This window comes from Myotis yumanensis, unplaced genomic scaffold, assembly GCF_028538775.1.
Source record: "Myotis yumanensis isolate MYYU_CA2020_CCGP unplaced genomic scaffold, mMyoYum1.0.hap1 SCAF_7, whole genome shotgun sequence".
NCBI lineage: Eukaryota > Metazoa > Chordata > Mammalia > Chiroptera > Vespertilionidae > Myotis > Myotis yumanensis.
In genome coordinates, this window is record NW_027223758.1 from 85,013,873 (window position 1) to 85,085,961 (window position 72,089).

At 44.0% G+C, this 72,089-nt stretch overlaps 2 pseudogenes; both read left to right on the forward strand.

Annotated features, from left to right (window-relative positions):
- The first annotated feature begins 16,197 nt into the window (after window positions 1-16,197).
- On the forward strand, window positions 16,198-21,831 carry LOC139013518 (protein NipSnap homolog 3A pseudogene; annotated as a pseudogene).
- Window positions 21,832-60,289: 38,458 nt separating this feature from the next.
- On the forward strand, window positions 60,290-60,372 carry LOC139014824 (U4 spliceosomal RNA; annotated as a pseudogene).
- Window positions 60,373-72,089: the final 11,717 nt, after the last annotated feature.

Sequence of the window (72,089 nt, forward strand, 5' to 3'; positions counted from 1 at the left end):
GTCTTTTGCCTATTTTTATTGGGCTGTTTGTCCTATCATTGATTCTTTATATATTTTGGATACAAATATAGGATTTCTTCTGAATGCAAATAACAGAACTTGACCAGTGGTGACTTAAGCAATAACATCAATGATCTAATAAGACAAAAAGTCCAGAGCCAGACAGTTCATGGCTTACTAAGCAGATCTGTCATCCTTAGCAGTTTGGCTTTTCATGTTTGTGCTTGTAACCTCACGGTTGCAAGATGGATGTCCTTGCTTTAGGCAACATGCCTGCATTCCCAGGCAAGAAGCAGTGGGGCAACCAGGGAGGCAATGTGAAGAGGTCCTTGTATGACTGGCCCTTCTTTCACTGGAGATAAAAATCACTTCTCAGAAGTCCTCTCAGTTTTCCTTTTACTCCTGATTGGCCAGGATTGGGTATTCTATACATATACTAACAACAGGAAGGCTGGGAAATGGGCATTAGATAATGTTACATTATACTGTAGTTGTGGTTGGATTAGATAATGATGATTTCTTCCCTGGGGCTGGGACATTGCATGAACACTGGTGCTATTAGTTAGAAGAGAGGAACGGCTGCTGGGTAGATACCTAACATTGATATTGAAACCCCAAAAGCTATATGTTCCTCTCTGCCCCAGTGGGAAATCCTTTGGAAATTTTTGAAAAACCTTGGTCAGCTTATGGACAACATAGAGGTATCAGAAAAAATAAGTTTGAATACCGATTCCTTTGACTTCATTGCACACAGCAACAATAACAACACAAACTCCTATTGGCTATTTGATCTCAGAGAAGAGCTCCTGGCTTGAAGAGCTGAATTAAGTTGTCAGCTCTGATCACATTGTCCTGCTGCAATAGGAAGGTAGGATTCCTCAGTGCATTGTCCAAGGAAACAAGGTCAGACAATGTCCAATAGGAGAGCTGAAGGCAAGTGAGGTTAAGGGCCCATGTCTAGGTCACCTCTGAAAGCAGAGCCTGAGGCAAGGACATTTTAGGAAGTATATTTGGGAAGTGACCCCAGGAAACAGAGTGAGGGATTGGGGAGAGTGAAATGGACAAGGGAAGGCGATGCAAAAGCACATTGAGAGTTGGTCATTTCTGGTGTGGCTGGCCCTTGATTGGCTGGGAGCCTCTGAGACTCTATGTAGAATACATGGCAGAATTGTTCTCCAAGTGTGGCCTTGAGACCCACTGCACTGGCATCACCTTGACGGTGTTATATATGCAAATCCATGGCCCCTACCCTGACCTCCTGAATCAGAATGTCTGGTGGCAAGTGGGCACAGGATATTGTATGTTAACACACTCGTCAGGTGACTCTTATGCATGTGCAGTGGTGAGAAGCAAAGGAGTGCTCTACAGAGAGAGCTTTTACCATTCGGCTCGCATCTTCCAGTGGTCAAACCATGTGCAGTGAACTTCCTTTGCTTTCAGGTTGCTCATGCACTAGTGCCTCCCTTCACCTGTCAGAGAAGCCCATTGAAAGCAAGAGCTAGTCAGTGCAGCTGAGGCAAGGCTTGCCCACAAACACTCACAGGATGCTGGTTTCTGGTAATGGCTGGAGTAGGAGGGCTGAAAGGATGTGGCACAAGAGGTGCTTGATCTATAAGAGGAGGACCAGGAGTAGATCAGTTTAGATCATAATAGCTTCTTTAATACCTGAACTTCCTGGAGGGAGCCAAGAAATTGCTTTCTAAAGCTCTTTGTAAAGGGCCTTAAGCTCCTAGACGGAAACACACTGTGTCATTGTGTAGGACTTAGTGTATAGGCAACATTCAATAGGCACCAGAGAAGCAGTACCTGTTTATGCTGCAATGTATCATTGAGGCAGGTGATCGTTCCCACCCGTGAAAGTGGCCCCAGTGGTCTCCCTGTTGGGATCGAGCTAAAGAGAACGGATTTTTCACTGTAGTGGGGAGGAGCTTCTAAACAGAACTTATTATCAACCCTCTCTCAGTTTCTTTGGGACCATAAACCTGTGCAATTTTCTACCTCTATGTTCTTTCCTATTGCCCAGGAAAATATCTACCTCTTTACTAGCCGTTGCTTCCCTTCCAGCTTTCTTCTTTGATCCTAAGACTGTCACTGATGGTCATGATCAGATTTGAATTATTTTTAAAAAGGAGGAAAAAAATACCCTGTTAAGACCAGAATGATTATGGGTGGGTGGGGGCGGGATGATTAACTTGGGGTGTGGAGAGGTTCACCCTGCAAGTCCTTTGTGATACTTGGTTGAACACCGAAATTTCAGGTTTTTATGCAGAAATAGCATTAGTCTGGAGAGGCAGTAACATGTGCTGCAAACACGGAGAGAGAATATTTGTAGACTTTTTCTGCTGTAGGTGGGAGCTACTTTACAACTCAATCTAAAAAGTTACAGCCACTGCAGTTTGGAATTTAAGAGTTCATGAGCGCAGATTTCCCCGAGGGTAAAAATGGTCAACATTTCCCATGTTTTCTTCCCTTTATGATCCCCATTCCAGTGCATATGTCCTGAACACCAATTGTATCTGGTGATGACAGTGCAGTTCCATTGCTGAGGACTGAGTGTCCACTACACAGGTCATGGCATGGACTGGCTTGCCCTCTCTGGCCCAGAATAAAGTCTCTAAGGGAGAGTGACAGGGGTCTTCCCTCCAAAGCATCTTTATTTTACACTCAGAGGGTGCTACAGCCCAAGGACCATTCTCTGGGGGCCAGGCCTCACGCACTGGGTTCCGCTTACCGTCATTGATTCTGAGCCAGGGCATCCTGCCGAGGGCATCTCAGAGACGGAGTGTCTTTCTCCGAGCTCTGTCTGTCCTGAGTGTCCATGTTCCTTGGGGATGCTCTTCTGGGCAGTACTGTCTCCCTTCTCCTCTGGCCTCTGGGAAGTTGGCGGCATCTCTGTAGAACTGTGGTCAGAGCAGAGATGGATCTCATTCTTTCTGTTCCTTTTATCACAACTAAGGCAAGTCCGTTTTCCAAATGGACCATTCACTTACAAATGAAACACTCAGGGGGAAATATCAGAAACAAGAACACAGGTTTGGAAAAGGCGTTTTCTGAAATAACCCTTTCCAGCTTACGCCTAGGCGCCAGCCCCCTTTGCCTCTCCGATCCTGTCCCAGGAAAGAGAGTTGGCAGAGTTTCTCCCCAGCGCCTGCTTGCCTCCCCCGTCATGGCCTCATTGAATGGCCCACAGGTCTACCTCACCCAGGTCCCACTGCCCAGACCCCTCAGTGCCTCACAGTCAAGGTCGCAGAGGGCTCTACCCCGATGTTGTTTGTCTCGGGCTCTGCTAGGAAGTTTTCTCCCTAAGGAGCTGCCCCCTTCCCCTATTTACTGGCACATCTGCCGCGATTGAAGCAATGAATGACCTCAACATTTCAAAGCCATGCTTCCTATACACAGGAACTCCCTTGGAACCTCAAAGAAACTCAGCCATTTTAGGGTAAAATAAAAATATTACTCAAATACCAAGAGCCACAGTGGAAGAGACTCTATTTGGGAATCCAAAATAGTGCAGTTGCAAAAAAAAAAAAAAAAAAAAAAAATTATTCTAAAAACATTTAAAACTGATTTTTCTTTCTCCAATCATACCATTGTCATAATTCAAGATTCGTGTCATAGCTTCGCTCCCTCAGGCTGTGTTTGATCAGTCAGATTCCACAGTTGTTCCACCTGGCAGATGTTTTGTCAGGGAGATACTCTTTTTGAATAATAATTGTGAAAATATAAATTATCCTATTTCTTACTTCTACACAGAAAGTAATTTACAAAACTGGCCTGGATCTCAGCCCGGTTTGGCTCCAGGTTTGGTTTAAAGTTTGCTTAAGTTAAAAAGGGCTATGAGAACAGACCACCGCTATGAGCAGTAATAATTAACAAATATCCCAGATGCTTTGGGGAGAGTTCACCTATTACCTTAGCAATCACTTACTCCCCAGTGTGAATTAATATATTTTATCTTTTCCTTACAGTTGGTTTGAAGGGAGAGGGATGGGACAGTGACCCATAAAGGACTGAGGGGCCTTGAGCCTGAACGTGGCCTTTTTGACAGTATCCTCACAGGCTTTCACGATGCCTTTAATCCGCAATCATGTACAATTGCACGATCCGCACCAAGGGTGATTGGTGTGGCTTTAACACTTCTCTCTCCCTGTGTGGGCTCAGAAAGCGGCCTCGCTAATTCATAGCAGAGGGTGATGAAGAAGCGAATTCAGTCTCCTCTCCAGCATATCAGCCTGGGAATTGCTTTTACTGAGATTCCAGCGATCCACATGTTTTTGCAGATCTTGTGGATTTTGATAGACCATGATTTTTATGCTGGGAATTTCCTGTGAATATCTGAGCCTGATCTACTGTGGTAGACCAACAGCCTGGCCTCCCGTGGGGAGGTGCAGGGAGAGACGCCCATAGTGAGAGGCTGAGACACCAGAACATGGGCCCCACGCTGCACCGCAGTAGAAGATAAATGAGCAGGTTTCCCCTCCCAGAGGAGAAGACATTGCCAAATGCTCTCCCATATTACCATTTACCAGAGACGAAAAGCCAGGCAGGCTTCCTCTAGGAGTGTGGTCCTCAGGATGGTTTAGAGGAGAGGGACCTTGCCAGGAAGTTAGATTAGTCCCCAGTCCTAGATGATGAATCAACTGGAAAAACTCCCTTCTCTTGTCTCGGCCCAAGGTGCTGTTATTAAAAAAAAAACCCAACACAACACACTTTTTAAGAGGGAGAGGATGGGAGGGAGAGAGTTTGATTTGTTGTTCCACTTATTTGTTTAATCATTGGTTAATTCTTGTATGTGCCCTGACTGGGGATCAAACCCACAACCTTGGCGTATGGGGACAATGCTGTAACCAACTGAGCTACCTGGCCAAGGCAAAGTGATGTTATAGTTTTTCCTCTTTCCCACCAAGTGAATAAGGAATTGAACTGTTTCAACATTTTCCCAACTAGATCAACATTTTCCAAAGAGTGTTACACTTGAAGAGCTGTTAGGTGTTATAAGAAAAAAGGGTTACATGGCTAAGTGTTTATGAGACAACATTAACAGTTTTCTTTACCACAGAACTTCTAGTCTCTGCTACGCAGATGTGCCTTTGACCCTATTAATAAGGTTGCTTAAAAAATTTTTTTTAAAGCGGTGTTTATGGATCATCTTATGACATTGGTGTTCACCGAAGTTCCCTCAGCTTCATGAAACCCAACGTCAGAGTGCGCACTCATTGTTTTAGAAGAAGGGGTGGAGTGTCCACCACACCCAGCACTCTTCAGGGCCCCAGTAAACATCCACATTCTCTGAGAAGCTACTCTGGGTTTCACTGTTTTCCAATAGAAATCTTGGACTTCACTCAATGCAGAGAATATTGTCTATGACCAACCAAAAGGGAATTATTAGAGAGAGTGCTTCTGAATAATTTGATGCAGGTTTTCTTGAATTTTATTGACTACCCCACTCCCATATAATGATTTCCCCCTTTATTTTCTGAAATACAGCCTTATGTAAAAGCCCGTACATGAAAATCCAAACACATAAAACATTAAAAAAAAAAAAAAAGATGACAGGAAAGCTATTCATATAACAGGAGAATTCTTCACTTTACAAGTGATTCCCTCCTAAGTTTATTTGAAAGGGAAAGCAGAAGACATTGAAGGAAATTCAATGGCCTCACAATTTTCTCTAAATTCTATAGCATTTCTAAGCCCTTTAGTAACCGTAGCTTTTAGAAATACTTTCTTAGATGCCCCTGTTTACCCTCACATTAGGAGTGTGACCTTGATTCCCCACCCCATTGAACACCAGTCGACTGATGTAGCACATCTAGCCGTAGCAGTGATGCAATAATGCACCTCCTCTCTCACACTTCTGCTGGTCTGCTCCAAGACTCCCTTGCTAGTCAAGGAAGACTTTCCCACCACCTGGAAACCAATTTTTAATGGCAAACAAGCTCTCAGCTAGAACATCATTATTCATTTTCTCATTGTTGCTCACAGCTTGGAGACTTATTTATTTGCAGAGGTTATTATTGAAAACAAATATTTGGACATTATTTTTTTTATCATGTCTCTGAAACATATGTTCTATTTGTCAGCTGTTCATATTGTTAGGGCTCCCCACACCCCTGGTTGGGAAACCAGTTACTACTTCAGACACCTACAATGGATCAAGATGTACACAACTTTGATTTTAAAGGTGTTCCCTGCTTTGTTAACTCAATCATTATAAAGACAAAGAAACAATTGGATCGTTGAAAGCATTAGCTTTCTAGTAAGGGTGATTTGCCACTTCAGGCACAATTAGGCCACTTAAACACTTATCTTTGTGAGTCAATGGACTGGGAAGTCTTTATCCTTCTCCTGAGTAATTTAGTTCGAAGAGAATCTCAGCTCTAAGTGGAGATGCCCTTTCAATGCAAGGTAGTGTCTACTGGGTTGTTGGACGTTTTAGTCTCCAGACTTCAGCAATGCCCTGCTTTATGCACCTCTAGAAAGCTCTCGCCTCGAAAATATTTCTTCAGTTCCTCTTTATGTAAAATTTGATATCCCTACTGACACATATTTGCAAGGTAGATGGGTAAGCAATGCCTTTTATAAATTTATTAGAGGTCCGGTGCACAGATTTGTGCACTGGTGGGGTCCTTCAGCCTGGCCTCTCACAATCTGGGACCCCTCGGGGGATGTCAGAGAGCTGGATTTGGCCCAATCCCCACAGGCCCGATCCAGACAGGAGGGAGCCTGATCCTGTGTGTTGAGCATCTGCCCCATGGTGGTCAATGCACATCATAACGACCAGTTGACTGGTGGAACGGTCGCTTAGATTTTTATACATATAGATAAATTCAGGGGAGGAGTAACCGATGGTAATACCAAATTCTGAGAGTGAATGTTCTTTTCAGATCATCTTATGTTGATGTTTGAGAAAAGAGAATATAATATGTAGTAAGGGATGGAAAGGAGGTCAATATTGCTTGTGTCCCACCCACCCAGGCAGGAAGGGAGGCACAGATGATGGAAAATGGGTGTGCTTGCCTAATTTCTTCTGTGACAATGAAACATAATGACTTGCTCTAGGGATTTCCATCCTGGCTCTGGCTCTGCCTCTCTAACCAGCTCTGTGATCATGGGGAACAGTGACTCTTGTAGTTTTTTCATGGCAAAGTGGGGGAGGGGGGGGGTCTATCCCTGCCTTGCATTTTACGGAGATAATGAGCTTGAAAATGACAAATTATGATGATTAATGTGGGCAAGGGGCATGTTTTTTTCTTTGTTTCTTTTATATTCTGTTTAACTTATATGGAAAGAACACAGGTATTAGAATTTTGTACTTACCTAAATGTGAATCCTGGTATTGTAAATAACTCAATAGTGAGATCTATTTCATGGGGTTATCATTAAGATGGCAAATTCTACTGCATTTAAAAAAATGTATTTTTATTGATTTCAGAAAGAAAGGGAGAGGAAGAGAGAGATAGAAACATCAATGATGAGAGAGAATCATTGATTGGCTGCCTCCTGCATGCCCCCCTTTGCAGATCAAGCCACAACCTAGGCATATGCCCTGACTGGGAAACAAACTGGTGACTTTCTGGTTCATAGTTTGACACTCAACCACTGAGCCACGCCAGCCGGGCAAATTCTACTGCTTTTAATTGCATTATCTGTGACAAGAAATCTTTTCCTAATATCACGTCCCCCTCCCTCCCGTGTTTTCAGGACAAATTTGATTTTATCAACTCTTTCATAGGTCATTTACAGTACATAGTTATTGGGTCGTTCTTTTATAAGAAAACATTGAATTATGACATCACATTTCCTGCTGCTCTGTTTCTTTGCTCTCTGGCATAAAGATTACTTCATATGTAATCTTTTTGAAGACATTTAAAGCCATAATGAATGGTCCAAATTTAAGTTAAAATGTAGCTTCAGGTTAAAATCATAATGAGATACCAACAGAATATAAAAAACACCCCCACCCCTACACATACAAAAAACAACCAACCAAATAAAAACAAGAACAACTACGCCAGTGCCAAGTTTGGGCAAGGCTGTAGAGCCACGGAAATCCCTGTATCAGCTGGTGGGAATGCAAAGTGGCACAGCCATTTTGGGAAAGTGTCAGTATCTAAGAAAGCTGTGCTTACGATCCATAAATAAACGTAAATGTGCATGAAAAATGTCTGAGGTTGTTCTTGGCAGCTTTTATTTATGATAACTAGGAACTTGGTAGCAGTCCAATCCCCTTTAATAACAGAATCAATCAATTGTGGTATGTTCATACATACAATGGAATACTGTATAGAAATGAGAGGGCAGTGGGAAGCGTCCATGGTGCTGGTGATGTTTTATATCTTAGTCTCAGAGGTAGTTTTATGGGGGTATTTCTTTTAGAACAAATTATCAAGTTATAGACTTAAGATCTATGCATATATTTTGTACATCATAAAATAGTTATAAAATAAATAAGTGTTATTATTTTTTAAAAATCCAATGCCAGATGGCTAGAAATTTTCTTTAGCCCATAATTAAAAGACACATTGCCATTTTGAAAATCCTAAAATGTAGACAAAAGAAAAATGCACCTATAGTCCATGTATCCAATCATTTATATATTATTTTCATTGACGTATAGTTTATAAATAAAAACTCACAGGTACCAAGTGCACAATTCAATGAGTTTTGATACCTGAACACTTTCATGTAAGTTTAACCACAATGAAGACATAGAACATTTCCATCACCTCTTCAAGTTTCCTTGTGCTTCTTCCTAGTCAGTAGCCTGTTTCCCATTCCCAGAGGGAACCAACTATTCTTAATCACATCACCTCAGGTTAGGTGCGCTTGTCTTTGATCATCTCAAAAATAGATCAATGCAATGCCTATACTCTTCACTTAGCATTATGTTTTTTATATTCATGCAAATTATTGACTGTACCAGTAGTTAATTTTTTATTTTATTAATAGGCCGTAATTTATTTTTTTCATTTCTCTGTTGTTGAACATTTGGTTGTTTCCAGTTTGGAGTTATTGATAAATTTATTGTCTTTTCTTTCATGTTTGTGCCTAAATTAATAGTTATATATAATGTGAGGAAGGGATTAAAGTTCCTTTTTTTTCTATTGTTATCTAGTGGTTCCAGCCCCATTTGTTGAAAACACACACACACACACACAAACACACACACCACAACAACACCCTTTCCCCCTCTGTTCAATACTTTGCATCATCTATTGAAAATCAACCAGCCTATATGTATAGATCTACCAGGACTTTCAATTCATTTCCATTGATCTTACTCTTATGCCAATAACATACTATCTTACTGATTTTAGCTATAGAGTAAGTATTGAAATCATGTAGTGAGTATTGATCTTTTTATCTTTAGGTGATACTAATGTGTTTTGGACCTCCATACAATAGGGATAAGCTGCATCTACTGTCCTAGTTGGTAGGCTGATTTTATGTTAAGTGAGAAATTATCACCCAGATTTCAGAAAGCTCTCAGGTAATGCACCTTAAAATACAGAAGTGTCTACACTACCTAATAAAACTGTTACTACTGTTTACCTGATGACTCTGTTGACATGTCCACCCTTTCCCTGAAGGTGGTTCTGAGTAGTAACCCTGACCATATTAAATAGTGGCTTTGGGGATATAGTAATTGATGAATATGCTTTTATTTATATTTTGATCCCCAATATCACCTTTAGTACACTTGTTGCCCCAAATATCCCCCTTTCTTTCTTTACTTCTTCAATAATTTGTAATATTTCACTTTTTTCTTAGTTTTTATTATTTTTTATTATTTTTTTATGCTACAAATAAAGGTTGACCTTAAAGTAACTAGATGGTCCCATTTCCCTTTGTCAGCGATTGTGATTTCCCTGCAGGGTGAGGTGACCTGCTCCAGGGTGGGTGACCCTGCAGGAGTAGGGTCTGGCCTGGGCTGTGTGTCCCTCATCTGTAGTCCCAGCCTGGCTCTGGGTGTGTGTGGTGATTCCCCTCTGCCTCCTCGCTGCTGACTCCCTTCCTCCCTGCAGGGTGAGTATGGGGTGGGGAGTCCTGCTCACTCACTGATGGTGACGTGTGTCAGGCCTGTGAGAAAGAGGGGAGGATGAGCACGCCACCAGCATGTCCGTCCTGTGGCCCAGCTCTTCCTCCCCTGTCACACTCTGAGCTCCTTTGTGGGCGTGTGGGGGTGGGCAAGGAGGGGGTCTGCCCCAGACAAGCAGAGGATTGCCAACACCTCTACTTGATTGTGGAGTTTGTCAGCAATGGAAACGTTGTGTGGAAAGGCCAGGAATCTGCAACTTCCTGTCTGTGGTGGACAAAGGGGTTTTGTTTACCCCAGAGAACTAGTCTTCCAGCCACTGGCACTAAAAGTTTGGGGGCGGGGTTATGCTGAGATGTCTAATTCATACTGAGCGCTGGGAAGGCCGCGGGTCTGCCAGGGAAGAGGCGGCTGGCTTCTGGGCCAGGAGGAGGCTTGGGGTGTTAGCCAAGAGGAGCCAGGAGAGGAGCCAGAGGAGTCTTCTGTGTCCTGACATGTCCAGCTCATTTCCTCCCGGGGCCTTTGCATGAGTTCTCCCTGGAGTACGCCCTCCCTCCAATACCTGCTCCCTCCACACTTCATCCAGCAATTGTCCAAGGACATTATCTGTGAGGTTTTCCTGGAGCCCCTTCCCCCAAATGATTAAGTGTCTACCCCCACTATCCTCTATAGTGTCTCTGAGTGTTTTACCTCGTATGCTTAACATACCTATGAGGTTCCAGGTCCACCTTCAGCAAATAAAAGAATGAATTTTATACCAGGAATTCCCCAAATGACAAATGTATCTACTTGGTAATCAGTTTCCAGAATATAGTAAGAGAGCTGTCTGGATTCAGAAAGAGCTGTAATAACTGAGCAGTTCATTGGCTGAAGTTTTTATTCCACCCAAAGGCATGATACTCAGATGGGCGGACAGGTGTGGCCTCCTCTTGCAATGAACTGATGCTGGGTTGTCTTCAGGTGTCACCAGAGTCCCCGCAAGGCACATCTGGGGAGGGAAACACAGGGGTTTGGTAAAGTCATTATTAATCTGGTGTAAAAAGAGTCACCGCTATGATTTCCTTTTTACTTGGAATCTGTTTCTTTTATTTGTCTTTTAATAAATCTTTATTGTTCAGATTATTACATTTGTTCCTCTTTCCCCCCCCCCCCATAACTCCCCTCCACCCAGTTCCCACCCCATCCTCTGCCCTTACCCCACCCCCCCTCTGTCCTCATCCATAGGTGTATGATTTTTGTCCAGTCTCTTCCTGCACCCCCCACACCCTTTTCCCCCTGAGAATTGTCAGTCCACTCCCTTTCTATGCCCCTGATTCTATTATATTCACCAGTTTATTCTGTTCATCAGATTATTTACTCACTTGATTTTTAGATTCACTTGTTGATAGATATGTATTTGTTGTTCATAATTTTTATCTTTACCTTTTTCTTCTTCTTCCTCTTCTTAAAGAATACCTTTCAGCATTTCATATAATACTGGTTTGGTGATGATGAACTCTTTTAGCTTTTTCTTATCTGTGAAGCTCTTTATCTGACCTTCAATTCTGAATGATAGCTTTGCTGGGTAAAGTAATCTTGGTTGTAGTTCTTGCTATTCATCACTTTGAATATTTCTTGCCATTCCCTTCTGGCCTGCATAGTTTCTGTTGAGAAATCAGCTGACAATCTTATGGGTACTCCCTTGTAGGTAACTAACTGTTTTTCTCTTGCTGCTTTCTTCAAGCAAAATGATGAAAGCCGTTATCAGTGAGACAAGATTCACTTTTTAAACTACAGACATATGGCAGCTTACTTAACGTGAAAACATTGTGCTTGAACCATCCATGAGTATTTTTAAAGAATTTTAAAAAGAAAGGCTGTAGAAATGTTAATTGCCCTATTTTGTTTGTTAGTTCATTTGAAACCTGAATAATTTTGTTAACCAGTGTCACCCCAGTAAATTCAATACAAAAAGAAATGAAAAAAGAGAATAAATGATCCTTGCTGGGCCTGTGTGCCTGATCAGGCTTGGGCAATTTCTAACTAATTGAATTGATCACTGTGAGACCGTCCCACTTTGTAGAGAAGAAAAACAGGCAAACTGGCCCCTTCTAGGTCTTTCATGGATCCCACTTATTAAGCTGTGATTGGCTCAACCACAGAGCCAAGCACATCGCCGTCTCATTCATTCGCTCACAAAGTATTTATTGATTACCTGCCACATGCCAAGCATTTTTCTAGGGGTTGGGGAATCAGCAGTAACTAAAGCAACATATTTGCCCTCATAGTGCTTTCATTCTAGTGGGGGAGACAGACACTATCAAAATAAATGAAGCATACAGTATGTTACAAGGTGACACGTACTATGGAAAAAGGCAGAGAAAGGGGAAGGGGATGCCATATAGAATGAGGTCATCAGGGTAGCTCCCAGGTTACTTTTGGGCAAAGATTAAAGGAGGTCAGGGGCCCAGCCGGTGCAGGGACAGGCTGAGCAGAGATTTCTAGCATGTCTGAAGAGAAGCCAGGAAACCAAAGTGTCTGGACCCCCGTGAGCAAGGGGGAGAAGTAGGGATGAGCCAGACAGGAAAGGGGGTGACTGTCACTTAGGGCGTGTGCCTATGGAAGGACCCTTGTGCACTGTTTTGAGTGAAACATGAAGCCAATCCAGGGTGTTACAGAGGAGTCACATGATATGCTGACAGTGTAAAAGGATTCCTGAATTGAATTCGTTGACAGCCTGTGTTATTTTGGTCAAAACATTAAAACAAAATGAAAAAGGGCTTGCAGGTCCTGGGTATAGTGGGGAGACCGATGCCAACCCTTGTACAGGTGACTAACACACGTGGCTGTCTAAAGCCTCTGCTTTGCTCAGCAATGCCAATCCTGGGGCAAAGGGTGTGGGCCCTGGAGCCAGGTTGGCTCCAGGTCAAGGTTCTCCACCCCTTCTTCTTTTGGCGTCCCTGGTTGCAGGAGGAGGGTGGACCTGGGAAATGGAATATTCAAGCTTATACCCTGAGGAGCTATGCCTGGTCACAACAGACGCATTCTAGAGAATGCATGCTACGATTGCCTGAATCAGTCTTCGCTTCTCAACGTTGGTCTTGGTGCAGTTATTCATTTCATGGCTCATGGTCAGTGGTTTCTACAAAACCTGTGGCATTCTGGCATGATTTTTGAGTTGTTTTAAATTTGAGAAATAGCCTGGGAGATGTAGTTTGAGTGTAAACTTTTTTTAAAAAAATATATTTTACAGATTTTTTTACAGAGAGGAAGGGAGAGGGATAGAGAGCTAGAAACATCGATGAGAGAGAAACATCGATCAGCTGCCTCCTGCACGCCCCCTACTGGGGATGTGCCTGCAACCCAGGTACATGCCCTTGACTGGAATCGCAGGCCGACGCTCTATCCACTGAGCCAAACCGGTCAGGGCTGAGTGTAAACTTTTGATGTTGAAATCATGGGGATTGTTCTTTGTCCTGAAGACAATAAGGTTCTTGGCCAGAGGCTTATGACAAGTGGGATGGGTATGTCTGCAGCGAGGCAGAAGAAGGTATCCAAAGGCTTTGGGAGATGGAAACGCTAGAGCAGATTTATCATGTGAGAAGACTCACCCACCTCCTAGCTGTGTCCCCCCAGAAGGTCTAGAGGGCACCTAGAGGGCACTGTATTCACCAAGGCCGGAGGGGAAATGCATTTGTGTGAGTGTGTGTATGCGCACGGGATAGCTCTCTCTGAAGGTCGAGTTGCAAGGGGTGACCATTCTGGCTACCTGGCTGGTGGCTAGTGAGGCCCGGCATGCTGCATAGCGAACTTGATGTAGCAGACAGTAGCAGGTAGAGAAGGGCAGGGAGGAGAAAACTGGTCCCAGTTCTGTCATTACCTCCCTGGGTGTCTGGGCAAGTCACTTTGCCTTTCTGAGTCTCGGTTTTCTCATCTTTAAGAGGAAAGGTTGGGCTGGAAGTCAGTGATTCTCAACTTTGGCTGCATATTGCAGTCACTCAGGGAACTTGAGTACTGATGTCCAGGTGCCATACTAGAGATCGTGATTAGCTCGGCAGGGGTGGGGATCTAACTCTACTGTCTTTAGCATGTCCCCAGGGACTCAAACATGCATCAGGGTGAGCCCCACCGGATGAGCTCATGGCTGAGACCCCTCCAGCTCTGATGGGCCCAGTCTCCACAATTGTCCTCATTGAGAGAAAGAGAAAGTCTGGCACATTTGAATTCAAAGCTGCAAAGGGCCTTTGAGGAGAACCGGCCCCCGCCCCGCCCCCCCCCTGCTCAAACTCCTGCTTCTAAAATTAAAATCTGCAGTATTTCTCCTTTAAGGAAGAAATTTGACTGACCAGCCTGCAGAGAGGGTGGGTTGAAGAAGAGCCCAAATATTTGCTCTCGGCATTTCCATGATATTTTTCAGGGCTGCTCAAAGATCTGCCCACCATATGTGTCTGTGTCTGAGACACAGGCCAGAATCTGTCCTTGTGTTTAATACAGACCCTGCCATATGCCTGTTATCCTTCTATCGGTTCAGAAAGAAACCCGGACTTTTGCCTGCTGAAGGATGCTCTCACTTCTTGGTCTTGTCTCTACCTGCTTCTCCACCTAGCCTTTGAAAAAGGGTAGCTCCCATTCTGTGAACAGTGGGATTGGTCCTGGTTTCTGAGCCTGACTCAGTCACGAGCTAGCTGTGTGACCTTGAACAGGTACCTTTCCTCCATGGCCTCTGTTTTCTCATCTTCTGAATGTGTAGCTACAAAGCGTCTTATGGACAAAGTGCTCTATGCTAATGCTATTGTAGGAAACCTTATTTATGCATCCAGAACATTAAGCTGAGCTACCTTTCTGAAGATAAATGGACTCCACGCTGTTGCAAAGCGCTTGTGCTCATTGATGACTGAGGGGAATTTATGGAGAGCCTGTTTCCAACTTGGTCAACCTCAAAAGAACCGTGGGTCTTTCCCACCACCGGTCCCAGGCAACAATACAGTAAGCCCAGCGTAGGAGCACTTAGAGCAAGGGCTGCTAGATGGCGCTGTTTCCCCAGGTTTCCAGGCACTCTGCGTTTTAGCAGATGGCTTTTGGAGGAGAATAAACAATTAATGTCCACCGTCTCAGCCAAAACCTGCAGAAAATATGTTATACTCCAGAAACCACAGAGAGCCGAGATTGCTCAAAGACACCCTGCCGCCAGCCTGGTCCTCTGCTGGCCAAAAATGTAATCATACACAGCCTGCCCGTGCACAAAGCGGTCCCACAAACAAGGGACGTTAATAACAAGGGTAAATAAGGAAGATTACAGTACATGATTTGTGTGCTTGTTGCCTCAGCTTTATTACATTTTATTCGGGAAGCTTCTCTGCATAGAATAGTTACAAAACAATTACCACTGGGCTAGCGGGTGATGATAAGGCGAAACCAATTCTGATGCGAGTTCACTTTCCAACGGTAAAAGAGGAAACCACCGGATGAGACACACGCTGTTCCTCTGAGTCCGTATGGACGCTTCTAGGGTGTCACAAATCGGTGGTGGCAGGCAGGAGAGGCTCCTTGTGTCCCTCCGACCTTTACGCTTCTATAATAAGGATTTGAATACCGCAGATGCCCGCCTCTTCGTCAAAAGGCAAAGGTGCTCTTTGTCAGCAAGGACAGTGTTGGGGAGGTCAGGACGAGGGAAGGGCGAAGAGGGCATGTGGCCCATTCTTAGCTCTGCTTCTTGCATTTCCCCTTCCATGTTGGTAGCCGGCATTATCATCATTTCCAGTGATGCTCGGTGGGGTGACGGGAGACCAGCCCTTTAGGGCAGGAGGGAGCCGTAAGGTCTGCTTCCCTGCCTGGCCTTTGATGGCCTTCCATCTTGCAGATCTGGGCATGTGGAGGGGGTGGCTGGGAGAACCCACAGGGCAGTGCTCTCTTGCATCACCGGCCGCGCTCTGAAGTACCAACCCCGCACCTTCTGCACCGCTCCCCTCCCTGCTGGCTGACTCCTGACTTCTCTCTTGCCCAGAACCAGCCATCTGTCAAAATTAAATCGTTAACGGCTTCACCCTCCTTCTGCCACTCCGTTTCCAGCTCAGTGTTGCCGGCTGGGGAGACAGAAGGAAGGAAACCCGGGCATTTTCTCCATGTCTCTCTTCTGGTTGGATCCTGCCTTTTGTGTATTCATGGTGTGCGTTGTTTAGATGGAGGAAAATGTCCCCAGTGCCAACAGCTCTGGTGTGAATCCAAATCCTAGTATTTTCAATCAACAGCATCAACACCGCAGACCCCAGCTGCTGAGAGGGTGAGTGGGGGGGGGGGGGGGGGGGAGGGGGGGAGGTGCACAGCAGAGCATCACCCCTCCTGGCAGGGAAAAGCGAGGCCCTTTGACCGGAGGCGGGCGCCAATTACTATTTTAACTGCCCTCCCCCACAGCCCCAGAGGCAGCTGGAAAGGGAAGCACACACTGGGATCCCCGCAGCGTCTTGCTGGCTCCTAAGGCGTCAGGCATTTGCCCATCTGGTGAGGCCTCCAGAGCAGAGGGCCTAATTAAGTGTCATCTGGCCACCTGAGAAGGCTCGGTGGGCCTCCCTGGCTTCCCCCTCCTCCAGGCAGGACTCAGCTCTCTCTCCCAGCTGCAGATCTCTGGAGCTTGTTTGATTGAGCAGCTGCTCTGGCTAATTATTGGACAGCAGGGTCCCCAGGTGGCTGCCTCAGACTGGAGGGGGTGGGCGGAGAGAGGGCTGAGGAACATAAAGGGACCAGGAGGGGAACAATAGCAGGGGTGGTGAGAGAGGGGTCAGAGGAAGAAGAAACAGAGAGCAGAGCTGCACGAGCATCACCTGAGCTGGAAGACCCGCGTAGATCCATAGGTGGGCCCATCCATGGGAGAACGCCCTGTCCCTCCACTCCCCACCTCTCACCTCCCACCACACCGTGATACTCTATGGTCCTGCCCTTTGCTTCACTTTTAGCATCACCTTCCACCCAGCCTTGCTCCTTCAGTCCAGGGACTAACCAACAGTTTTTTCATTGGGAGAACATGGCCATAGAGGCCTGAAGTGGGGGCAGAAGGAGGAGGATAACCCAGAGGCTTGAGGAAGAGGATGGTGTTCAAATCAAAATTATTCGTTGCCCTTGTTGGACTTTTGGACATGCAAGCATGTATGTGTTTTAAGGTGTTTTGCACCCTAGAGTCCCTCAACCATGGTGGTTGTGCGGTTGCTGATATGCATGCCAGGCTCTGCCCACTACTTCTTGGGTGTTTTTCCCTGTGTCTGGGCAATCACCCCATGACATGAGACAAATGGAAAGAATAAGGAGACAAATTAAGGGGAAACAGAATGGGAAGTAAAACCATTCACAGCAGTTGTATTGGCAAAAGGTGCAACCTCCAGGTTACTGATGCCCTGCTTTGACCTTCACTTACTTAGAAGCTAGGCTGAGCCACTGAGACACTTACTAGTAATTCCATGGTTTTCTCTCTTGTAATGGAGGATCACTGGGAGCAATACGATTGTGCTGAGTGAGACTAGGACTAGGTCCCTGGACTCCAGTTTAATATCTGGTCCTGCGACCATGGGTAAATCATTCTATTTCCTCTGTCCCCCATGTTCCCATTGGAAAATGTCAGAGAATGCTTCTTTCAGTGTGCCAGAAGTTACCCTTTCCTGAGCATATTAGAGGCTAGAATTTCATGTCACTATATTTGGCTTAACAGGGCTCAAGAGGAAATGGCTTTCTCCCCGCCTAACCCCAAACTGCCACAATGTGATCGATCAAAGGCAGTTTTGTTCTAGGAAAGGAAAACTGGTAGATGGAGAACAGATGTTTTGAGGCTGATCATGTGTGCCCCAAACATCAGAAGGGTGTGCTGTACAGATGTGCACCAGTTGTTGACAGCTGTAGCAGGAATTAAAAGGGTGGTGGGATTTTCAAAGTGACAGGAAGATAATCTCATTAAGCCGTTGATGTCTTGTCTGGTTCCCATGTAACTGTAGGCCCATCCCTTGTGAATCCAGGGATGATGTGGAAAGACTCAGCCTGCCATAGAAGGATTCAGAGGTTTGGATCCATCAGACAAGAGTCACAAGGTTGAGCAACTCTCTTCAGAACACTAGAATCCTTTAATTCCATTCATGGCCATCTTTGGCTCCTTCTAATGTCCTCTGGGCACAGAGTGGACCCAGTGGAGGGAGAGGGGGAAGCAAAGGAAGAGAATCATTCTCCTAATGGGTGTCAGCTTTCAGCGGGGTGTAGAATGGTGGGAAGTTGGATTTCGTCCGTCTTAGAGGAAGGGTCATTATTTTAAAATTACTCTGGGGACCAAGATAAATCCTGGAAAATAGTTGTTACTGTTTACTGCAGGTCCCTAAGCATCCCCGATTTATCCTTAAGGTCCAATAGAAAATTACCAGATCTTTAAAACTTACAGATTCTGCAGGGGGATTTGGTGGCCTCAAGAGGCCCAGCATATCACTGTGGTGGGCACCTCTCCAGGGTCTCTGATGGATGGAAACCAATCCTCTGCTTGACTAACTCCCAACAAAAGCTGCCCAGGGCATTTCACTGTGGGCAGTTCAAGTGGTGAGAGGACCATTCCTTATTGTGAGCTAAAATCTGCTTCCTTGAAACTTCTCTCGCTAATCATAGTTCTACCCTCTGGAACAACACAGGATAAGTATAATGCCTTTTTCAGGTGAAAGCTCTTCAACTTTCCCTACGTTATAACAGTCCCTACATCTTCCTTCATACAAGACACACATTCCGAGTATGACACAGTGTCAAACTCCCTCACCACCTGCTGTAGATGTCACCTGGATTTTTAGCATTTGCATCAGTCAGGACCCAGAAAGGAAAACACTCTCAACACACACAGTGGAGGGAAATGAATACAGGAGCTTCTTAGATTGTTGTAGAAGGAGAGAAGGAACAAAAAGGCAGATGTGAGATAATACATCATTAGTAACTGCAAGAAGCAGCTACCATTCCTAGAGCTGGAGAAGGTTGAGAGGGAGGGCCACTCAGGGGCAGAACGGGGACCAGGTTGAAGGTACAGGTAGTATGACAGTCTTACTGAGGCTGGGACCACCCAGGCTCTGTAGACATTCCTGTTGAGCTTGTAGTCAACTAAATTCCTTATTTACAGGAAACAGGTGAAGTATTTTAAAAAATGAGTGTTTGACTAAAGTTCAGGTCTCTAGTGGATCTACTTTTTTCTTGCTTTCCTAGCATATTGTCCCTTTCTTTTGGTAACGGTCTCTTCTTTTTCCCTTGGAGAAGTTGCCCTCTTCCATCCTTGTGGCTGGGTTGTCTGTCACATGACCCCAGCATCCCTGGTCACAGGGGAGGGCACATGAGTCAAGCCTTGAAACTTAGGCAGAGATGCTGAGGGAACTTGGGCAGATGGCTGGTGGAACTGGGGCTGTCAATGGCACCTCTCTGCAGAAATAGTATTTGGCTTCATCTACTGACATCCCTGCAAGCTGCTCTGATTCTGGGTCTTCCTAAGACCTGGATGTCTTTTCTGCTATTGCAAACACTATCCAGTGTCCTTTCTATAAAACCCTTTCTTACTTCGGTTAGCCAGGGTCTATTTCTATTGCTTACAACCAAATAACCTGGGATGATATGCAGTCCTGACTTGTAGGCAAGAAGGCACTGTCTTGCTTGGTTGAGATCAATCAAATATTGACTCTAAAGCAGGCACACAGCTATCCCTCCGTCTCTTTGTCCTAAAAAATATTAGAAGCACAATGAATTAGTACCAGCTTGAAAAGTCATCATCCCATGGTGTGCTGAAGAGATCTATCCTTATTGCTGAGTTCCAAAACCTGTGATGCAGGTGAATGTATGAAAACCAGGTCTGGAAAAGAATTTTGCTGTGACTGTTTTGATTTGTTCATATTGAAATGGGTGCATCAAATGGTAAAAACCTTTTTTTATTTCCTAACAAGGTCAACAGAGAACAACTCAAGGCTTCAGCCTATCACTGGATTTGACCTTCCTGCACCTCTAAAATTCACTCAGAAATGGGCTGATCAGGAAGTGAGCATATACATAGTTATGTTAATTGGCACTTTAGAAAAATTTCTTCAAATTAGATCATTTTACAGGGCTGTCAAAATATCTTCAAAGCAATTATATCAAAATATCACATATCAGCCCTAGCTGGTTTGACGCAGTGGATAAAGTATTGGCCCAAGGACTGAAGGGTCCCAGGTTCGATTCTAGTCAAGGGCATGTACCACGGTTGCAGGCTCAATTCCCAGCCTTGGTTGGGGTGCGAGCAGAAGGTAACAAGTGGATGTATCTCTCTCATATTGATGCTTCTCTCTCTCTCTCCCCTTCCCTTCCACTCTCTCTAAAAGTAAATGGGAAAATATCCTTGGATGAGGATTAACAACAACAAATCACCTATCTGATTTCTTTGTACCCAAATGACTCATTAAAAATGTGCCAAATATATGGTTTTTGCAAGATGAACACCCCCCACCACCACACTACTTTCCAGGGGACAGAATCAAGTTTATCAGCTGCATATTTATCCAGCCATTCAACTAGTTAAGAAAACTTTACTTCACTGTCAACCAGTCCATGTTTACCCATGTTATCCATAGAGATAGTTTGACAATGTCTTCTTGGAATCTGGACCAAGGAAAACATTGCCTTCCCCTGATAACTTCTCAACATGGAAACAAGATTAGTTTGGGAACGCTTGTTTCATAAGAATCATGTTGGCACAAATATTTATGTTTAATACTTACCTTGATAATCATTATCTTTTAAAAATTGGCCAGGTCTTGGTTTGAAGTAGGGAGGCTATAAAAAGAGGAATCCTAGTCCTGGCTGGTTTGGCTCAGTGGATAGAGCATTGCCTGTGGACTGAAGGGTCCCAGGTTTGATTTCAGTCAAGGGCACATGCCCAGGTGGCAGGCTCAGTCCCCAGTGGGGGGCATGCAGGTAGCAGCTGATCAATGATTCTCTCTCATCGTTGATGTTTTTCTCTCTCTCTCCTCCTTCTCTGAAATCAATAAAAACTATTTTTACAAAAAGGGGGAGTCCCAGAAAGACCACCTACTGGCTGCCCTCCTGGGCACCTGAAGCCACACCATGCTCATCCTCTAAGGGGTCCAACCATGCAGCCACATGCCCCTCTGATATACTTATCTTTTGCTCTGGAGGGGCCTTGGAAAATATGATGAAACAGTTTATGAATTTCATATTTGTTGCCATAAACCATCAAAAGATAAACGAGTTTCTGGAAAACATTAAGAAAAACATTTATCTGAACAGCTCACTCTGAATTGGTTGAATTCTGAAGTACAGAATTTGAAGGCAGAATGAATAAGGTGTTTCATGTTTACAAGCTTTGCTCAATGAACTGAAGTTTAGAAAGGCTTGGGTAAATATAAGGAATGCCAAGAACAATTTCTCATTCTAAATTTGGCTCTTGTGGATAGACAAGAGTTCTGAGGTTACTTATGCAGGACTGTGGTGCACAAGAGAAAACTCTCCAAAAAGAGTCTATTAACTGGTTCTTTTCCCAAATTAAACCAGGTGGGCCAGCTCTGTGGGGTGACGCATTTAAAAGGGCACTTGATGCCCATGTCCAATTAGGCTGCGAAAAACTAATTGGCAATCTCCACCCAGAATCTGAAGCACCCAGCAGAGTTCATGCTCATTGGTGAAATGAGAGTTCAGACAGTCATGCACCTGGGAGACATCAGTGTCTTGAGGATCTCAGACTCACGGTGGCTATTTGGGAAAATGTCAACTACCCCGTGTCACAGTTGAATATGCTTCTGATTCCCACATCATTTTCAGCGTTGATATAGTTTTCTGCTGATGTGTGAAGCATTTTGTTAACAGCTCTAAGATACGTCTGCAAAGGGGCTTCGATCCTCCCAAGAGATTCTCATTTTATGTGAAGGAGGTGGTACATTAATTAGCTGTGGACCTTGCATTTTTGAAAGCCATCTCTGTCCTTTGTCACCGCCACTTCAGGAGATATCTCTGTCCATTCCCCCCACAGTATTTCAGTATCTGGAACACATTAGAAATAGTTGCCACTACATGATCTTGATTTTTATTTTATTTTATTTTATTTATTTATTTATTTATTTATTTTTTTATTATTTTTTTATTTTTATATTTTTTTATTTTTCGCTTAAAGTATTACAAAGGGTATTACATAAGTGTCCTTTTTTCCCCCCCGCCCTTGACAAACCCCTACCCTCCCCTACCCCCCAGTGTGATCTTGATTTTTAAATTTTGTTTCAGAATAACTCTTCTTCTGTATTTTGACAATCCTTTGCTTTTTTAACATTTTATTATATTCAAATGACGAGGTTACATTTCCACACCTATGGCAATATTTTAACACTAGTTCTCTATCTCTATCTCTATCTCTATCTCTATCTCTATCTATCTCTATCTCTATATCTATAGCTTCTCTTTAATGTCTTTTTTTTTCAGAGATTTAAAATATATATGTATTTATTGATTTCAGAGAGGAAGGGAGAGGGAGAGATAGAAACATTAATGATGAGAGTGAATCATTGATTGGCTGCCTTCTGCAGGCCTCACACTGGGGATTGAGCCCACAACCTGGGCATGTGCCCTGACCTGGAATCAAACCGTGACCTCAAGGTTCATAGGCTGACACTCAACCACTGAGCCATGCCAGCTGGGCTTTTCTGAAATTTTTTAAACACATTTTTGCTCAGTAAAATTTATTTTGTAATATCAAAAGTGGTTCATAAAAGTATTAGTTAAGTATATTTCTTTACTTTGGGAAAGTACAGTATCAACTGTATTAATTATGGTTTTCATGTTAATCACTAGTAACTAACTTTCAAAGGCTTGGTTTATATGTTGAAATGTGTTCATTTATAGTTAATTTACTAATTTTTACTTCATTTTCAATCACTACTTAACAAAGATTTTTGGGATATCTATTTGTTTTAGAGAGATCTTTATTATTACGAAAATGCTGGCCCTAATAAAAGTCTACATATTTATAAACAATTATTGCCAGGTCTTGATAATTTTCACCTTTTCCTAATGCACCCATTCCCTATTTTTTAAAAAATGGAGCATATTTCTGTTCTCTAACCACAACCTCCTCCCCCCCAACCCCCCAAATCCTCCAGCACTCCTTGCCCACACCTTCCTCTGCGTAGTAGGATGTTGTTCACCTTGGCCTGTGGACTTGAACTCATTTGAGTGACTGGGTATTTTCTTATCATTTCCTTGCTTATCTTAGGGTTCAATGTTCTACCAGCCATATTTGTTGTAAAGTTCCCAATTTGAAGATCACTTTCTTCAGTAGAAAAAGAAATATTGAATTGCCTTGTCCTTCTGTTAGCTTTCGACATGACACCACTTGCCCAACCATGGGCTTTTCCATTCCTCACTTTCATTCCTGCCCCGAGCCCCATTCAAAGCCCCCTCTCAGTGCCTTCAACTGTCTTTCTAAGCCTCTGTGCAGCCTGGAATCTGTTTCTCCTGGTGTCATCATGACAGGGCTGTATTCCTTGGTTACATGGGCTGCCTTTCATATTTCAGACATTGCTTTTAAAATCTGAGATCAGAGAGCTCTCTGCATAGCTTTCCTATTTGTTTGCTTTTAAGACACTGTTTTTTTTTTTCTTCTTGATCAATGTCTTTTGTGGTTATGAACTAAATGTTTGTGTCCCCCTAGAATTTATGTGCTGAAATCTAGTCCCCCATGTGATGGCATTTGGAGATGGGGCCTTTGAGAGGTGATGAGGAGTCCTCATGAGTGGAATTAGTGCCTTTCTAAGAAGAGTCTAGAGAGCTAGCTCACTCTCTTTCTGGCACGTGAGGATACGATGTGAAGGCGCCAGTCTGCAAATTGGCAGAGGGTCCTTGCTGGTACCCCAATGTCTAACTTCCAGCCTCCAGAACTGTGAGAAGTATATTTCTGTTGTTTAGAAGCCACCCAGGCTATGGGGCTTTGTTATAGTAGCCAAACGGACTAAGACATGTGTCACTGGTAGAATTCTTTTCTGTGAACTTTCTTTCCTCTTTTAGCCATTTTTAAGGTCATAGTGTTGCCAAGGAGTCATACCTACTTTTTCTCTGAACTTTTAGAAACCACCTTGTTCCCAAAGTCTAGAATTTATGTCTAATTACAGTCAATGCTTTCTTTTTCATTGGCTGTTATAAGTTCTACAGTGATGATGGTTGCTTTATCAGTGTTTCTTTGACTGTCCTAGGCTGGTTGTAACGGTTAGTAAGAAGACTGCAAGGGGGTGGGGGGGGCTCTGAATTTGGCAGATAAGGGTTCAAATCTCCACAGACCCGTTGATGATCTTGAACAATCTACATGGCCCTCCGAGGGCTAATAATGGGGTCAGTTAAACAACTTTGCAGGGATGCTTTTAAAATAATGAAGCATGCAAAATGTCATTAGCTCAATAAAGGGTAGCCATTATTGTTACTTCCTGAATAATGTTTTTGATCTTTTGGGAAACTGTTACTCCAGCATATGTGTAATACATGTGAGTTGATAGTCTTGCGTGACTAAGTTAAAGCTACAATGGGTAACATTAGGGGGGAAGTGCAGACACTCTGATGGTAAAGGGCGTACTGGCTGAGCACACAGCTTCTGAAGCTCAGCAGCCTGACTCAGAGTCCTGCTGTGCCACAGATTAGTCTGTGAGCTTGGGCAAATGGCTGGAGCATTCTGTGTTCCCATTTCTTTATCTGGAAAGCAGCCCTATTTCATGGGGTTGTTACAGAGATTTAATGAGTACATTTATGTAATTGTTTAGAATATCGCCTGGCATATAAGCAGCACGTAATAAATGTTCGCTCTTCTTATTCTAATGCTGAGGATGGCATTGTATAAACACAGAGCAGAGAATGCCAGAAGCACCAGCATCCACACATAACCCAGGCTAGCTGAAACAAAAGTGAAAAGGTTGTGGAGATAAACAAGGCTACAGAAATGCACAAGAGGAAGTCGCTGAAAAACATTGCCAAGAAGGCTAAGATTGGAAAGTCATTCCATGGGGAAACACATGAAAACTTCAGGGGGGAATGGTTTCAGAGTCCTGATGCCAGAAGAGATCAGATTATAGGGACAGTGGAACTTTTACCATTGATTTTTGGTTGCCTCTCGGCGAATCATTGGAGCCCTCACCTGAGTGGCCTATTCAAGTGCCCCCAGCCCTCTTAGGGAACTGGGGGTGTGCACTATTCTCTAAGACAGGTTGTCAGTGACAGGCACTCAGTCAATCCAGCTTTTAAAATATGAGGCCTTGAAGGCTAACCCATGGGATTAAAGTCAGGGAAGGTCGCAAGAAGAAACTCTTTTTTTTAAAAAAAATATATTTTATTGATTTTTTACAGAGAGGAAGAGAGAGAGATAGAGGGTTAGAAACATCGATGAGAGAGAAACATTGATCAGCTGCCTCCTGCACATCTCCTACTGGGGATGTGCCCGCAACCCAGGTACATGCCCTTGACCGGAATCGAACCCGGGACCCTTTAGAGCGTCCGCAGGCCGACGCTCTATCCACTGAGCCAAACCGGTTTCGGCAAGAAGAAACTCTTAAAACAAGGTCAGTGCCCTTCAGGACTATTCCCTAGCCACAGGTTGGCAAACTGCGGCTCGGCAAACTGCGGCTCGAGAGCCACATATGGCTCTTTGGCCCCTTCAGTGTGGCTCTTCCACAAAATACCGACTTCTGCGCATGGGCCACGAAGTTTCAATCGCACTGTACGTGCGCGCCTGCACGTGGTATTTTGTGGGAGAGCCACACTGAAGGAGCCAAAGATCCGCATGTGGCTCGCGAGCCGCAGCTTGCCGACCATGGCTCCTAGACCAAGGGAACAAAACACTGCTCAGAGGTGAAATAAACACATTTTCCAGTGCGAGAAACTCCTCCGGGGTTTCACCAGATGGAAAGAGACAGATAAACAGGTATCTCCTCGATCGTCTGTTCACATGATTTACTAAAAAACTGATAGCTTGATGCCCTTAACTTTCAAAACATAATATTTATGCCCCCAGGAATACCAGGTCCTTTGTCACGAAGGATCTTCATAACATTTCTCTTTTAGTGAGGGGGACCACGCCAGGACCCCCAAATCTCCAACCATGCCATCTCATCAGCATAGCCCGTGGTTAGACAGCGCACGTTGTCATCAGAATGTCAGGGCCTAAGTTCTTACATCTTGGCCATGTTTATGTCCTTTTAAAATTGAGGATAGTAATAATGCCTAACCTGAAATGTTTTATGAGTTAATATCATGTTCTGCACACAGCAACTGCTTAACAAAGCCCTCTTTATTCTTTGAGGGCTATCAAGGAATTGGTCATTATAAACAGAGAAACTTTTCTTTGTTCAGGAATTCCTCTCTCTTCCTTCGATAACTATTCTTATTTATGAAGAGTAATATTTGAGATGGATTTCTGGAAGAGTCTAGTCTATTTAAACCGAGGCTCAATGTGAGGCTGAACTTATTCAAAATTCTACTGACTCTTCAGAGCTCATTCAGAACAGTGTATCCTCAGGAAGCCTCTTCAGTGACTCTGATTGTCTGGCGAGGCTCCTGCCTGGGTGCCCATCGCACATGCCTCAAACTTCGCACGTCGTCCATTGATTTATATCACATTTTGTATTTCTCTCTACATCTGAATAAATCTTTTTCAGTTTTTTAAAAAATATATATTTTATTGATATTTTATAGAGAGGAAGGGAGAGGGATAGAGAGTTAGAAACATCGATGAGAGAGAAACATCGATCAGCTGCCTCCTGCACACTCCCTACTGGGGATGTGCCCGAAACCAAGGCACATGCCCTTGACCGGAATCGAACCTGGGACCCCTGAGTCCGCAGGCTGACGCTCAAACCAATTAGGGCAATCTTTTTCAGTTTTGAAGTGTATTGCCAGATCATGAAAGATAATATATGCTCAGTATTTAAAAATATATTACGAGTGAATTTATTTCTCGTGTGTAATTCCTGTTTGGCATATAAAGGGCAGACTGTGGTGTAATTGAAAAAAAAAATGCAGTGTTGAGTCAGGTTGACTGCATTTAAGGCCCGAATTCTCTCTTTATTTTGTCTATGATCCTACGCAAGCTCTCTAAACTCTCCGAATCTTAATTTCTTCATCTTTTATTTTTTTGGTGAAAAATAAACTTTTATTTTTTCCTTCTTATTGAATTTATTGGGTGACACTGGTTAACAAAATTATATAGGTTTCCGGTGCACAATTCTACAACACATCATCTGTACACTGTATTGTGTGTTCACTGCCCAAGTTAAGTCTCTATCCTTCACCATTTATCCTCCTATACCCTCCTCTACCTCCCCCAAACCATTTTCCCTCTAGTAATCACTGTAATGTTGTTCATGTCCATGAATTTTTCTCTTTTTTTTCTCAATCCTCTACCCCCACCTAAGCCCTTTAATTTATTCATCTTTAATATGAGAACAATTGAGAGAAATTAAATGGTATAAAACACATGCCAAGGTACTGGACAAATGTTGGTTCAGATCAGTCTGTGGACCCTTCCTCCTCACAGTCAGTCGGTCAGTTTTGAGCTCCCCCTACCCTCTTGGTTCCTTAATCAATTGGCAGCCCAATCTAGTGATTGGTATCTGATACCTTTGGAATTAGTCTTGGCTTTTGGTTATACTCCCCAAACCTTTTTTTATAGCCATTCTCAACTCTCAGAGGTTCTTAGGCTCTATAATGATAAATAGCACCTGAGTGCTTAATAAAAATGCTAATTTCAGGACCCCAGCCTGAATGATCCTGATTCTCTAATTCCAAGGAGGGGCTCAGGAACCTGCACTTTCAGCATGTCCTAAGGAATTGCACCAGGTAATTCTCAAGAACTGTATCTCCATGCCCCAGGCCATTTTCCGCTCCAGCTCTGAGAAACTGTCTTTCTCCAGTAACCAACCAGACAGGGCTGTGTCAACAACTAGCCTATCTTCTCAGGGACTGATCTCACCCCCATGGCCGCATGCCATGAGCAGGAGCATCCAGGTGTGACTTATCTGGCCTATCTTTAAGTGTTTTCCAATTGGTTTACATCCCTGCTGAGCACAGGGATTGGGGAAACCCTGCTGCAGGTCCTGTGTGGGTCCTGCCAGGTGCCCAAACATGATGGTCCTTTAGGTCTTCTCTGAGTTGAAAGTTGTCTGTCAAGGCCTACTGTTAGGAGTTCTGGTTTTTCATAGGGAGCTCATGGAATATCTCTACAGGGATCCAGATTCTCTGTCTATCCTGGTCGAGGTCTGAGCCCCATTGGCCTGGTTATTCTTTCTCTGGGGAAGCCAGACTGCAACACCCTTGGGCACTGAGCTTAACCCAAAGGAAGATCTCCCTTTCTCCTTGCCAGGAACTCAGTCCAAACACATCAGCTTCCTGGAGGATGGTGGAGCGCTTGCTTGCTGCCTGTATTCACAGTCCCTTTAACCTAACTTTCTCTAAGTTTGTGGGGTGGGGCCCACCTGGACCCATAATCATTTAAGTATCTTGTCTTCAATGCTCTTCTATTGATAAATACCAAAATAACTCCTTACTACCACCACCAGCCCCACCACTACCACCACCACCACCACCACCACCAATGCCTGACTCTCCACTTATGAGAATCCTGTTTCTCCTCCAATGGCCTTTAATACTGTCCCAGGCTTTGGACATTTATAAATGGCTCACTGGTATTTGTTGATGATGCCTTTATGCATTGTTTTTCCTCTGGGCAGATCCATTCAGTCCCAGTCTTTAGACATGATTACCTCTGAGTTTCAATTGCATAGTGTTGAGGGGTGAATAGGGGGCAGTGGGTTACTGGCATGGCCAACCAGCTCTACCTGATGGCCCTTGTGATCTCTGAGCCTACCCAGGTCACGCCCCCCCCCGGAACTTTTTTGTCCTTCTTCCCATAATGAAAGCATCCTTGGAGAAGTCCAGCATTGCATCGTGTACTGTTGGTGTCTACCCTGCTGGTAAAGATGGCACACTAGGTCTGCAGATGGTGAAGTGCCTTTGCATTCACTCCCCTACCTCCAATCTCTTTGTTCTCCAGCTTATTCTGTATGAAGAGCTTAGCAGTACTGGGCTCGGGAGGAAAGCAGGCAAATATGGCGATAAAAATGCAACAACAACAGATGGCAGGAAGAGTTTCCTTGAAATTCAGATGAGCAGTGGGTTTTTATTATTAAATTCATTTCCATCATTTGCTAGATAGGTCTGTCCTTGTACTTGCTCATCGTGTGGTGAAATAATCTTGTTCTTCAATATCTGTAACAAGGAGCTGTTCATTATACCAATTATCAATACACCCATATGGTCCCATGTATAAGTGTCAGCTTAGTTACATGCATGTAGCCTCCAAATGTAGCCTCATTTGGAGAAAGTGAATGCTCACCTTATCCTAAAGAAAATGGTAAGTTTCTGAGATTTTTAGGCTTATGACATTCTATGTTGGTGAGAATAAGATAAGGCTTTTGCGGGGGGGCGGGGGGGGAGGAGAGGGAGATAATAAAAAAATATTGGTACTTCAATTGATTTCAAATACATTATCTTAGGTCCTGCATGTAACTCCTATTTTACGACTATTAAAACATAAGCATCTATGTTCTCTTTGTGAATTTGTGATTTTTCATTTTCAACATCCAGTAAGGGGAACCAAAGTTCATCAAGTTTTTTGGAAACTGAATTTAAATGATTCTTATACCCTATGTTTCCCCTAACCAAAGTACGATTCTCCACTCTCACTATTAGCAGCAGTAGCAGCTCCATTAGCACCATCACCTTTCTGCTCCACGGTTATTGCCATCAGCACTGTTTCATTTCATGTGTGGCAGAAAGAACCTCATACTATATATTTTTTTAACTCTTTCCAGATCAGGAATTCTAAAATCATAGAATTCCAAGGATATGAAGGGACACTGGGAGGTCATCTAATCCAAACCTCTACTTGCCAGAAAGGAAAAGTTCAAACAATACAGAAGGGATTTATTTTCAAGAAAAGTATGCTTTGTGATGAAAGGGCTGGTGACAGGGTAATGGACAACAACGGAAGGTTAGAATGAAACGCTTCCGCCCTTTTCACAGGATCTCTAGTGAGTGTGAAGGGCCTCCGGTGCTGGGGGAAATGGCCATCATAGGTAATTTTGTGAACTCAGTGATAATCTTCATAGTGAAGAGAGATGTGCACTGAACCTGATTATTTCTCAAAGAACTGTCATTTTCCTAAGAGCTGGCATTTTCAGCCTCTTGAACAACACCAACCACTGTTATCACAGCTTTTACTTGAGCAATCAATCAGGGGTTTGAAACATTCAACTCGAATATATAATTTCAAAGGGGATAATTTCAGCAAAATTCACCCTGAACTGTAACAGCTTCAGCCAGCCCCTTTCCCATAAGAGGGTCGCTGTCTGCCCCGTATCCCTGGCAAACTCCCTCCCTGCACTCACCCCGCCTTCCTTCCCACCAGAGGAAATGAGGGGCCAGGCCATGGATTGACCAGGTTTCCTGAAAAGAATACCCAGAAATGTCCTGAAGGAGGCAAGGACAGGCTACCTGGGAGAACTGGCTCCCTCTTCTTGCATTGCTCTGCAAGCCGTAATTTCCAGAGTCAGGGTAATACACGTGGGAAAGATGGTGTGGAACTTCTTATCTCTTATCTCTGACCCCATCAGATGTTAAAAATGATCCAATTTCTGCTCTGGAAACACAACAAGCCAGTTCAAATTTAAATTCATTGGCTAAAGTCCTGCCAGGACAATCACATAGTCCTTAATTTCTTCTTAGCTCGCCAACTGGAAATGTATGCTATAGCAAACACTTGTTGTTGCACCTAAGCGTAAGTCTATAATTAGGCTAAAAAGAGAAACAGAGAAAAAGCAGACACCGGTGGAATTTGGGACATGTTTTTGGTGCCAGTTTTTGTAATGTGGCTCCATCTTCAGGGTCTATTACAAGAGCGAGTGACCGTTTTTGTGTTTGTTTAGGTAACTACCTGTGCTGCTGTTGACTGAGGGGTCCTGTCCAGGGTTATAAATGCTACTATGCAGCCATTGTCTTGTCAGATGTAAGCAACTTGCCCTGCAACAAGGGGAACAGCAGCAACAAACCCTGGTCTCTCCTCCCTCCCCCGCCACATCTATAGTCTGTTCAACCTCGTAAGCAGCAAAAGCTCAGCAATGGTGACAATCTGAGTGTCCTAGATGAACGTCCCACAGCCCAACTCCATCTGTCCTTGGCCAAAAGGGGGGACTGAGAAAGAGGAAAGCGTCCCTGAAACCAGATCTCACTTGGTCCTGGCCATTGGGTTGGGGCGTTGCTAGGTGCTTCCGGTCATTTAGAACTAGGCTGTGCTGTTCCTCTGTTGAATATAAATAATTTCAAAGAACACCAACATCAGGCAAGGCCACTCAGACAAGGCACAAAGAAGATCATTCCGCAATCGTGTCTGGACACAGATAAAAACATAAATGTTGTCCCTACCACAAAAATGACCAAACATCACCCATCCCGGATGACATGAGACAATTGATTTGTCTTTCCTGGTCGCAGCTTTAGCCTCACTCCATCCCTATGGGCTTCTAGGGAAGAATTATGAAGTTGCCCAACCATGGAATTACCCCCACTTCCCGACGGCATCCAAAGTCGAGAAAAGCTCCCTTTCCTTGTATGGTTGCCCAAATTACCTAAGAGAAGCCCAAATTCTATAGGGCGTCCCAAAATTCACGCAAGATTTGAATTTTGCGTGAGCATTAACAACAACAACAAAAAATAAAAGCCTAATTTTACTTGGTTTATTGAATCAGATTCTAATATCTGTTGCCCTTTGATTTCAATCCCTTCAATTTGATAAGCATTACCAAATACCAATTATGGCCCAGGAGCAGGGACAATGAAGACCAATGAAGACCACGGCTTTGCATATGTGCCAGCACAGCTGTGGAGGCCATTTACCCGATGTGCTATTCCATACATAACCCTATACTGTATACTTTAAGAAACAATAAAAAATTTACAATTTTTAGTTATAAACTTGTGTTTTCTGTCAAAATTACTTCTTGCGTGAATTTTGGGACACCCTATATAACATGCCCCTTCTAGCATGTGCGTTCTCCTTTATTGCAGCAGATCATTACCCTAGCTCTGTTCCATTGCGGGCGTGTGGCCAGTGGTCTCAGGTTGAAGGGCATCAACATCCTCTTGCACAATGTCATGCTCATCACCTCATCCCACTAAATGGGCAGGGATCCTGAAGTCATATGTGGTATCTTCCTCTCAGCCCCATACCACACCAGTCACACATCCTGATGAGTTCACCTTGCAAATAGCTCTTATAACTATTTCCTTCTCTACACCTCCACAGCAGCCTCTGCGAACGCAAGCGGCAAGGGTCTCCCATTTTGTCTAGCTAGCCTTCCTGTGGCGCCCTTGACTTTCCCCAACCTGTTTTCCACACTGCAGCCAGAGTAATCCTTTCTAATTAGGAACCTTAAAAAGCCATTCTCACGTTGAAAGCGCTTTCATGCTTCCTAATTCTCTTAAAGACACAGTCACTTAAAATGGTTGACAAGGCCATAAGAAGTCTGGCCAGTGCTTGCCTCCTCAGCCTCACCTCATGGTACATGGCACCTCTTTCTGATGCAGCCACAGTGTCCTTCTCTCATTTGCTTGAACACCGTATGCTTCCTGCTACCATAGAGTCTTCAACCTGCTGAAGAGGTTGTGAAGGCCAAATGGTTAGCACAGCGGTTCTCAACCTGTGGGTCGCAACCCCTTTGGCAGTCGAACGACCCTTTCACAGGGGTCGCCTAAGATCATCCTGCATATCAGATATTTACATTATGATTCATAACAGTAGCAACATTACAGTTATGAAGTAGCAACGAAAATAATTTTATGGTTGAGTCACAACATGAGGATCTGTATTTAAAGGACCAGAAGGTTGAGAACCACTGTGCTAACCTATGGAAGATGGAAGGAGTCCACCCTTTGATCAAGAAGGCCTGTGGCTATCACCCTCTTCATGCAGAAAAAGTATATAGATAAGAAAGCCTATACTGGGGTGGGAGTGGGATTGTTTTAGTTCAGCTCAGAAACACGATCGGTAGAGTTGTGGTGTTCCACTGTGGCCTGGGCTTCCTTACTGTGAGTCCTTGGTTCCGGTTGGCTCCTGCAGCACACTCTGTGGAGTGGGGGCTGGGTCAGGGGCCTTCCAAGCCCTCTTCCCACTGCCAGCTTCGTGTCTTGTACTGTGTACTGTGTTGCCTTAACCTCATCGTAATGGGCCCGAGCTAATCTTGTCGGACCATGTAACTAGAGTTCAGCAAACTTCTGAAAAGGGCCAGGTAGTACTATTTCGTAAATATTTTAGGCTTTGCAGGCAATGTGGTCTCTTTTGAAACTATTCCCCCCTGTCACTGTAGCAGGAAAGCAGCCTTAGATACTCGGTAAATGATGAGTGTGTCTGTGTTCCAATAAGACCTTACTTATGGATACGGAAATTCAGATATATAATTTCCATATGTCATGAAATATTATTCCTCTTTTAATTCTTATTCTCCATCCATTAAAAATGTAAAAGCCATTCTTCTCTGGTGAACCTCCAAAACAATCTGGGGGACTGGATTTGGCCCGTGGGCCGTGGTTTGCCAATCTCTGATATAGATCATTAATCAGAACCTGAAGTGCCATTAACTTCCTGGCTATCCTTAGGCCACCGAACTACACTGATTTTTTTAAAGCTTGGTTGGGGAAAAAAAAAAATCTGCTCTTCTCTAATTTGACTCACTGGCTAGACAGAACATTTACTTTATTATTTCCACAAGTTTCATTTTACGGTTGGCTGTGAAAAAATTACTTACCCATTTGCCAGTTTATAGCAGCTATGGCTCTTAAAGCAAACCCCGCCTTTCCCACACCGCCCTGCTTCCGCACAGCCTTATCATCCTGCCATATTTTCCAAGCCCCCTCGCTGCTGCCCGTGCCAAGCCCCCAATCTGTAAACCAGACTCTTCCAATTAGTATTTCCAATATCTAGATTTTAAAAATACCTCAATGCCTTCTTTACATTCAGTTACAAAGAAGAGTAAAAAGTGACTGATGTGCCACCAGCAGGTTGCGGGTCAAATCTCTCAGTACTTGCATTCACTGAATCTTCTTTTTCTTTATCTTAAAATATATTTTTATTAATTTCAGAGAGGAAGGGAGAGGGAGAGAGAGAAAGAAACATCAATGATAAGAGAGAATCATTGAGTGGCTGCCTCCTGCACGCCCTCTGCTGGGGATCGAGCCCACAACCTGGGCATGTGCCCTTGACTGGAATCAAACCTGGGACCCTTCAGTCTGCAGGCTGATGCTCTATCCACTGAGCCAAACCAGCTAGGGGGTCACTGAATCTTATTTTCGTTCTTTCTAGAGCTAGTTGCTTATCCTCCCTCCAAGCTCATCTCTGAGCCTCTGCCCGGGGTTCGGTTTCATTCCCCACGTTAACCATTTTCAACTTGTGGTCATGGATAGGCTTCTGGGCAGAGAAGTGAACTGATGTAAGCAGTGTTGTAGAATGAGTTGCGTGTCCATGCACATCCCATAACCTGGAGGGAAGAGTCTTGGTGTTGGCGTGTCACTAGGAGACTCCGTTGGTATACTCTCTGCCTCCTGCAGCCCAGTGCAGGCCACGCATGGAATGAGCCACGGGCCGCCTGGGTCCTGGGGGGGGCGGGTGGTGGTGGTGGTGCATCTGCATGCTCCACTGCAGCTTTGATAGTGACCAAGAACGAGGCAGAGACTCGGAGAAGAGGCTCACTCAACCCTTCTGGAAGAGCCTGGAATTATTTAGCTATCAGGGAAATTGGGCCAACATGGCAGATGGGCAGGAGTAACACTTGTGCTTGGCCTGAGGTTGAAAATGAGGTAGGCTTGCCATCGTGCTGAGAAGGGATGGGGAAGCAGAGGCCCGGGGGAGGATGCAGCGAGAGCTGCCAAGGTGCAAGTCAGGCAGGACTAGCAGGGTTCCAGAGGCCTGTGCCAGGAAGAGGAAGTGATAAGTAGATACAAGGTCCCCCGCAGAACACTGGCATGTGGACGAGTGTTATCAGGAAACACCCGTTCTCTCCATTGAGGGGAATTAGTTACTTGCCAGGTCCAGATATTTCAAAAGCTGTTTCCCTTCAAGGTATAATCAGAATTAAGATGTCAAGTGATGGCAACTGTGCAACACTACTGTTGAGCGGATAAATAGATTGTAAAATTGTCTTTCGGTCCCTGGGAGACAGTGGGGGTAAGTGGGGGTCAGCAGACCTGGCTCTCTCTCAGCTCATCCCCCAAATTGCTGTGACCATGGGCCAGCCATTGAACTGGCTAGACCTCAATTCCTAATGTCTAATGAGAGAGGAGGAAGCCTAACTCAGTCATTCCCAACATTTCTCTCATATTGCAATTCAAAACATTATGTTGTGTGTATATTTTAAAGAAATTAACAAATTTAAAATGATGGGAAAATCTAAATCAGCATTAGTGGGGAAAAGAATTAGCACAACTCATTTGGAAAGTAATTTGGCAATCTGTGTCAAGAACCTTGAAAATGTTTATACCCATTGACTCAATAATTTCTCTCCTAGAAAACGATTCTAAAAAGTGTTCTGAAATTAAAAAACGCATACAAAGAAACCCAGATGTTCACTGTACTGTTATTATCCAGCAATTGGGGGGATGTTTTTAATGGACAGTCCACACAATGGATTAATGTTTAGTCATTAAAACATGATTATTGAGCATGTAAAATGATAATTTTAAGTCATTTAAATAGTATATAGAGAAATTAGTGAAGTAAGTAGGGAAATGCTTATGTTATAATATTAAGTTAAAAAAAAACCCAGAATCCCAAGTTATATAAAGCTAATATCAATTATGAAAAAAAGATATGGACATATTATAAGAAAATATTTGTTTTAAATGTTTTGGAATTATTGATTTAATTTCTTTTCTCTTTGTTCCCTTTAATGTTCTATAATAAGCTTGCATTACTTTCATTATAATAAAAACTGAAATAACTCAAGTTTATGATTATTAGTTGGTAGAATATATTAAGAAGCTGTCAGAAAAAATTAGAAATAATCACAATTATAGAACTCCGGTTGTTATATAATATGAAATAATGTACCATGAAGCTCCATGGTAGATGGGTTGGTGGAAAAATCTCTGAACTCACAACAAAGCTCCAATTCAAATTGTGGTTCTTTTTAGTTCCCAGCTGTATGACCTAGGAACTGAAGAGTAGGACTAGAGAGTAAGTTAGTTCCATGTCTGAATCTCAGGAGTGTTATCTGTAGAATAGAAATTCAACAAATATTCATTGACTACCTACCACAGTGGTTCTCAACCTTCTGGCCCTTTAAATACAGTTCCTCATGTTGTGACCCAACCATAAAATTATTTTCGTTGCTACTTCATAACTGTAATGTTGCTACTGTTATGAATCATAATGTAAATATCTGATATGCAAGGTGGTCTTAGGCGACCCCTGTGAAAGGGTCGTTTGACCGCCAAAGGGGTCGCGACCCACAGGTTGAGAACCACTGACCTACCATGTGCTAGGTATTTATGAAATGCAGTGAGTTACAAGTTAGCCAGACATTTCACAGGTATGTTATCTTAGATGCAAAAAGACAATAGGTTCAGTAAATCTAAGTTGATCTTTGTCAGGGAAAGTACTGGCCTAGGACATGACTACCAACTATAACCTATGTGTAGTCAAATATTTAATTTCCAGACCATCCTTTGTAGTTATTTTAGGTCTTTGAGTTTGCACAACCGCCATGCAGGCCTTCCCTGAACTAGTCAGGTTAGCATATGGCCCCTTTGGTCCACAATACAGTGATGGAGAATGTCCCTCTCGGATACCCTGCTGCCCCACTGAGTCTCACCGAGGGGAGAGCAGACACTGAGTTGATGAGTCACGATCAGGAGGATGCACTACTGCAGTGTTCCTGGGAGATGGGGTGCACCCAACCCCCTCCCTCCCCTCCCCCCTGAATAGCGATAGCTGCCATCCAGCCCAGAATGGGAGAGCTGGAGGGAGGGGACGAGCCAAGAGCCAAGCTCAAGCTGCACACCCCGTTCAGAGGGCTCCTTTGAGATGTGGGAATAATTATGGCAAATGGTTCAGCAACCACAGGGGGAGTGCGGGGAGGAGGAGGGCGGTAGAGGGGAGAGCCTGGTTAATTGCGGAGCAGATGCCCAGCAGCACCTTGGGGTGAATGCATTAAGGACGGGAGCTGTCATCTGGCTCACCCCCTCGCATTTATTCAGACTCCTGGGCACCCAGCTGGGGCTGGTTTGGTGTGGGTTTTGCCTCAGTTGGAGGGATCTGCAAGTTCAAAGCCTTCTCCTTGTTTCCAAATGGGATCTCCCTCCCACCTTCTCTCCCTTCCTTCCCTGTTCCGCCTCCCCATCCTGACTCCAGGCACCCCACTGTGCCTCCTCTGCCTGCAGACAGCTTTAATTGTCTTGTCTGCCCTGGTTCAGGAAAGCCAACTCCGGCCCTTCAGGCTAATGGGAAAGGCTCCAGGCCTCCTCTGGTTCCCCAGCTACCTCCCCTGCCCCCGCCCCTCCTCTCCAGCCCAGGCCCAGGTGCCAAGTACCTCCCAGGGAAGTCTTCAAAGCCCCCCTGTGGACCGGCTGTCCCTCTGAAGTCCACAGAAATGCAAATCAGGCAGGACCAGCACAAAGAGCAGAGGCCTGGTGCTGAGTGCCCAGCGCTGCCTTTGCTACCCTGAGGAGGCCCTTCAGGCCTTGGCCACAGAGGTTGGGGCCTGAGGCAAAAGGTGCCAGCCCCCTACCCCTTGGGGGGCAGAATACCAGGCTACCACGCAGGGTGTCTCGGGGACTCCCATCTCCTTCATCGAACTCCACACACACTTCCCCCTGAATCTCCCCGGCTGCCACATGGAGGGAAAACCTGGGAATGACTTGTATTTCACCCTCTCGCCTCCTCCCTGCATTTTCAAACATGACTCACTTCCCCAGCGGCCTGACTCAGTCCACCTTGGCTGTGAAAGTATTCTAACTCCCGGAACACCTCTGACCTCGTTTCCTGCTGAAGTTGTCCCTAGTGAGTGCATACTTTTCTGCTAAAATGGGAAGCTCCTTTCTCTCTCTGGACCTTTGTCAGCTTCTGGAGAAACCATGGCCACGTCAGAGCCACCCCGATTGTACCCGGTGGCACACCTAGTAGAAACGGCCATCTCCTCACAGCCCGGCTCGTGCTGCGTGTGCTCACCTTCTGGGTACCATTTACGGTCAGTAAAGTGAGATGCTAGTGTTATTAGGCACATCTCCACGCTCGGGCAGAAGCACTGGAAAACTGGGTGGAGAGAGGAGCGGCCTGGCTTATAGTGTATCCAGAGTGCCTAATGCCGCCATCATTTCCTTACATAAATGAGACGACCGAGTACTTGCAGTAATTTAAACCCGACAGCACAGATGAACGCACTGGCTATGGAGTACTTAATGCGTCATCAGCTTGATCATTGTTCTGCTTTCCTTATTCTCGGGATTTCTACATGTGGGTTGTCAATTAGATTCAGCAGGGACCTTTGAGGTCACCTAGTCCAGTGGTCTGCAAACTGCGGCTCGCGAGCCACATGCGGCTCTTGGCCCCTTGAGTGTGGCTCTTCCTAAGCCTTAGGAGTACCCTAATTAAGTTAATAACAATGTAGCCACCTATATAGTTTAAGTTTAAAAAATTTGGCTCTAAAAAGAAATTTCAGTTGTTGTACTGTTGATATTTGGCTCTGTTGACTAATGAGTTTGCCGACCACTAACCTAGTCCAATGTCCTGCTCAAAGGACAACCCTTTGGCTTAGCCAAAGCTGAGGTGAGAGGCTCCATCGTTTGTACTGCAGAAACAGGACTGTGGGATCGGGGAGAGGCATTGGCCGTGCTGGAGCGCAGCCTGAGATAATGGGGTCTGCCTGGCCCTGCGCTCCCAGCGCCTCACCTTCCAGAGCCCACTTAACGCAGAGGCTGCAAATTGGCTCCCCGTGGGCCGCCTCCTGCCGGCAGAGGTCTGCGCTTTGGCCTGCATGGAGTGTATTAATATTTTATGCGGGGCAACTTTTAAAAATCAGGAGAGGTCACCATAAATAAATCAGGCTTTTTCTGCTTTACTTTAAAAAGCGGAAGGTTTGGCCCTGCAGTGACACTAGGAAATCATTCACTGGAGGAGGTTCCTATAGTTCTGGGGCGAGCTCTGAGTTTGCCACAGTCCTCACCACGCCCTATTATCCTTGTCCCGAAGGCCGGGTGCCATTGTCACATATCCTTATGCTTTGTTAAAAAATATTTTCTCCTGCCTAGCCAGCGTGGCTCAGTGGTTGAGTGTTGACCTATGAACCAGGAGGTCATGGTTTGATTCCTGGTCAGGGCACATGCCCAGGTTTCAGGCTCAATCCCCAGTGTGGGGCGTGCAGGAGGCAGCTGATCAATGATTCTCTGTCATCAATGATGTTTCTATCTCTCTTTCCCTCTCCCTTCTTCCCTGAAATAAAAAGAATATTTCAAAAATATTTTCTCTTTTCTTCCTTTCATCCTTCCTTATTTCCTTTTCTTTTTCTTCCTTTCCTCCCTTCTCCTTCTCTTCCTCCTTCTCTTTCTTTCTCTCTCCCTCCTTCCCTCCTTCCTTCCCTCTCAACTCCTTTCTTTTCTCTATTTTTTAGTAAAAATGGGACAACAAAATGTAGATTAATGGTGGATTAATATTATTTATCCTTCAAACTGCCACCTCATATACCTTGCGCTTTCCTACCATCACAGGTGTAGTCATGCTTGTCTTCCCCTCTGGACTGTGAATTCCAGGCAGTTAGAAACTGTTTGTCTTGCTCACGACTGTGCCTAGCCCTGTGCCCAACGGAGTCCACATTCGACATATTGTTAGACTAAAATTAATTTCTCTCACTTATGAGTAGTGATATACCCCCTCGGGCAAAGTGGACTAAAGCCTTGCCATGAGGAGATAAGTGGGCTCTAAAAATCCAGTAGTGTAAAATGTGGGCCACATCATTTAGAGGGAGTGAAAACCAGAATCCATTAGTCGGTCTGTGCTGGCTGTTGCGGGAGCTGATGGGGAAAGACTAAATGGCCACGCATCAGTTACTTCTCACTGCCCCCCACCCCCCCCGCTCCCTCGCCCCCTGAGGAGAAGCCACCCAGCCTTGTTTGAGTGGGACTGGCACAGCCTGGGAGCCAGCCCCGCTTCCAGCCCTCCCTCCAGCCCCCTCTCCAGCCCCCCACTCCAGCCCTCCCTCCAGCCCCCTGAATACCCACTGTCACAGTGACGCTTTCTGGGGACCCATCATCAAAGGGTTTCAGTGAATACTGAAACTCTTTTTCTTTTCCAAGATGGTTCTAGAGTTTATTTCTCTTTGTCGGCATTTTACAAACAAATAATCTTAGTTACAGTTGTTAAGTTTGAAGATTTCACTAGGGACCTCCCCCCCGCCCCCCAGCCTTCTTAAATTATGAGAGAGAACGAGGGGCAATACTGAAGTTCTTGCTGCTAGTCGTGCCATGAAAATCTTGGGTCTTGACTGGCTGATGCAGGTGCTCGCTCATACAAGCAGCTCAGCAGCAGGAGGTAATCCTCCGGGTCATTTTGTTCTTTTAAGCCGTTAGAGCCAGCGCTCTGCTCCCGGCCCTGAGCAGGCTGCTGGCCCTCAGCACGCAGCAGACATGCTTGCTCCTCGGTCCAGTGTGAGGCCTCCAGAGGAGGTCCTCTCTGCCTGGCCCTGACCTCAGCTCTGAGCCCCGAGGGCTCTGCCTTTCTCTAGGGGCCTCAAGACACCCTGAGCAGGGGCCCGCATAGAAAAGAGAGTGGTCAGCCTTTTAGGCTGTGTCAAAACTCTGGTATAGGTCAAGGGGTCCCCTCCCTTGGTTGTGGGGGTCATGACCCTAAGGGGCTTGTCTTAGAATCTACCATCATATACTTGTGTGGAGCGAACATCTGCCCATGTGCTTGGCCACTGTCTCCTCCTCTGGGCTTTGCTAATTCCTGGGCAGGGATCCTGGCTGGAGCAAGTGAGGGCCGCATCCCCAGGTCTGGGCTCTGTCCTAGCGCCTGGCTGTGCTGCCTGCTTACACGTAGACACTGCCTGAGACTCGGCCCTGTCCCCTTTGTCTGATTGTGGGTGACTACTCAAAGTTGAACCCACCACTATAAAAACCCAAAGGGAAGGTGACTCAGTCTAGTTTGGCTGTCTGCTTTGCTATTTTGAAATCATCACCTTTGCTTTTGCGCGTCCTTTATGCCCTTCTTGAACACAGCACCTGGGTGGCATTTAACAAGTTCGTGCTGAGGCGGAAGGTGGCGAGCTGTCCTGGGGGCTGGAGGTGGGCTGGCGGTGGCCGGCAGGGCGAACACGTGTCCCTAAGGAGCTGTGTGTGGCTTTAGTGGTTCTGATGGTCCTACAGACGAAGCAGTGATTGTGTATCCACCTTTGATAATCCAAGCGACCCAGCAGGTTTCACTGGCTTCTGCAAGCAGTCAGCGGAGATCCCACCGTGTCAGGCTGCTGGCGGGTTTTCCCCAGGATTCAGAAGTCACCTGGAGGTCGTATCTAATCCTTTCTGGTATAGTATATGCCTCCCTCTCCCCCTCCTCCCTAGATGCTGCCTTGTCAAGAGCTGCCTGCTTCAGTTGATGCATTTACTACGATTCTTGTCAAAACCGTGCACAAAACCACCGCTGCAGCTACCTGGAGTCCGTCCCCACGGAGCACCTCCCTTCACCGATGCCTCCTTTCTCTGATGTTCCCCGCTCCCCACCCCGCCTTCTTCCTTCTTCATCTGTTTAATTTGTTTGCTGTGCCCTTTGAACCCGCCCATAGAAGACATGACATCACACCATCTATTTCTCCTCGGGACATGCTTGCAATGTGCGTTACCCACGTGTTGTTCACGGGTGTGGTTGGAGACCAGTGTGCACGTCAGTGTTAGTGGCCCCAGAGGCCTCTGCACGTAGACACTGCACAGCATCACTTCCCGCAAAGCGGCTCGCTCTGCTTTCTGGGGGAAATGACAGTTTCATGCCACCGCCAAGAACAATCGCGCCCTGGGATGGGATCATACGGTCGTTTCATTTGCCATTTGCTGCACATCCTTCAGCCGGGCTGGGAACTCCTCCGCCAGGTTGATGCAGGCGGTTCTGAAATCTCATTCAGACCCTGACTCTGGCCCGGACCCTGCAGAAGGCATGGGAGAGTCGTGGCTGTCAGAAAAGTTTCCGGTTCTTTCTGCTTCGCAGGGGACAGAAAGGCTGTTGCAGAGAATGCCCCAATCTGAGGTCACCCAGGCAGAGCAAAAGGGACAGGCACGGGTGGGAAGGTCAGGGAGTGTGACTGTGGTGCCTGCTTCCCTTTCTAAGACTGTTCTCTCCCTTCAAAGTTCTCTTCATGCTCCGAGGCCCTCTGGTTTGGAGAAAGTGACCAAGTGCTGGTGGCAGAAGCTGACCACACTGCTCCTCCTAGACATTCTCACCGTTAGGGAGACACATGTGGAGCCCCAATTAAGACATTTCTGTTGATGGAGGTCAAGGATTGTGGCTGTTGGGTGGGAAGACCTTTGGGGGGCAAGATGGCTTTCCCGGAGTCTCTAAGTCATATTGCATGTATGACTTAGGTCCCCTAAACTCTGAGAAGGCAACCCCTTCTCAGCCTATGAGGAGGGCAGGCTCGGTGCCAAAGTGAAGTAGCCCCCAGGCTTCTGTTCTCTGCACTATTATTCCACACGCGTCAGCAGTCCCGGGTTAAACTAGGGTTTTGCAAAGCACTTACTCTTTGCGGCTTCATACCTGCCTATACCAGACAAACTACTTATGAGCAGGCTGGCTTCTAAAGGCCATTGAAGTTGATTTGTTCCAAGAGTCCAACGTGACCCGTTACAGTTCAGCTGTGTGTGCCACCGGCTGGCGGGGCACAGAGTTCACACACCTCTGCATGGGTTCCGGCTTTTCACACGAAGTTCTTAAGGGAAAAGTTTTAAATAAAGGGCTTTTGCAGGGGGAAAATAAAACAAATGGTTCCCTTAGAGGCTTAAAGGGGAAATATATTTCTGTAGGCATTGAGGTCCTCACAATAACACCTCAAATATTAGCACTGAATAAACCTAACACTTTTGGTTCATTAATTCATCAATTAAATAAAAAGTTTGTGAATGTTACTCTGTGCCAGCCCTGTGCTCGGTGGAGGGGATAGAACAAATGAAAGACAGAGTCCTTCCTTATGGTGTGTCCATGTGTACCCCCTACATGCACATACACATATCTGTGCACCCATGGGCTGCAGGGCAGTAGCTCGACAGTTGTGATCAGTGGGGTGAGGGCTAGGATGGCAGGAAGATGAGAGTGTTGTGGGAGTGAGGAGAGTAAAGGCACCCAACTCAACACCGATGGCTGGGGAGAGAAGCCAAGGGAACTGAGGCACGAGTTGGGTTGTGAAGGATGATGGTTTCTGTAGGGAGAGAAAGTAGGGTGTGATGGATCTGTCCTGTGTCCGTTGCGGTGGTGGGTTTCTGACTCCGTGCATTTGGATAAGGCACAGAGTGAGAGGGAAGGAGGCTGCTTAGGGAAACTGGGAGTAGTTTTGCAGCTGGGAGGTCTGAAGCATATTGGGGTTCTGGGGGAGAAAAGGTTGGAGAAGAAAATGGGGTCCCAGCTGGAGGTTCCAGGCATGCCACACGGAGGAGCTGGGACCTTATCCTTCAAGTGATAAAAATTGCCGCCGATTTCAAGTAAGACAGTGCACTTTGTGAGACCGCTGGGGCGGTAGTGAGGCTGGGTTAGAGGACGGGGGACGAGAGTCTGGGGCCTATTATGATCCTGTGGCAGCAGAGATGGTGGCAATGAGGGATGGAGAGGAGAGGATGGCCCAAGAGTCATGGAGAGGGAAAACTAGCAGAACTGGATGATTGACACATGGGGGAGAGGTGTCAAGTCTAGTGACTGGATGGTTAGGGGGTCATTCCCTGAGATGAGGAACTTGAGGAGGGACATCCATTAGGAGAAAGAGACCTAAATTGGAGGAATATGTATCACCTCAGGGAACTTTTAAAAAACAGAATTGACTTGTATTAAGACAAGGGAAAATTTAAAGATATAAACAAATCTCTTACAATAGTGTGTGCAGATTCTAGGCTAAGTGGAGTAGCATTCTTCAGCCACAATCTCTCTCCATGGGGGTGGGGAGCATAGGTCACTGATATTTAGGACGATGACCTCATTATCACAGTAAATCCGAAATCCATACAGTGGCCTTGTGGCCCCTTAACCTGGTCTCTGGCCACTTCCCGCATTTCATATAGAGCCAGTCTCCCCCTCACTGACATGTTCTAGCCACACTGGCTTCCTGCTGTCCTTTCCGTCCACATCCTGTCTGGCCTCAAGCAGGAGCTCCCTGGCCTGCTCCCCAGTGTTGGCCCCTAGTGTGGTCTCCTGGCTCCTTGCCACCTGCCGAAAGCTTTCCCTGACTTTAAAGCCCCCCTCAAGCTCACGTCCTCCATGACGACTCCCTCGACACTCCAGCGATTGTCCTTTTTTCCAGACCCTGACGTTAGTGTTTGACCACTGTGCTCTCCTCTCACGCTGAGAAAGCCTGGCACCCTGACTTGAGCAGTTTGGCTGGTTTGGTGCTAGCCAGCCCGTGGGATGATGGCTTCTCTGAGGCCGAAGAGCATTTCTTTTGTGTCCGTCCCCTCACGGCCCTCTGCGTGGCATACCTGTAAAGACGTCTCTCTCGGATGCAGTATGCATTTGCCTCTACAAGCCGAGGAGGAAGGTGCAGGAGAACCCATAGACATGTCCCTTAAGGTAGTTCTGTGACTACTTAGCAATGAGGAGGGAGGAACTACTGATGTCCACACAGCATTGGGGGATCTCAGATACATTCTGTTAAGTGAGAGAAGCCACCTCCAGAAGGATACGTAGTGTATCACTTCATTCACATGCTGTTCTGGAAAAGGGAGAACTACAGGGATGGAGGATTCTCCAGTGGTCGCCAAGGGTTGAGAGTGAGGAAGGGGTTGACTACCAATGGGCAGCACGGAGGGGTTTTGAGGTGATGGATCTGTCCTGTGTCCGTTGCGGTGGTGGGTTTCTGACTCCATGCATTTGTCCACATTCATAGACCTGGGCACCACAACAGTGGATTTGACTGTCTGTGTGCTGAAAATGAGAAAATACACAGAAACAGAACTCCGACTAACACATTTAACTGCTCAATAAATGTTTCCATTACTAAGAGAAAAAGGTCTTTGTAGAAAATGAGAAATATATCAATGGCAAAATTTATTTACTTAGGCAGTACGATCTGGACAAAATGTAAGATTGGTTGAAAATGATTTTCAGGTTTATGAAATACCCACTTATATTGATTTCTTATGGGGATAACATATTTTGTCTTTAAAATAATGAAGGAAAAGTTGTGAAAACCTTGCCACTATGTGCTGATTATTTTAAATAATCCAAAGTAAAGCAACTCTTGTTTTTTCTCTCTAAAGGAGTTCTAGTATCCAAACAACACACTTTTATCGTTGTAATGAATGTGTTAAAAAAAAAAAGGTTGGAAACACACACATACACAAACGTAAACAGCTATTATCTTATTTTCCAGAGATAACAACTGCAAAGGGAATGCATAGTGAGTCTGCTTGTGCTATCAACACTGTTGCATCCATTCGTTCTTATAATACCCCTGCCCCCCGCAAGAAAGCAGTGGGAGGTGCATTTGATAGGGGAAAACTTGGAGGTGCACAGAGGTTAAGTGACTGAGCAGAGATGACGGTGTTGGTTGGTGGCTGGGCCAGGAAGCATCCCGAGGATGCCCTCTCCGCAGACAGCCACTCCTCCCAGCTGCACACACACACACAGCGGCTCACAGCGAGGGTGGGGGCAGCTCTCTCCAGCGTCAGGACCAGTGACCCGGTGCTCCTGCCCGACTGCGACCTCAGTTTGGTCGGTATGGCGAGGAGAGTCGGTTCCTTGGCAGAGGCACCGAGGTGTGGCTGGGATCTAAGTCCTGTCTTCCTCGGCTGTCGTGCCAGCTCACCACCCGCCTCTTAGGAGCCGCCTGTCAGGAAGATGAATGCCGCCTCATTGATGCCCTCGCCAAGGAGCTTGTCCAGAGCGGCAGCTGCTACGCGGAAACACTTGGACGCTTGGACCCAGGAGTCCAGGCCCAGCCTCCCTTGCAGTCTTGCCTGGCAATTCAAACTCATATAGCCAATTGGAGTCCTGGCCATGGGCTGGGACAGGAAGTAAAACAAGACTCCCCAACTTTCCCAGGGAGATCCTTAGCAGCTTCCAGTCATCACGGGGACTGATCACACTGGATACTCCCTATTCTAGCAGTTAGAGCCACCAGCCCAGGATTTATAAAGCTCGTGTCAAGCTAACTTGAAGGACAAAGGGAAATCCTGAAAGGCTACGAAGTCAGGAAAGGGAGGGTGAATTGTCTCCCCCTTTGCAGGATACGGTGCCAGGTAAGGGCCACTAGGATGCTGTGTGTGTATGTATGAATGGATACATACACGGAAGGATGGGTGGCAGAGATGTTGTGCCAGTTAATGGCATCCCCCCTCCCTTACCAACCACCTCCCCATGTCACTGCCTTCATCACCTATTACTCATAGCAGGAATCCTCAGAGTGGACTCATGCAACTACCCCCCCCCCCAACTCCTCCTGTGTGAAGGACGAGGCACAATGACAAGGCAGATGGTCATGTCCACTCCGCTTTCCACCTGGCCCCTCACATTGGACCTGCAGTGGCAGGTCTCTCCACCAGGTGGCACTCATAGTTTAGCTTTATTTTTGTGTCTATTGATAGAACATTTTACCCTTCTGTCACTGTCCAGGAGCATATGACCTAGGCTTCCCAATCCATGTATGGATTTCTTATATGGTCCTGTTTTGAGTTCTATTGTCTTCTGTTCAATTATGATTTATTCTTTCCCTCTGGGACCTTAGCAAGGGACACTGTAAGGAAATAGCCATTATAACCTGAGCATCCTTTTTAACACACACACATACACACACATACACACACATACACACACACACACACACACACACACACACCACAACTATTCCAGGGATAAATCCTTCCATGATTTTTCTTTTCCAGTTTTTCTTATTCCCTTTCTCTCTGTCCTGTCCCCATTCCTCTCTGGAGTCAGCATGGTGTGGCCTGTTGGCACACTTTGATTTAGTAGAACCCAGCACAGGATCACCCTTTCAGTGTCCATGCCCACTGCATAGTGGTCAGGACTTGGATTGGCAGCCTCAAAAAAAAAATGCTCACTCTTGAGTCTTAAGGATCAAAGGCCAGAGGGAAAGGGATGCTGGCAGACTTGTGTTTGAGGGGGATGTTGTGAGTGAAATTGTTTGATGGCCATTCTCTCCAGGGAAGTTGACTATAGGGCTGAGTTGACTAAAGTTCTTGGAAGCCTCACAATAATATTATTGGATATGACCCAGTAATTAGAGTTTAAGATAAAAGACGTAAGATATTGTCACTGTCCTCAAAGACTCCAGTCTACTTAGGAAGATGAGAAATTTAGTCACTCCCATCGTGTTAGTGGAGTAAGGGAATCTCTGTGAAGAGCTTCATGCCAACAACTTTGCTCTGAGTTCATAAGAAAGCCTATCCCTGAGTCCTGGGAGGTTGGGGATGCTTTCAGGGAAGGCTAGGTCTTGATAGGATTCAGGCCAGAGAGAGTGTGGGAGAGGGGAGGGGCCTTGCAAGAGAAGCATAGAGGTAGACCTGCAAGCCCACAGAGAGCTGGGGCTCGATTAGTTGGCGCCTCCAATGAGAAATGGTTCCTTTAAAAATTCTGTTTTACAAAAAGACCAAACCACAATAAATTCCCAATCCTTATTACATGGAGTGATAGTGTCCTTGAAGTCTAGCAAATTATTAATTGTTAAAGCAGTGTTTATTCCTATTTTTATTAATTACTGAGAGTGGCCTCGTTCATTCAACACATTTATGGAGTATTTATATTATGCTGGATTTTTGGTAAGAAATCAAGATAGATGAGGCTGGATTGTTTCCTCTGGAGCCTTCTTGTTAGGAGGGAAGACAGGAAATGTGACTATGAGAACTATAATATCAATGAGAAAGACAAAGTCTTGAAAGGTAAGTATAGAAAAATACATAGATGCTAAGGGTAAGATCCAAGTTATTTTCTGCTGGGGGTTCAGTGGTGATACAAGTCCAGGTAAAAATAAGGGAAGGAGAAGGGCTTAGAGGAAGTGGCATGTACTAATAAGGAGGTTGGAAAGGAAAGACTGCATGGGCGCAGGAGTGGGATAGTGAGAAAGGATGTTGACAGTTTAGGTTAGGGCCACATGACAGACAGCCAACCTTGCATGGCTGGTTAAGGAATGTGCGTTCAGCAGTAAGTTATTATATACTTTTGAGTAGATGGATAAATTGACCTTTACAGAGACCAGTGTTTCAAAAGATGAGTTTTAGCACCAACAAATACAATGGATTGGCCAGGGGAGTGGGGCAGGATGGAGGGCTCTGGTTAAAAGGCTGTCCTGTCAGCGCTGGGAGGAATGTGGCTTCATACGTTGGCATTTATTCTTATCATTCCGGAAGTCATCAGCATTTCAACAGTAAGACTAAAGAAACAAAGTCCTGGAAATTGTTTTTGGTGAAATTAAGAGCTATGTATAATTTGTAGATCCCCATATATGTGTTAAGGTTTATCAAAAGTAGGTGGGAACGGAGAGAAATGATGCGGAAGTGGTGAAGAGAAGATTCCAGAAGCGCCAGCATTTCCTGACAGGGAGCCATGCACTCTGGGTGAGGAACCACACCCTTTGTTTCCAGCGATGGTGTGAGAACTGGGTCCATCAGAGATGTTAGCAGAAGGTGTCACAGAATGAACGTGGTGGAGAAAACCAGAGGACGGGGGCTTCATAAAGAACCGCACCAGCGGGTAACAGTTGCAGAACGTTTCTTCTCGGTGGCATCACCGACCGTGTGGTAAATGCCTGCCAGCCTGTCCCTTCCCATAGAGGACTCTTCTTCCAATACAGGGACTCCCTGCAGGTAGCTGGCCCAGGGACTCAGTGAGGACTAAGAAAAAGATGAGCAAGTGCTAAATCAATACTAAGGTAATTTAAGAATAAAAGAAGCAAGAGAGTTTCAAAATTTATTAACAAATAAAGGACATTTACCAGAAAAAAAAATGTTTCCACAAAGCAAAAGAAAATTGTGAGCAAATATTTCACTAGAAGCTAAACAAACAAAAAGAACTTGGGAAAGAAATGGCTAAATAATAATAGAAGGAAAAACATGAGTGGACAGATCTCAGGAGAGAAATAGAAAACTAACAGCCATTACAGAAAGGAAGACAAAACTGTAAGAAGCCCAATCAATGGAGAACATACCCCATGGAGAATGCAATAATGGACACAGAGGAAGAAATGGGACAAACCATAAAAATAAATGCAACTCTAAACAATAGATGCAGGTTTAGGTAGAACATTCTAATTAGACAAGAATGACCAAAGAGATGCAACATTAGCACAGTTGGAGCCTCTGAGGATGAAAGTAAAACATGGGAAAGAAAAAAAAAATCGAACATGTAACTTGAAACTTTAAGTAAAAAAAGACTTGAACGCCTATATCAAAAGTTCACACCAGCTATAAGAAACATCGATGTAGAATGGTCAATACTCAGATAATCAAGTAATTGGTTTGATGTAAGGATTTTAAAACATTTTCTGGGCATCCAGGCAAAAATATCAAAGCATATATAAAGAAATAAAAATTGGGCAGGTCTCAAATTCTGCTATGGTAAATTTCCATGTCAAAGTATCATGGTGCAACACTTAAGTCAACCTATAACAAGTTACGCACATTAAAGCTGGTATCTCGCCCAGTCTGAGGCAGATATCTATTTTGGAGAGTGGCCATCCAAGTTCCTTCCACCTGTTGATTTCCTACCAGCTTGGGTGAGGAGAAGGAGAGCCAGGCAAAGACAAACGCTTTGTAAATACTTCGGTCTGCAAGGAACACAGCACATCTGTTCACCTTCTCTTGGTTTGTCTGCTCACCTTCGCACAGCAACCTACATATAAGGATGGGTGGAAAATGTAATCCCTAACTAGGCAGCCACTTTCTAATAAACAACTTTGGAGCTATTTTGGGGAACAGCTAACCATCTTTGACACATTCATATTCTTGTATGCAGGCAGACTCAACATCATAGAAATATCAATTCTCCCATGTTTAAATTGAACACAATCAACATTACAAATGGTTTTTTGAAACAGACAAGGTATTTTGAAAGCTCATATGGGAAACTAAAAAATAAGTATGGTTGGAAAAACTCTGAGAAAGGAGGATAAATGAAGTATAAATACTTTTGCCAGGCATTAGAACATTATTATTAAGTTCCAATGACTAAAATAGTGGGGCATCAGCATATGATTGATGAATGGATTGAAGGGAAATACTTGAAAGCCCAGAAATAGCTTAAAACAAATATGAACAAATTTAGAATGCAAGTGGGAAATATGACAGAAAACCAAGATAAACTACAAGCAGATCAAGCATGTAAGAATAAGAAATAAAATCATGAAAATAAGATATAGAGCCCAGCCAGTGTGGCTCATTGCTTGAGCATTGACCCAGAAACCAAGAGGTCACCAGTTAGATTCCTGGTCAGGGCACATGCCTGGGGTGTGGGCTCAATCCCCAGTAGGGGGTGTGCAGGAGGCAGCTGATTAATGAAGTTCTCTTTCATGGATGTTTCTATCACTCTATCTTTCTCCTTCCTCTCTCTCTAAAAATAAATAAAAACATGTTTAAAATAAAGTATAGAAACATTTAAAATCTTAATTTGGGAAAGAGCTTTCTCATTGTAATTTTTGCAATACTCGTGAATTGCTAAAAATGTTTGGTTAATTGGACCACATAAAATTAAAGAAAAAAGTTCTGTATTTCACATTTTGGTCTTTGACTATATTGCCTTTCATTTTAGGCCTGAACAAATTATTCAATTTAATTGAAGTAATAATAATAGAACATTTATGACCAAGTTTATGAATGAGGGACAATGGCAGCTACATTATAACTGCCTCCTGGTTGACAGGTCTATCATTGATTGTAAGAAAAGATATATAAAAAGTTTTTGAAATACACTGTCAATATCAGTGGCATATAATATAATATATATACTTGTATTATTGAAAGTAACTTGCATCCATTCTATGTACTAGTTTGAATCCAAAATTAACAGCTATGCAATAATTGATTATTGACAACATACTTATGGTCTCAAAAGATTGCCATAGTAATTTTTATATAATTTTTATGTTAGTAATCTTATCTAAAAAGAGTATGTCAGTAGTAATCTTAGTAATAAGTCTTAGCTCTGCACTAAATTTTTCAAAACATTTGTCATGCTTATTTGTTAAACACTAGATGCTATTATTTGGTGTTTAGTAAAAAAGAACAAGTGGAGTTACATTCCATTGACTACACACAGGCACACACACGCACACACACACACACACGCACGCACATCCCTACCTACTCCCGTACATGTACATAACACTTGTTCTGCATATGGTCCAGGGCTGAAAAGGGCTAGTAATGTCCACAGCAGGCAGGAGTAAGTAAGAGCATATTCATGACTCAGATTTCTATTTTAAGTTCTATTGTGAAGGGTAATTGTTTGTTCCCCAAAATAACAGCACATGCCTTGGTGGCAGTTTTCAGCAAGGAGAAATATTAACTGTCTCTATCCCTTCTGTGAAATGCAAGGTCTCCTAATTTACTTCTGAATAAATCAAACACAGAATCATTTAATATCAAGCACTGATTACTTCAATGGACACAGAAAACTTTATTCACCCAAATAAACAGCCAACATTGTCAAGAGAAGTAACGCAGTGGCCCAAACCCCTGGGCTGTCACCTGGAACTTTATTCAGTACAATCACAAAGATGGGCCCATCTTTTCACTATGACTGATTGACCCCAAAATCAAGTTCCAGAGGTTCGTTTGTTTGTTTTTATGCCCTTCAGGGTTATACATCTTGTCCAAATCAGTCAATTCTTTTGAAGTTTATTCTGGAGAAAACAACCTACCATGGGCAGAATACCAAGCAATTTTGTTGAAACAAAAATAACATTTTGCTTGATCATTGAATGGATGTGTGAAATTTTCTTTTCCACCTAAATTTTAGTTCAGCTTTTGTCCTTCACTCTGGCACATGTGAAATGCTGATCAGAAATTGGGGGAAAAAATGAGGAATGTGGAGCTGATGGCTCTAACACTCAATTTATAGTATCTAATACTAACAACATAGGTCTTTTAGATGTGGCTTATAAATACTGATTTAAAAATAGAAACCTCCAGAAAGCATATAAAAATCTTCTAAACATACAGTTTTCTATATTTTCTTAAAATTTGAAGACTCAAAGAAATCTACTCTGAGGGTGACTGACACACCTATTGTTGGGTGCTGGTGGCTTCCTGGTCTGTTGACAGGACCTGATGCTAAAGAGTTAAACCTATTGACATGTTCATCATACCCCTGCCTAATGGTCCCTTCAGTGAGTCACCAATCTTCCTTGCTCCAGATGACACTTAATGAGCTGTGAAAGTCTTGCACCAATATTTCTACCTCATCGGCGAGCTTGAAGAAGGCAAGTTTGCTTTTCACCCTCAAGAGCCAACGGTATTTCTTAGGCAGACAGGACGATTTGTTCGCATGGACCTCTCTTTAGTTAGAAGGGCATCTTTTGAGCTTGGGAATTTGATTCAGAAAATGATAAGCTTCTAATTATTCTTGGGATGTTTTATGTTCCTATGTTTATGTTTTACTAGTGGCCTGGTGCATGGATTCATGCATATTGAAAGGAAATTAGAAGAAATATTTTAATATCACTATTTGCCCTTTCTCTATAATAGAAGTGTCAACCAAATTCATGGTAGACAATGACAGATCAAAACACATGCATGCAATTGGTGCCAGCGAGATCTTTATATGTATCGTGCATGCGTAAGTCAACATTTATTTTTTAATCGCCAGTGCTCACAGACATAAGGCCAGTCATTCATCTCTCTCTCTCTCTCTCTCTCTCTCTCTCTCTCTCTCTATATATATATATATATATATATATATCTCCCAGAGTGTGAGAGGGCACTCTGCAAAGTTGTTGTCGTACAGGGTGTGGAATGCAAATGCAAGTGTGCAGTAAACCAGATTCGGGGCCGACAGTGCCCCAGCAACAACATAAACCACAGCTGAAGGTGGAATCACGCAGCCTCACGAGGAACCGGGCTCCCTCTTCTCTGGTTCCAGGTGTGTCACCTGAGAACTGCCCCCTGGTGGTCAGTGTGCATCATATGTACCAGCCGGTCAGATGGTCAGATGGTCAGACAGACACTTAGCCTTTTATATATATAGATTATCCTAACTGTCTTGCAAGCTCTTCTAACTCACTTACTCTGTGACCTTAAGCAAATGGCTCTACCTCTCTGGGCCTATTTTCTCTTTTGTAAAATGAGAATCCTAATACCTCATAAAATTCCTTAGAAGATCGAATGAGATAATGGTTATTATGGTTTTTTTTTTAAAGATCACTTAAAATTACCTCATTAAACATTATAGTAATTCTCAAAAGCTTTCAATTATATGAATCATAACATATGTATGCATTTATATTTAGATGTATATATATTGGATAGTATATATTTCTATATCCTTGAGCAGATGCTAAGAGATATAAATGTCTTTGGAAACTAAGCAAAATGAAATGTAATTTAACATGAGAAAGCAACTGGGTAGAAGCCAAGAGTAATAATACATTTTAAGGAGCATTTATTACATAGTCTGGAGTAATTGTTATATGCAAGCCCTTAGTCATATTATACTTTGCCTTAAATTTTGATTGGAGCCACCTCACACATTCTAATATCCTTCTAAATTATTGTTTCAGTTGAGGCGCTGTTTAATACTTACCCAAATGGTGCCATCAGAAATGCCTCTAATTTTTAAATTACATTTCTAATTTACTATTCTGTGATTTTAGAAAGAATTCTGGTCCTTTCAGAGGCTTCTCCATTTCTCAGCATCATCTCTTGTCTTACTCAGCTGGGATTGAGTAGAACATAGTTTTTAACTGAGTGTTCAAGCTGATTTTCGATGCTTTTTCTCAGTTGCTAATCTATTTCAGGTTCCTACTAATCTAATTAGGAATTTTATCCACATAAATTCCTGGGTCTCCTTTAAAGCAAATTTAGCTCCACCGTTTTGCTGGAAAACTTGGTCAACACAGATTTTCTAGGTCTTATTGCCAGTCCAAATTATAACTTTCAGCTAAAGAGTTCAAGTATTGGCATGTTTGCGATACCCTTCCCTAACATTCTCTTAAGCAAGCCACATATCTTCCTTGGTAGAACATGACCTGCCACCAGATAGAATTCTGTGCATCTCTGTGGAATCCAAAAGAGCCTTTTTTCCCCATTCCAGTTGTTGGGTATTTGCCTTTAAAATGTTGATGTCAATAACTGTCATTGTCTTTCTCCTCTTCCAAAATTTCTTCATCTTCTTAAAAAAATTAACTAAAGTCCATATTTTTTTTCAGATTTGCTTAGGTTTTGTTGTTGTTGCTGTTTATTTTTTACCAGTGTCCCCTTTCTGATCCTGGACCCCATTCAAAATACATTGCAGTTAATCATCATGTCTCCTTAAGCTCTTCTAGACTCAGACAGCTTCTCAGTCTTTCCTTGTTTACATTGATCTTGACAGTTTTGATGAATAGTGGTCAACTATTTTGTAGCATATCCCTCAATTTGAATTTGTCTGATGTTTTTCTCATGTTTAGAATGGGGTTGTGGGTTTTCTGGAGGAAGACCACAGAGGTAGCAGATATTCTCATCACATCATATCGGGGTACATGCTACCAGTTTGACTTATCATTGTTGATATTGACCTTGATCACCTGACCAAGGCTGAGGCAGTGTTTGTCAGATTTTTTTCCACTATAATGTTATCCTTTCTCCTACCCCCTTTTCATGCTGTACTTTTTGGAAGGAAGTCACTATGCACAGCCCACACTATACAGTTAATGCTTCAGCTTCTTGAGGTCCAGTGTGCGCGTAAGTTGTTTGGAATCCTTCAATACAACACATCTGTCGCTTCTCCCTTAGTTATGTATTTATTCAACCATTTATTTATAATAGTATGAACTCATGGATATTTATTTTATACTTTGGGTTATAATCCATTACTACTTTGCTTATTTCGGTGCTCATATTATTCCAGCTTTGACCATTGGCCATTGGGAGCTTTTGCATTAGATTAGCTATTTCATCTGAATCCTGTCTCCCAAACTTGTAAGCCCACAGACTCAACCTCCTAGACTCCAGGCCTGGGTGCTACACCTTCCAAGCGGGAGAGTATGACCAAGATCTCTGAGGACAGGGATAATGGAGGGGCCTTTTATGCCTTCTTGGCCACAGTGGCCTCTGTTTCCACAGCTCTGGCCACCTGCTAAGAAGGACTCTAAAACATTCAAAGTGCTTAAAAATTGTAAAACCTTATCACCACTAATTCAGGGGAGACTAATTTGCAATCAGTAGGTCCTCAATCTCTCCTTAACACATGAGTGAATTAAAAAAATGAATCCATGAACTGGGGCTGCAGCCTCCTACAGGCTGTAACATGCATGAGGCCTCTCCTGGCCAATCTTGAGTGTGTGCTTCCCGGGAGACATAGCTGAGGCTGCTGCAGAATCAATAACTGGAGAAGGAAATGAATGGTGTCCTGAGATTTGCTGTCCCTCAGTCCCTGTGTGAGGTTTAGAAGTCAGCTGGGTGTAAGAGGTTACTCTGTTGTCCGTATGTGAATTATTCTCTTTTGTGGACCAGCCTCATCTTATTTAGTTGCCTTCTACCCAGCGGTCCTTTGCACTACCTTCTTCCCATCAGCTGCTGTGTGCCTGGGGAACACTAACCAATCTTCGTATTGATCTCAGCGAATTGCAATCAGGAAGGAACCTGGCTGGCTGCAATACGTACAAAGGGCATTGTTAAGTAGCCAAATGTAAATGAATTTTGGATTGTCCTGCTTTATTTTATCTGCACCACTGCACACCCCAATTGCCCTTCCCTAAATGAATAACCTGCAAGGCCGAGGGGTCCTCTTTAGTGAGCTCCTAGGCAAAGCACATTCTGTAGAGCTGCCCTCCTCCACTTGCCTTGACCCTCCTCTCCCTTTCACTTCAACCTCTTCCACTCCCTTCCAACACCAGGGGAGGGTCTTTTAGTGTATGGCAAAGGTGATGTAGTCTCACATCAAGGAGAGGACCATTAAAATTTTTACAAACCATGTACATTAAAATATGGACCACGGTTGATGGTATTATTGTTCCCGAATATTTGCTTCCTCCCTCCCTATAAAAGGATATACATGCCCACCTGTGGCCACATGACGTGTAGTCTTCCTATGGGAGCAGCTCACTCCCCTCCCTTGCTTGGCCATGTGACATGCTTTGGTGGTGGAATGTGGGCAGAATGCCCCATGCCTGTGTGAATATACGTTCTAAGAGGTACCATAAACACCGCTAGTTCTCTTGATGTTTTTCCTCTCCCAGAAGCATAGCATGTCCCAAATAGGGGTTGTGTCTTCAGCCTTGGTTCCAGAAAGAGAAGACCTGGGAAGCAGGGCCAGGTAGCAAATGACCTATAGTTGCCAACAATAAATATGAGCGAGAAATAAATGCAGGCTATTGTAGGGTTCTTAGTACAGCAAAATGAACCTGGTACGCCCATGTGTAACGCAAAATAAGAACTAAACTGTAGGTTAGGGATGGCCAAAAAAGTTATAACTTCCCTTTCCCATAATGATTCCTTTGATGGTTTATTTCCAAAATTTGTTATCTCATTTTGTTATGGTCCCCTGTGTGGGGTTCTTCAAGCCTAAACTCAGTTTCTCTCTTGAGTAATCTTGAAGAAACTATGATTGGACAAAAGAAACCTTTCCTAGGAATTCAGGAGATCCAGTGGCTAATGTATTAATCAGCTCTGTGTAATTTCTGGCAAGAAGCAAAATCTGTTACTCAAATGCTGCATCTTTAAAAGAAGTAGAGCAAATAACTTAAGATTTGATTCAGCTGTGAAATGTACAGATTTGGGGAGAACCAATCAATACCCATGTTTGGAACCTGTTGTAACAGAGCCACACTCTGAAATTATAAACACTGAAGATTAAAATAGGTTTTATTGTGATCAAAGCTCTACTGGAGGACATGACTCGGAGTGCAGCTAAAGGACCTGCTAACACTCTTCTGGATTTAATTTTCTTCCCCAAACCCTGGGCCTACACTTGCCACATGCCAGAGCAGGAGAGAATGCGTGTTGCCTGTGGACGCGGCAGAGGGCCATGGCGAGCAGGAAGGACCAAGCCCAGGTGGTCATCCTCTGCTCCCAGACTTTCCCATCAGTTGAGTTTTCCTTCCCACCCTCTGTTGGGGACAGCGCATCGGTGTGGACTGAGATAGGGGTGCTACTCTGGGAAAGGAAGATGCAATTATATTCCCTCCCCCTCCTCACCCCCCAAGAACTCTGAGTCTGTGATTCTAAAGCAGGTCCAGAGCGTATAGAGCAGTAGAAAGAACACAGGGCAAGAAGACCTGTCCTTCCTTTCATCCCGGTCCATCACTGACTTCTGTAGTCCTGACAGGTCGATTCACTCATCATCTGGTCTACCCACCAGAGAGGGCTGTTCTGTGACTCCAATGAGATATTAGGTGTGAAGTGTTTTGAAAACTATAAAGCACTATTTTAATTATAAAGTAAGATAAATTAGAAGTGGGAAACATATCCTTTCAAATCATGGAAATTAGGAATTGTGTAATTATTTTCTTAAAAAAAAACTGAATCAGAGACTTGAGGCAGTTTTCTAAATGTCACACTGAGGTCTCTGGACTCCAGTCCCGGGCTCTTTTAACCACGCCATCCTGAAAATGCTTCCTGAGTCAGACCTATGCCTGGCTGTCAAGAACTCAATTCTCTACAAAATTCCATCTTGTCCAAGGTTCCAGATCAGCCACTCTAATCCCATGAGTTATGTGGTCTTTTTCCTGTCCAAGGCACCCTACCCATGCAGGAGGGTTCAATCCCCGGTCAGAGCACATACAAAAATCAACCAATAAATGCATAGATAAGTAGAACAACAAGTCGATGTTATTTTTTTCTCTCTCTCCCCTCCTCTTGCTCTAAAATCAATCAATAACTTTAAAAAAAAACCTCCTGATACCCAGACTGCCCCCACACCAATTAAATCCGAATCTCTGGGTAGATCCTAGGCATCAGTACTTTGAGAAGCACCCCACCCAAATGGTCCCAATGTCAGGCCAAGGTGGAGACCTGCTGGGTTAGAAGACATCACATTGGCAATGACATTCATTGCCATAGCTTGCCGAGGTCAGGTGAGTTTTAACACATAAGGCCAGGCTGATTATTTCACAAGAAATAGGAAGAACTAAGGAAGAACATAAAATTCTTATGTTGACTAAGTGAAAATGTCTCCTGAAGGAGAAACTATCGGTTGCAGACACTTACGTAGCACATAGACCTGCATTCCAAAGGGGACTTTTAGCCTGAACATAGAGACTATGACTAAACCCTAGTCCCCTATAGGCTGCCTCCTGAGATTCAGAAAGATCATGCAAATGAGCCCACGAGCCCTTCTCTGAGCATCTCAGGGTTCCTCCAGGCAAGTATGTCAACGAGACTGAACTAGTGACCCCAGTTTACAAATGTAAAGTCCACATCAGCTTCATTTATTGTGCTGCTTTTCTCTGCCTGCCTTCCCACCTCAGTCTCCCCACCTGGAAAAAGTACATGCTTGGCTTTATGCACTAAGTAACTATAATGACTCTCAGGCCGCTGCTAGGTAAGAATCATGTAACATGATTGTTCCCTACACTGTATTATACTCCAGAAGCATATGTCTGTGGGCTCTGGGGGCAGGCAGGAGGCCTGGAGGGGATGGCCTCAAATGGAAGAGGCAGAATGGCAACTCTCACCCTCACTCCTCATCCGTCTTTCAGGTGCAATTTAGAGCAGACAACCTGAAATTAAAACAAAGACAGAAACACTGAAGAATGCATCCCTAGCCATACCCAGGGTGGCATTGGTGATTTGTATCCGGGTCCCACAAGCCTCCACGATGAATGAGAGGGAAGGAGGTGGGTGATGCCTGGCTGGTTCACATACTTGCAACTCTGTTGCTACCTCTCAGGTGCTGCTCCTGGAGGAGCAGGTGTTTGCTTCCATCAGTGTTCTTAGTCCTTTCTACATGGAGGGACATACAACACATAAAAGGCCCAACTGTCCATCGGGCATTCTATAAGGCACTATGCATACATGTCCCCTTCAACCTTTACACGATGTGAGGGAAGTATTATTACTCCATTTTGTAGCGGAAGAAGCAGAGGTATAGAGAGCTCTGACTCAAGGTCAGAGCTAGTGAGCTGCAGAACCTGGACTTGAGCTCCCCCAGAGTTCAGGCCATTTGCGCTGCCTCTACGTTAAGTTGTCTTTGGTGTTTCCAGGTTCATAAGGTGTTATCTTCCCAGGTGCCTCCAGATTTCTTAAGCTATCCTGGCCTCTCCTAGAATTCCTCACATCCCACTTTCCTGCCATTGCCTCCTCTTCTTCCTCTCTGGGGAATGTCCTGCCATGTTGGGGTGTGTCATTATTGATGATGAGTAGTAGCATAAAGAATGACCTGTGGAATAAAGTCTTAGAGAGATTTCAAGGGGAAGGAATGCAGAACCCAGAATCATCCAGGCCAAGAATCTTGTCCTCCTCCAAGAGAGGAGCAAGGAATAAGAGTTGGAACAAATACAGAAAACTTTATTGGAAAATGTGAAAAAACAAGTTGAGGCATTTGGTGCCTCCTGGCTTCCGTGGCCCTTGGGTGATAAGAGGAACTGTTTCATGTGATGTCTCCTTTCGGGTCTTATTTCATTTGAAGGCTTGTTTTTTTAGCCTGGATCAGTGTTTTGAGCAAGACAGGTTTTGAGGGCTCCTTGCCTCACTTTGTGGAAAGAAGGGCCAGGCTGTGAGTTCTGAGTTTTGCTATTTTAGTGGAGTAAATATCACACCCTCAGAGGGAGATGCTGGTTAGCTTCCTTAAGGGAATCTATAGAGACTTAGAGGCATTTTATTTAAATAGATCATCCTAGCTTTGTGCAGTGGCAGTATCGTAGCCAATGAGGTTTATCTGAGGCGCGATTATTGCTAATTGAAAAAATAAATAAATAAAAATAGATCATCCTAAACCACAACAAATATACCTCATGTGACTGGAAAGAGAGATAGTGTTTCTAGATGAATAATGACTTGCCTATAAACAGCCAACTTAAAAAAGAATCTATCTTTTTGAATGAAGTATTTCTAAAATGCATTGAATACATTCACTTGACAGGAGCACAGTAAACATAACTGAACACTTTCTCAGTCCTCTTATGGACCAAGATTCTCCTTATATCCATTAAAATCCCACTGGGCTGTGGTTCTGGGAGAATCTAAGGGGTATTCAGGTTTCAGGGCGGTTGGGTCTTCCATTAAAGGGCTCAGGACTATGCAGTAATCTGGCTCTAGGTTAGCTTTTTGTGGTTATTCTATTCTCCTCCCCATGGTCATGCTCTGTGTAGTGTGTAATGTGCATAGATGGAGAAATCTATATAATACATGTTGCAATGAATGTTAATAGAATATTATTATTATTATACTAGAGGCCTGATGCACAAATTCATGCATCAGTGGGGTCCCTCTGCCTGGCCTGCAGGATCGGGCTGAAACCGGCTCTCTGAGGGGTCCCAGATTGCGAGAGGGTGCAGGCCAGGCTGAGGGACCCCACTGGTGCACGATGGGGCCAGGGAGGGATGCGGGAGGTTCGCCAGCCAGGGAGGGACCCCGGGAGGGCTACAGGATGTGTCCGGCCCATCTCGCTCAGTCCAGATCCACTGGAACCCAGGAGCAAACTAACCTACCAGTAGGAGCATCTGCCCCGTGGTGGTCAGTGCACATCATAGCGACTGGTTGACCAGTCGACTGTCTGCCCCCTGGTGGTCAGTGCATGTCATAGCAAGCGGTTGAGAGGCTTTAGCATATCATTAGCATATTACGTTTTGATTGGTTGAACGGATGACCGGATGACCAGACACTTAGCATATTAGGCTTTTATTATATAGGATAGGATTTAAAAAATTTGTTTTATTGATTTCAGAGAGAGGAAGGGAGAGGGAGAGAGACAGAAACATCAATGATGAGAATCATCAACCAGCTGCCTCCTGCACGCCCCACACTGGGGCTTGAGCCTGCAACCCGGGCATATGCCCTGATCGGGAATTGAACCATGAACTCCTGGTTCATAGGTCAATGCTCAAGCACTGAGCCATGCTGGCTGGCCTTATTATAAGTATTTTTCAAATCAGAATTGTAATGAGCTTCATGGCCTACTTGACTTACCTTTCTTTAAGCAGATACAATCATAAGTATAATCTGAAAGATTGTTTTCAGACTGCTTGGTGACTGGAACTTTTTAATTGCTTTTCTTTTGCTACCAACAAGTGGAGGCTGCCATCTTTCTTTGAATAACTCCAGGGCTTCCAGCAGTAATTTATTTTGTAATCAGTCCTTCTGGTAGCACTTTAAATTAATGTTCTCATGTATGGATTTAATTGGAATTTAATAAGACAGTGCATAATAAGTACAAACCACGTGATACTAAAAACATATTTACTAAAGATTAACCACCGTAGAGATACAAATCTATTATGTAGAAACCCCAATAAACATTTTTAGAATGTTAAATCATAGGTAAACATTTTGTGTTGCTTCAAGTCAGTCCAGATCTTCAGCTTCCTTTGTTATTCTGCCTTCTAAGTAAACTTAGCTGTTTACTACCACGAAATTGATTTTCCACTTGTACAATTGGTTCAGCAAAATCCAGCATCAGGGGGAAAATATCCTCCATATTAATGTAGAACACACTCTCTCATTCAGCCAGTCTAGGGTGGGACCTGAGCATTTGTATTGCCAACGAGTTTTTGGGTGAAGCTGCTGCCCTGGGGCCCGCACACTGAGAAGCACTGAGTCCAGCATTGTTTTGTCTTAGGATTCAAGGAAGACTCTGGTTTCCTCTGCCCCCATTTAATGCCTGGTTTTAGAATCTGCAGTGACAGGTTAAACATGGCCACGTTTTCTTTCTCACTGACCCCATGGAGAGGTGGGCCGTCTCTCTGTTCCTTTCATCTGGACTAGTTCTGTGATGGCTTAGTCAGGAGGAGGCAGAGGAAGCGATGCCCTCACGTGACTGGCAGCTTCCGCTTGCTTCCTCTTGGCCGGCTGCCGTGCGGTGGGTCAGCCTGAGCAGAGAGTGCCCCATGGGTGAGGCCATCGGCCATTGGCCATCAGCCTTGGCTAGTTCCCAGGGAACAGCCAGCACCAGCTTGCCAGCCATGTGAGTGAGCCATCCCGGGAGTGGTGCTGCCTCAGTTTACACACCCCGGAGCAGAGACTAGCCACCCCTGCTGAGCCCAACTTGCAAAACAGAGTCAATCACATTGTTGTTGTTTTAAACTCTTTGGGGTGGTTTATTTTATGGCAATAGATAACCAAAATCTACCTGGCTGTAAGCGGATGGGGGCCCAGCACTCTTTCAAGATAAGTCAGGCATGGATTTTGACTTTCCCCTTCAGGGTATGAGTTGTAACATCTAAAAAAACAATACAATCGCTGGGCCACAGTGGCTCAGTGGTTGAGCGTTGACCTATGGACCAGGAGGTCACAGTTCGATTCCTGGTCAGGGCACATGTCCGGGTTGTGGGCTCGATCCCCAGTGGGGGACTTGCAGGAGGCAGCCAGTCAATGATTCTCTCTCATCATTGTTGTTTCTATCTCTCTCCCCCTCTCCCTTCCTCTCTGAAATCAATAAAAAATATATTAAAACAAAACAAAACAATATTGTTTTGAGGGTTGTCTGAGGATTGACTTTCCATGGTTGTTACTGTGGCCCAAAAATAATAAATGGAGAATTTCAGAAATAAACACTTCATAAGTTTTAAGTTGCATGCCTCTGAGTTGCATGATAGTACCTCTCACTGTCCCTCTCTGTCCCCTCTCCCCCATGTGAATCACCCCTTTGTTCGGAGTCTCCACACTGCAGATGCTCCCCACCCGTTACTCAATTAGTAGCCATCTGGGTTATCAGATCAACTGTCCCGGTATCACAGGCTTGTGGCCAAGTCACCCTTACTTTATTTAATAATGGCCCCAAAGCATAAGAGTATCGAAGCTGATAATTCGGATATGCCAAAGAGAAGCTGCAAAGTGCTTCCTTTAAGTGAAAAGGTTGTACGTATAGGGGGAAAATCAGTGCATATAGGGTTTGGTAATATCTGTGGTTTCAGGCATCTACTGGGGGTTTTGGAACATATCCCTTGTGGGTGGATAAGGGGGGGGGGGCTACTGTATCAACCAAATAAGTCATGAGTGAGCTAAAGTTAATTTCAGAATTTTATTTTTCCATTTTGTCAGTCCCCGTAGAATTTGACTTTGTGTGGGGGCAAAATAAGTAACTGTCAACAAGGACATCATCTCAGGGTGTTGGAAAAGTCTTTCCATCCCTTAGCGTATGATGCCATGGGGTCATTGATGCCTGCATTTCCATAATTATGACGGTTTCTTTGCCTTGAACAAAGGAGGCATTGCTGTTAAATGCAAAGGACAATGGACGATTTAACACTGTAATGCTTAGTGGCCACTTGCAGCTTAACATCAGTACTCTATCTGTTCTTCCCTAAGAGTGGGCTTGCCCAGTTTCTTCACAGTGGGCAGGCGTGGCCTTCTTACCACAACCAGTATTTGTGTAGGAGTCTTGCTGTGTGGGGTGTGAAAGTGAAGCACTGTTCTCTACCTGTAACAGACTGTAGTCCATGGAGAAGAAATGAAGTTGAAAACAGACTTACTTATGGGATAAAGTCACACTTGGAAGATTTACATAATTGGTCAAGAAACTTATATCCAACTTGAAAAAATGTATGCTCAGAAATGTACTTAGCAATTAACACTTACATAGTTCAGTATACACTTTATTCAACATCTACAATTTGTTCAAATACACAACAGAGGCTGGCTGGTGTGGCTCAGTGATTGAGCATCGACCTATGAACCAGGAGGTCACGGTTTGATTCCTGGTCAGAGCACATGCCTGGGTTGCGGGCTCGATCCCCAGCGTGGGGCTTGCAGGAGGCAGCTGATCAATGATTCTCTCATCACTGACGTTTCTATCTCTCTCTCGTTCCCTCTCCCTTCCTCTCTGAACTCAAAAAAAATATTAAAAAAATAGACAACAGAGTAACAGTTTCAGTGTGATCTTAGACATACAATTCAGGGAGATAATAAATCGTTGTGCTTTGTAATATCATCCCACTGTCTTTTCATTACAACCACCAGAAAGCAAAGCAGTCTTCTTCGAATAAGGGATGTTCACCTCAGTGGAAGAACTTATTGCCCAGAATCCTCTCTGAGGACGAGGCAATGCGCTGTGCACTGCAGGGGACTGAACGGTCTCAATGCCCTCCGTGAAGTCTAGCTGCCGCAATAAAAACAATAAAAACGACTTCAATCTTAGACTCCTGGCAGCATCAGAAAAGAAGTACAAACTATTATGTATAGGTTTTCAAAATCTAGTTAGGGAGACAAAGAAGCCTTTTTAAAGAATTCAGTGTAAACCTAGCATTAAAGGAAAGATTCCTTACATGCATATAGCAATTTCCACTGTATGGAACACTTTTACATACGTGATCTTATTTGACTCTTGTGATATATAGGGCAGTGATTCTCAGAATATGCTTCCCAAACTGTGGGCATCAGCATTTCCCGGAAGCTTGTTAGAAATGCAGATTCTCGGGTCCCACTTCAGACCTAATGAACCGGAAACTCAGGGAGTTCTGCCTCGTGGACAAAAGCGATCTGTCTTTTCCCAGGCCTTTCCCTGATTCTAATGCACGCTGATGTTGGAAAACCGCTGGTGTAGGGTTCTTCTAGTTTCGCAATGTCCTTTTGATTCCACAAATTGGCGTTGGATTTTGCCAAGTTTCTAGAACTATACCAGGAAACCTAATTTCACCGTTATTTCAGGTTGAATGTCTCACTTTCTTTTGAGTTGCATCTTGAGAGATGGGTAGGATTTTCACAGGTGAAGATGGTTTTGAGCATTGTTTCAACCAGATGAAAAAATATCTTTGAGATTTCGAAAGACATATTCAAGGAAATTTTAGCTTTTTTATTCTTTTCCCCCAAGAAATATGTCCTTGGGTGTTTATTTTGTTTTGTGTTTCTTATTTAATAAATAAATCTAAAAGCATGTTGTAATTCTTTCTATTATATTTGGGTTGGAATTCATTTCCTCCAAATATTTGAGTCTTTTCTTTATAGGCCTTACGTTTCTTTCCTTTTTACTTTTCTGTGTAAGTTTGAGAATAAGTCTTAATAATCAGGGATAAGTCCTATTTCTTTCTTTACATCAAAGGAGAACATTTTTTATTTGTAAATTACTCACAATAAGAGGGTAGAAGCTCTTGATAAGCTTCAATACATGCAGGAGTTCTATGCATATATCTTCAATGAGTGGGAATCCGTCCAGGCAGATTGTGGCAGGGATCCTTGGTACCGGGTAGAGATAAACCCCTGCCCCTCACAGGGCCTCTTCCAGGATATCCTGAGGATTGGCCTACCTTCTCAATGAGAGGTTTCTTTAACTTGGACAAAGATTCTTTAAGGTAGAGCCTTAAAAAAAGGAAATTAACCGAAAGGAAACTAACTATTGGTCACTTCACCAGAGCGTTGTTGATGTGGGATGAAATGTGTGCTGATTTAAATGTTCAACCTGACAGTTGCATATGGATCTTGACTTGCATCAACCATTTTAATAAATTTTAAACCTTGCTTCATTTACTTTGTTACATATAGTAAAATTAACTCTTTGTGATATACAGGTCTATGCGATTTGACAAATGCATTTGGTTATGTAACCACCTTCCCAATCAAGGTACAAAACTGTTCCTTCACTTCAAATGCCTCCTATCACTGTCTCTGTCGTCAGCCCGGTGCCCCATCCCAAACCCCTGGAGTCAGCACCTCTTTTTTTTTTGTTCCTATAATTGTGCCTATGCCAGATGGTCTTATGATGGAATAATATAGAATGTAGCCTTATGATATACCTTTGTATATTCTAGATGGGCTCTTTTTTAGAGATGTGTTTTGCAAGTAATTTTAGCAGACATTTGAAGATGATACTTTACTGTCTTCATGCTCTGGGACATGCTACAAACCTCACTGTCTAGTCTTGAGTTGCAGGACTGTTGTATCACCTGGTCCACCTCTGCCTCGTGAGATGATCTCCAAGAAGCCAGTTCTCTCCCGTGATCCTGTAGGAAGGAATTTGCATTCACGTTGAAGCCAGGAATCAAGGCTCCAGAAATGTTATGCAAAGTGGTTGCAGGAGACGGGGACCTAGGTTGGAACTAAGAGGATAGAGCTGGATACTCCCGAGCATATTAAGAAGTGGTTTGACGTCATCCATTTGTGGGCCACCTCATATCTTATGCATACCATTTACATACAGTTGGGACAAATTCTAGAATTTCTCATGGGAGGTTATACATAATGGTACAAGAACAACTATATTTGTATAGATACTAGTGATAGTTAATGTCCCAATACTGCTATTGCATAGAAATTCTTTTGAGCACCAAATTGTCTATTTTTTTGTCCATCTTGTCTTTAATTACTGATAATATTGAATGAGTGGGAATCAGTCCAGGCAGATTAGATTTTTTAATAACCCTGTGGCCTAAATATCACCATCTTTATTCGTTTGCAAAGATATTGATGATGATGTAGGGTGATATTGAACAATGAGCAATGACTTCCTTATGAAGAGTAAATACTTAATTTTTATGTGAACATTTATTCACCTATCTCCCTTGGCCATACTGCTACTTGAATAGTGGTCAGTCAGATCAGGCCTTGGAAATAAATGGAATAAAACTGCAAAGTGTTGCTTTCAGTAGCTCCTATAGGTGACAGGCCTCAATGCTGGAAAGGTCTCCCATTTGTTCTTCCCCAGCTATTCCCAGTTGTACTGATGCTTTCAACTACAAAGTCCAGTAGCCAAACATCACCGAGGGTGGTACTAAAAAAGCAATGTATATGGCGCCATCTGCTGGTCATGTCTGCTCTATGCCTGGCTGTGCTCCCTGGACACCCGCATGTTCTTCAATTCAGACCTTAACTCCATCATCTTTGTTGTGTTTATAAGATTGGACTCCTGTTTTGTATGTGTTTCTTGGGCCAGAGTCTTGCCCTCAACTGAAGCTAGATGGAGATTGATATGCTGTGTAGCTCCTACCAGTCTCTCTCCCAGGGCTAGTTTTTGCCTCTCATGCCTCCTATCTGGCTTGGATTTGTCATCCTATCTCTACTCTGGGGCCTGCTTGTCTTTATTCAGAGTATGGGGCCCTCCCCTCATCTAATGTCTGCCACACTTGTTTGACCAATTTCTTTCTTCTCCATGGATCATGCGTGTTGACTTTTTCTCTTTAAAGCTTTGCCAAAAGCAAACCACTTACTACTTAGACAAGAGGAGATTTACTTATTTATTTATTTTTTAAATATTTTATTGATTTTTTACAGAGAGGAAGGGAGAGGGATAGAGAGTTAGAAACATCGATGAGAGAGAAACATCGATCAGCTGCCTCCTGCACACTCCCTACTGGGGATGTGCCCACAACCATGGTACATGCCCTTGACCAGAATCGAACCTGGGACCCTTGAGTCCACAGGATGACACTCTATCCACTGAGCCAAACCAGTTAGGGCAAGAGGAGATTTATTACATTTAACAAATAGGATAACATGTCTCTACAGAAACACTTTACGCATCAGCGACAGTGCTGTCTCCACTGCGGGTGACTCAGCTATCAGCATCTCCCTGGACATCCCTTCTTTTTTTTTTTTTTCCATTGATCTTTTTTTTTCTTTTTATTAAATCTTTATAGTTCAGATTATTACATTTGTTCCTCTTTTTCCCCCCCCATAACTCCCCTCCTTCCAGCTCCCACCCCACCCTCCGCCCTCACTCCCCACCCACTGTCCTCATCCATAGGTGCACGATTTTTGTCCAGGCTCTTCCCGCATCTCCCACACCCCTTATCCCCCCAAGAATAGTCAGCCTGGACATCCCTTCTACCACTGCCATAGTTCCTGTGAGTCCAGCTTTCACCCCAGAACATGACCATGTAAGGGCAGTCAGATACCACATTCCTCTGCTGAGATGACCTTCAGCAACTCCAGCCAGTTTCCAAGTCAGGCCAGTTTTATGGTTTTTGCTGTCACTCAAACTGGTCCTTGGCCATTTATTTATTTATTGGTCTGTCTGAGCCTATGATCCAAATATTCCTCAAATCACTAGAAAGCAAATTGGGAGTAATAAGGTCTGATATTGATTGTACTTCAGGCACCAATGAAAACCTGGAATTACTTGCAGGGATGGAGTTCCAAAACAAGTAAGATTGTTTGTGTCATTCAAAGATCTGGACATTTTATTCCTTTTATTTTATTTATTTTTAAAAAGATATATTTTTTAATTGATTTTATAGAGAGGAAGGGTGAGGAATAGAGAGAGAAATATCGATGAGAGAAACATTGATTGGCTCTCTCATGCATGCCCCCTACTGGGAATTGAGCTCATAACTTGGGCATGTGCCCTGACCAGAACTGAACTGTGACCTCCTGGTTCATAGGCCAGTGCTCAACTACTGAGCCACACCAGCTGGCTCATTCCTTTAAACAAACAAACAAACAAACAAACAAACAACTTTTATTGAGATGCCTCCACAATATCTCCCTCTATGAGTGCCCGATTCATTTTTCGGTTTTCAAAAGCCTTCTTAGTACCCAAAAGGGCAAAATGGGTATATTAACTTAGGCACACAGAACAGGAAAATGCATGTGTGTGCATGTGCACAAGGGAGCTACATGTTCCAAAGAGGCCTTGAAGTCTGCTAGAGGATCTTAATACCTACTCTTGTTACTGTCTCGGGGATCATACTACCCTCTAGTATTCATCCAGCTCCTCATTGGATGCAGCTATTGACCAATTTTGAGCCCCGGTCAGCCAGACCCCTCTGCACACCTTGAGATGGGCCATTCGTTGGCCACTCCCACCGCAGTAAGGTGGAGTGGGTTGGAGTTCCCTGTGCTGCCTCTTCCTGCTTTCCCTGTAAGCCTGTGTTCCAAAGGTGCTGAAAGGAGCTCACAATATAAGACAAAACCAATCGAGTCCTCATGTAGCATCAGGAAGGGGCACACCTGTGATCCACTGGATTGTGATCTGTCTGATGGTCTATGATGGGATTCCTGGGATTCTGGGTAACAAAAGTGATTTTACAGCCAGTTCCATTTTTTCCTTCATGCCTTCCTTTCTTCTGGACTTTTTTGTTTTGTTTGTTTTGCATTGAAGTCAAACAAATTTAAAATGCTTACAAACCACATATTTTTTTTATTTCAAATGAGTGTTTAATGAAGCCCTGGACAAATTGAGAGATTCATTATTATATCCAATAGAAGGAGAATAAGCAAAATGGTCCTGCTCTTTTAGTGCTAAAATGCTCATAGCTGGGCATGTTTGTGAACTAGGAATACAGACACAGCTTCCTACTTTTCATTCTGAAATTAGATCGAAGCTGGTTAGGACAGTGGGGACTTAGGGTCACTGTTACTCATTGTTCTACAGCTGAGTCTCCAGTTAACAATTCAGTTTCCTGCTTTGTCCTCTGAAGATTTTGGGGTAAATACAAACAATCTGTGTTTGTTTAAACCAGTGTCACAGATGACTCTTAGGCTATGTCAAATTAAAGGAACACAGTCCTAAAGGAACCAAGCTTGAATCTTGCGGAGTTGGAGTAGTAGAATCTTGGGGATCATCATTGCCCTCATTTTACAGACACAGATTCTGGGGTGTAGGGAGCGCCCAGGCCTTGGTCAGATCATCCTGCTTCTTGTGGAGAAGCCATCTCGAGAACCTGGCTTTCCAAACTCCTGGCGAGGTGTTGGGTGTCGTGTCCACTTGACCACATTTCCTCTCTAAACATCGCCTGGGTGGACTGACATGCTCTGTACCCTCCTGGAGCCCCCAGGAGGACCAGCAGCGATGTTCTGCTCCGAGAGAACATCCCTTTCCAGCAATATCCAGTAGGCAGCCCAACGCTCTGCACCCGAACAGCGCTGCCCCACCTCCAGGCAGTGCGCACAGCACCCAGTCATCCCATTGTGCTGCGCAGTGTTAACTCTCACCCACATCTTTCTCTCCAGGGCGTCTCTCTCTTCTTCCTTCATCCTGGCTTCAAGGCTATTAGTCACATTTAGATGATGAGTCTGTTGGGCAAAAGCTGTAGCTGATTTTCTGTTCTGTACATCTCCCAGAATGGGTCCTCAAGAAATGGGGAAAACGATACAAAATTCACTTTTTCTATTTTTTTTTTGATATTTTAATGGTACCTTTAACAGAGTTAAAACAAAAAATTTAACAGAATTAAAGTAAAAGAAGTGCTCTTTGATAGTGACTCTCATATCTGCAAATTTTTGCAGGGAATTTTGATATCTTTAATGAAGTGGTTTGTTTACTTTAAGGACATATATGCAAATAAGGGAAAATAATTTACTGCTGTAGACAAATCTAATTATGATTTTTGAATACATTTATGTATTATACACACAGTATAATTGTCAAGCAATGGGGTTGTTCATTCACTTATTTTTTTTTTTAACAAATGAACCCAAGTTTTTATCTTCAATGATGTACTATTGGAAATTAACTTGTGAGTCATATTTTAAGAAGAAGAAACAAAAACCTACCCTCATATTTTATTTTAAACTTTATAATACCACATGATCATTCATTTTGTTATTCAAATTCTGGCTGACTTCTGAAGGGGATCCAAGAATCAAATTTGCCTGTGAACATACAGGTTTAAAATATCTAAAGGCATGTGTCACATGTATTGGGGAACGAATACTCCCTCAGGGAGCTCAGGTTTCTATAAGAAAATTCTATAGCTGGATGGCTTACAAAACAGAAGTTTATTTCTCACCGTTCTGGAGACTGAGAAGTCCATGATAAGGGCACTGGCAATCTGGTGTCTGGTGAGAGACCTCTTTCTGGTTCGCAGATGGCTGTCTTCTCATTGTTTCTGCACCTGGTGATCATTTCTCTTGTGTCTTTTTTTTTTTTTTTTTTTTTTAATAAGGGCACTAATCCTAGTCATAAGAATGTTACCCTCATGACCTAATCACCTCCCAAAGACCCCATCTCCTAATACCACCACATTGGGGATTAGATTTCAATACATACATTTTGGAGGGACCCAAGCAAATGCAATCCTACCAACTGAAGATTCCTCTGGAACAAGATAGTAGAGAAAGTATTTATGACTAGGCAAGCATTCTCAGTACATGTGAATAAGGCAGCACAGAAGTGACTATGAAGTCTGGACAGAAATGCTCACACATTTACATAGTAAATAGAAGAAAGAATAATTAAAACATCTAATATCTCTGAGTAAATGAATTTCATGTTCGTCTTCTATGCACCTTATGAATGACTGTTAATTTCGGATGGGTGTGTTTACCGTTGCAAGAGTAACTGTTAGAAGATCTGTGACCTTGTTTTGTAAAATCGAAAGTTCTACGACTTCTTAGTTTTCAAGGAGCCATCCTAATGAGGGGGATGGCAGGAAGTTAGCCACATCCCTCCTCAAAGAAAATTTTATTTTACACTTACACTGCCCTAGCCAATTCCCTGAGAAATATGCTAGCTGTGATTTGAGCAATGGCTGTATAATTGGAAGAGGTATGTTACCTGCTAGGGTGATTATTTGGAATAAAAAATACTAATGTGATATATAAGTCTTGG